The 70518-nt window shown below is 40.4% G+C and overlaps 6 protein-coding genes across 8 annotated transcripts; 1 reads left to right on the forward strand and 5 right to left on the reverse strand.

The window, feature by feature from the left end:
- The first annotated feature begins 2514 nt into the window (after nt 1-2514).
- cnih2 (cornichon family AMPA receptor auxiliary protein 2) lies at nt 2515-10194 on the forward strand. Its single transcript, XM_029519837.1, has 6 exons — nt 2515-2595; nt 4580-4648; nt 7497-7544; nt 9721-9833; nt 9910-10053; nt 10167-10194. The coding sequence occupies exons 1-6, from the start codon at nt 2515-2517 to the stop codon at nt 10192-10194; spliced, it is 483 nt and encodes a 160-aa protein (XP_029375697.1).
- Nucleotides 10195-16717: 6523 nt separating this feature from the next.
- Nucleotides 16718-25424, reverse strand: tm7sf2 (transmembrane 7 superfamily member 2). The gene is made up of 11 exons (XM_029519864.1): nt 25297-25424; nt 24323-24413; nt 23757-23953; nt 22973-23027; nt 22292-22486; nt 21566-21669; nt 19724-19843; nt 19450-19618; nt 19276-19356; nt 18949-19071; nt 16718-17411 (listed from the first exon to the last, which is right to left on the reverse strand). Exons 2-11 carry the CDS (start codon nt 24393-24395, stop codon nt 17251-17253), a joined length of 1278 nt encoding a protein of 425 aa, XP_029375724.1. The 5' UTR covers nt 24396-24413; nt 25297-25424; the 3' UTR covers nt 16718-17250.
- A 233-nt stretch (nt 25425-25657) lies between these two features.
- On the reverse strand, nt 25658-31404 carry vps51 (VPS51 subunit of GARP complex). 2 transcript variants are annotated; one of them, XM_029519397.1, is made up of 13 exons: nt 30981-31404; nt 30584-30713; nt 30347-30493; nt 30040-30259; nt 29421-29585; nt 28882-29336; nt 28694-28848; nt 28289-28515; nt 28140-28215; nt 27882-28016; nt 27667-27788; nt 26804-26891; nt 25658-26723 (listed from the first exon to the last, which is right to left on the reverse strand). In XM_029519397.1, exons 1-13 carry the CDS (start codon nt 31170-31172, stop codon nt 26463-26465), a joined length of 2373 nt encoding a protein of 790 aa, XP_029375257.1. In that variant the 5' UTR covers nt 31173-31404; the 3' UTR covers nt 25658-26462. The 2 variants fall into 2 exon arrangements, with proteins under 2 accessions (XP_029375257.1, XP_029375256.1); XM_029519396.1 differs by having other exon boundaries at nt 28140-28223; nt 28300-28515; nt 28694-29585.
- Nucleotides 31405-32334: 930 nt separating this feature from the next.
- On the reverse strand, nt 32335-43010 carry frmd8 (FERM domain containing 8). 2 transcript variants are annotated; one of them, XM_029520051.1, is made up of 11 exons: nt 42661-43010; nt 41585-41677; nt 41326-41493; nt 41106-41207; nt 38876-38934; nt 38382-38548; nt 36669-36884; nt 36394-36517; nt 36108-36257; nt 34935-35163; nt 32335-34820 (listed from the first exon to the last, which is right to left on the reverse strand). In XM_029520051.1, the coding sequence occupies exons 2-11, from the start codon at nt 41673-41675 to the stop codon at nt 34708-34710; spliced, it is 1419 nt and encodes a 472-aa protein (XP_029375911.1). In that variant the 5' UTR covers nt 41676-41677; nt 42661-43010; the 3' UTR covers nt 32335-34707. The 2 variants fall into 2 exon arrangements, with proteins under 2 accessions (XP_029375911.1, XP_029375910.1); XM_029520050.1 differs by having other exon boundaries at nt 41585-41682.
- A 1688-nt stretch (nt 43011-44698) lies between these two features.
- rom1a (retinal outer segment membrane protein 1a) lies at nt 44699-47316 on the reverse strand. Its single transcript, XM_029519879.1, has 4 exons — nt 47167-47316; nt 45586-46016; nt 45196-45442; nt 44699-44917 (listed from the first exon to the last, which is right to left on the reverse strand). Exons 1-4 carry the CDS (start codon nt 47314-47316, stop codon nt 44699-44701), a joined length of 1047 nt encoding a protein of 348 aa, XP_029375739.1.
- Nucleotides 47317-60349: 13033 nt separating this feature from the next.
- Nucleotides 60350-64303, reverse strand: zfpl1 (zinc finger protein-like 1). Its single transcript, XM_029519510.1, has 8 exons — nt 64152-64303; nt 62826-62938; nt 62616-62727; nt 62302-62495; nt 62045-62123; nt 61699-61884; nt 61399-61522; nt 60350-61265 (listed from the first exon to the last, which is right to left on the reverse strand). Exons 2-8 carry the CDS (start codon nt 62925-62927, stop codon nt 61079-61081), a joined length of 984 nt encoding a protein of 327 aa, XP_029375370.1. The 5' UTR covers nt 62928-62938; nt 64152-64303; the 3' UTR covers nt 60350-61078.
- Nucleotides 64304-70518: the final 6215 nt, after the last annotated feature.

The raw sequence follows: 70518 nt of genomic DNA on the forward strand, positions 1-70518 counted from the left end.
CCAACACTGGTGGAGTCTGCATGTTCTCCCCGTGTGTGGGTTTCCTCCCACCGTCCAAATCATCATGTTTGGGTTAACTGGTGACTCTAAATTTTCCGTAGGTCTGAGTGTGAGTGTGAGTGGTTGTTGGTCTCTGTGTGTTGGCCCTGTGTTGGACTGGTGACCTGTCCAGGGTGACCCCCGCCCAGAGTGAGCTGGGATTTGCTCTGCGGCCTGGAAAATGATAGGCAGTAGAAGATGAGTGAGTGAATGAAAGTCATAATTCAGGGTGGCAATAACTGTGGCATTAGTTAAATATTACCAAATCAATTGCATGGAAAAATATAATCACAATCTCCACTTTCATGGAACTATTGGTGTTAAACAACCAGGATGCCATCGTTCGTCAGGATATACTTTGAACATAATGACTGGTGCTGATGAAAGAATAGTGCAGCTCATGAGATGAGACTGTAAGTTGGGAACTACATTACATCATGGTGTTAGCCCCATCCAGAGCACAGTCCTGACACAGACATGATGACAAAAGAGAACTGCAATTCTCTCATGATCTCTCACGATGTGTGTCAAAGTGCTGTTTGCGTGTTTGTTATTTGTCAGATGAAGCTGATCCTGATTTTGGCATTTGTCAGGTAAATAATGTATAATGTGACCAATGTGGAGAATCAGCTGTGATTACAGTGGGCGCTTTTAATGAGAAAATAAATTGTACACCAGCAGTGTATTTTGTGAGAAGTGAATTTGAGCGAATAGCTGATAGAGCAGAGAGGGACTGAAAGCAGCACCCTGCATGAAACTGACATACATTTCAAGAAATGACGGATGAGTGAAGGTTTCAGCGAGAGAGAGACTGATAGAGGGAGGGGAAAAGAGAAAGATACAGACAAAAGGAAAAACATTTACAGCCTGCACTGCCCCCTCATCAGTCTCCAGGGAACAAGGGATTATGGAAATGTATAAATGTGAGAGGGAGGGAGACTGACAGACAGGGAGGGAGGGAGGGAGAGAGGCAGAGCAATGCTATTGGTCGATCGTTGTAACATCAAGCGTGATAGAAATAATTTTCTCGCAGTCTAAGAAATAGAGGAAGGGAGACCGAGACAGTAGACTCAGGAAACACATTCAGGTCTGTTTGCAACATTTCTGGAGGAGAAAGAAAGAAAGGGGAGTTCAGAAAGAGGAGGAAAAGAGGAGGAGGAGACAATAGAAAGGTGGACTTATTAACTTATGACTCCTGAGGGCTGTGGAGATCTTTTGCCTAAGCGCAGGAGTCATTTCAAAGTCAGAGTAAATGCATCTCACCATGTAGAGGCTCCTGCTTTAGTTTCCCCACAGACTTCTATTGTTTAACCTGCAGGGACCTGTCAGGCAAGAAATGTTTTTGGAGGAATCTGAGGGATGCGTCTGAGGGAATTCTGACATGACGTGCCGACCCAAATTGACAGAGACGAGGAAAGAGTGGACTGTTCAGTGGCAGACACATCTCCAACCAGACACAGGTATCCTCTACTCGATATTAAGATCAGCGTTAACTGAAACTATCGACATCAGTCTTCTCTAATCTTGTACTTGCTCGCTTTGAAAAGTCATTTGATTTGAAACCTGATTCTAATATTCGCTGCCTCTGTGATTTGGATTTTTATTTATTTATTTGTTTATTTGACTGTAAAACACATAATCTGATTTGTCAGGAAAACTGCCAACTGTGCAGAGCAATATCTCATATTTTCAGCTAATGATCAGATGCATGTGGAGGCAAACCATTTCTCTAACATTTTGTAAAGAAATAATTAATATACCACCAGAACATCTCCGCAAATAATAACTCAACTGTAATTGTTTCCATTTGTTAGGTGTGATTTAAAGTATGCGTCATTTGCTGTGCTCTGGATTTGGAGCAACAGATCAAGTGAAAGCCTTACGACAAACTACTGACCTATTACAAGCCATAACCATTTTTGATAATAATCCTTTCTGAGGTGCAGAGCTGTGATTACTATCGACAGGATTCCTGTGCTTCTGTTGTCATTGTGTCCATCGGATACTTTTTTGTTTGCAATATTGCGAAAAGAAAAAAAATGTGCAGGCATTGTCAAAAGAGAAACTACAGGGAGGTGGAGGAGACAGACATTTTGCCTGTCAGTGAGTGAAAGAGGAGCGTCAGTTCAACTACAAACAGCCGTGGCTTTGAGCAGACAGAGGTGTTTCCTGAACCGAAGCGAGGAAGGGGGTCATCCTGCTGTCAGAGGAGAGACAAAGATACAGCATGAGTGGAAGTGAAGCCACAGCTCTAACTGATTATTGATTGTTACTAAAACTGAGTGGTATACCTACCTGGACAATACAGCTCGAGTGGCAGAGGAAAACAGCTAACCTCCTCTGAAATAAGGAGGGAGATTGAACAATAGCCAGAGAAAAGTAGAGAGCAGAGAGTGGAGTGGAGGGAGGGGGAGGAGGGGGGGTTTCCCTTTCTCTCTCTCGACCCATCTTGTCGTCAGGCTGGCTGGCACAGCCATGGCGTTCACCTTTGCGGCCTTCTGCTACATGCTCACCTTGGTGCTGTGCGCTGCTCTCATCTTCTTCGTCATATGGCAGGTGAGTATGTCTGTATACACTGCAGGTGCACCACGGTGCACTCACTGGAAGCTAAAATGGGCACATGTAGAGCCTGAAAACATCCACGCTCCATCCCACACAGGCAGACAAACACATCCACCTCCACACAGTTGTACAACACTAACAGGAACACGGCGTGCAAACAGCGCACACACACACACTCAGGTCCCTCAGATGCAATGGAAAGCATAAATGTGGCAGCTGAACATCAAAGAAATCACACTGTAGTTGTGTTTCTGTGTGACTATCTTCACAGATGCCAAATGACACATTGTTCCCTTTTTTTCAAACACCGGCCTTTGAAGGCATAATTATTTGGATCATAATTAATTTCGAGTTGGCTGAAGTAGCACAGAATTTGAGGAGAACCATGAGTCTGAAAAACAGAACGTCAAATTTTAATTAAATTTAATTTGTGCATTTCTCATTCATTTCCACACAGTGACATGACCTGACCTGGTTTCTTGCCAGTATATCAGTAGCATGACCCCTGTATATTGAATAAAAGGGCTGAATCCTGCCGGCTCAGTCTGTCCACATTAAAGGCTCCTATGACGCCTATGATTGCCAGGACTCTGGCAATAAACAGGTCCTCAAACAAGGTGCTCACGCTTCAGCAAACTGTGTGTAACGAATGAATGCAGGGAGGCGGCAACACACAACGATGATAAATCTCGCCATCAGACTGTTGTGGACCAGTCTGCCTGCGGCATTTTCAGTGAAATTTGCACAAAAATCACTGGAGACCAGTGCAGTGGCTTCGCTGGTTGCACACGTACAGACTCTGTAAACAGTGAAGCTCTGATCTCTCACCTTGAACATGCGATCCATGGAGGCAGATACAATGTGAAATACAAAACGCATCATTATGAATATAAGACTTGAAATGACTAACATACCAATTGACTAAGTGAGTGAGACTATGAGTCAGTCAGTGTGTCTGTGTGTGAAAGCAATGAGGAGAAACGTCTGGCTCGGTGCTCAAGCATGCGATTGAAAGACTTATCGAACTATGATTTCGCCGACCCCTTCCCCCAGGCTGCCTCCAACAGGAGGATACAGCACCCCAATTCTGCGTGGCTCTCCACCAATCAGAACGGCTGTGCACTGCTGTAGTAACCATGGTGCCCACATTGGGGCTTACCATGTCGCCATGGAAACTGCATCTGTTTACAACAGTGTGAAAAGGAGATGAGCAGGAACCATATAGACTCATATGGGGGAAACACTCTCAGGCTGTTACTTTCTCCCACAAATAGACTTTTCCTCCTATCCTTCTCAAGCCCAGCCAGATGTTGGGGGCTACTTATCTTCTTTTATTATGGCTTTTCAGTGAGGCATTAAAGGAAGAGCTAATGATAAGCCAGCAGGTGGCATTTACAACAAGGCTCATGAGTATTTTATAGAGCTGTTAATCAGGAAGCTGGAGACCAATGATCAGTCATACTCTCAGTCTCTCTCTGGGAGCAGTTAGAGTGATATCAGTGTCGCATATCTGAGCAGCAACACTGTTTTCTGTCAGATACAGACTGGATTGACAAGTTTAGAGGAGACGGAAATAAAGACATACATGTCACATAGAGAACGCCACCGAGACAAACCAAGGGGGGAAAAAAAATTAGACAGGAAGAAACTGGTATAGACATGCAGGTGCTCATATACAGTGTAAAGGGGAATGCTGCATGTAAATATATATGTACACAATGAGATTTCAATCACCATGTATGTCCAGGCAACGTGAACAATGTGGCTGCAGCTGTGCAGGATGGACTGAGAGTGCGGCTGAATCAATTGTTCCCAATTCAACTGTCTGACACCAGGCTGAGAATGAAAGCAAGACATTTTCTTACCAGTGTAATGTTGAAAAGATACCAGCTATAGCTTTTATCGCTCATGTATATTCAAAAGCTGTACAGTATTAGTAGCATCCATTTGTGTTCTAAAGGTGACTTAAATTTTTCAGATCATCGCATTTGATGAGCTCCGCACAGACTTCAAAAACCCCATTGATCAGAGTAATCCTACCAGAGCGGTAAGTGCCTCCTGTTTCACTTCTTTCAGGGCTGATCAAACCTTCGTGTTCACACAGAGAAATTGGTTTACACAGACAGGCTGAGAACAAATGGAGGGTTTCACTTGAAAAATGTTACATATGACCTTAATTCAGCTGACAGCATTGTACATTTATTAAATGAGAGTGCATGAACTCTTCCTCGAGAGACTGATTTTCATAAAGAAACACTTTGAAAATGAGCCGCGGATTCATGAAAAATCCTCAGCAATGCCTTTAATCATCAGTGCAAACAGGCATCAATTTATGTTAATATAATCTTTTGTCATTTCAGATATGGGTTGAGACATTTAAAATGTTTTATTCAGTTCTATTTGGTTTATTGTTTTAATATGCGTTTATTCAATGTTAGACGACCTTGGGTGACCTGAAAGGTGGCATATAAATAAAATGTATTAAAATGTATTAGTATTATAGTTGATCTATTTTTCAATATCAAATATTTGCAATACTTTGAAAGCAGCTCCCACTCGAGCTTCCAGGTGATTGCAACAGTGGCAGACAGGAGGCTTTTTCCGTAAACGCTCATTTGCATGCATATTGATGCAATCAGCCGTCCACAATGATACTAGCTGGTTGGTTTAATCAGTTGAAGAGATCGATGCAAATGAAGCTGCTGTGTATACAGTGAGATACTGTGCAATCACGACAATAAAGGCTCACGTCACTGTGACAAAAACAGATGCATTTGGTCACACTGAAACATTATGACCCAAAGTAAACAGTATTTATCCTCTCTTCCTACATTGGTGTTTATAATTAATAGGTTTACCATTTTCTTAGTCTGTTTAAAAGGTAAAATAACAGTACCCAGAGCAGCGGCTGTGAATGTGTTTTGGTTTACTAATGTTCAAGCAATCATGCGCACATCTGTAGCTGAGCTGCAAAGTGAGAGGGATGAGGAGTGGGTGAGGAAACAGACTGTAGGAGTGTGGAGGCGTCCAAGCAACACCTGTAAAAGACAGCAGAATGTTCAGTTCAAAGTGGATATGCTTCTTTACCTCCTCACACGAAGATGGAGAGGTGGTGTCTCTGACAAAGCATCATTATAATTTGGATCAAGGCCTTTGAATTGGCCTCCATCTCATTGTGTGTCAATCAATAGCAGACAATAAAAACTTGTCATCATAACGGATGTCAGCGTGTCAGACGTGTTTAGAAATAACATGATCTGCCAGGATGCAATGCCACCAGTCTCGCCCAGAATCAATAAACTGTGAAACAGAATGAAGACTCAATGTGACAACGGGCTTGGGAAATAAACAGCAGTTATTTCCGATGTCAGCAGAGCGAAACACATTTTTACTACTAAACTACTATTTTCCTACCCTATCACAGAAGGACAAACTGGGAGAGACAAAGTACATGTTTCAAAATCAGGTTCATGTTCAGTCATGAATCACTTACAGTCTCAAAGGGAGACGTATCGTCAGCATATGAAACTCTGTGTTTGGCAGGTCAACAAAAAGTGACTGAAAACCAGAATTAATTCCTCTTGAAATGGCTTAAATGATGAATCACCCCATAAAGAGCAGAGCCAAGTGGAGAGGGCCATAATTACACCTCTTTAGATTAGTTTACTGATGAATTGACATAATTGACAGCATACTCTGCCCTGCATGCGTTGCTATGTTACATGTTCTGCATATTGTGAAATGTCTCTTCTGTATTTGATGATTGTCTTCACTTGTTTCCCTAGCTGGTTCAATGAAATATTCATAGTGAACTGGATGACCTGAGACAAATTAGGACACCTCTGGGAAAGCTGCAGGCTGTAAAATCCAAGCAGAATTACTGCAGGAAAACAACTTATTTGTGCAGTGGCAAAGAATAAAGTGTACAGGGCAGCGGGTTAGCTGGCAGTCCCACACCCGAGCAGTTTAAATTGTAAAGCTTGTTGTGGAGGGATGTGGAGCACAAAGAGAGCAGAAGAGAAGAAACTGTAAATAAACAGCAAGGCTGTGGAGACGGTCTGCCAGTAGATTCAGGTCAAAATCCACTTTCAGGTTACCATGGGAGTTTGAATTTCTGACCAGAGCTTCATAAAAGGTACAGAGGCCTTCATATTGGAAGCTACAATGTTGAAATTAAGATGGATGCCTCAATATGTCAAATAAATCAGTGTGAGGGTTATTTTTTCTGCTGAGACGTCATCAAATACAAGGAGGACAAAAATCAGTGTGGTGAATGCAGCCCCGGGCATACAACATGCTGCCTGTGTTGTGTATTTTTGTCTGACAGAAAAAATGAGGCCCATAAATGTCAGACTATTGGTCCTTTTGTTGACTTGTGCAGTCACCAGCCCGGTGATGGAAATAAATTCATCTGAGCAAACAAATTGCAGCAGAGCAGCTCATTTCCATCTGCTGCCTAATCAATGGACGCCCAAACAAAGAGGCCCCCAGCTGCTGGATGGCAAATGCAGTGGAGGATGGATGACTTTAATTTCTAAAATTGATAACTGAGGCTTCCTTTCCTCACAGGAGGCTCAGCAGCATTAGCTGTACAAGAAAAACATCACTCTCGTTGCTTCAGATGTGACTGATGATGGACATTGTCAGTAAAACAACAGAGTTTAAGATAAAATATTGTGTAATGCTTGTTGAGATATGACATGTACAGAGAAAACCAAATATGCTGTCGTTTATATTTAAGCAAGAGTTTGATCGGGTCTGCATGCTATTAAACTACATCTTCATTTGGTTAAGCCCTTTAGAAAAGAATTTTCTTTTCTGATGGGCCAAAATGTAAAAATGGATGCAAAAAAAGGCAAACTGCTAATCCGACTTTCTATATATCTGCTCCACAGAGGGAAAGGATTCTCAACATTGAAAGAATCTGCAACCTGCTTCGCAGAGTGAGTAATAGCTGTTTTTCACCTGCTGCTGCTGGATGACTAAAACAGAGCGGCCACAGACAACCATGACCCTTTGTCCCCTTAACCATTGTGAGGACCATGACGCACACTGATTCATTTCAAATGATGCACATCTCCACAAGTCACAAGCCACAACTGATACACTGAAGTGGGTTTTGTGACTGTAGTGTTTTTGCTTCAAGGCTTTCAGGAAGAGAACACAAGGTGCCCACAAAGCTGTCATGCTATGGAGGCCATTTTGAACAAGTGTGTGTGTGTGTGTGTGTGAAAAAATGGCCAACAGCCAGGAAGAGTTAGATCAATAATGGAAGAGTTTGATTTATCATTGAAGGCAAAATGCTAACTGTGCTACCAGGGCCCATTCATTATGTTCTTAGTCTTGGCTCTGAGTTCATGCTGTGAGATATTTTTCATTAGTGAAAAAATTTATGTTTTTATGATCAGAAAAAATTTCAAGATTAACAATTATGATGCCACAGGAATGAAGCTTATTAAATTCAGGCTAAAAATGGTTCAACCAATAAAAATTATTGGGTGCTTTATGTTGTGAAGCTGGGCAGCATGGCGGCATAGTGGTTAGCGCTGTTACCCGCTTCGGTTCCCGGCCTGGGATGTGGAGTTTGCACGTTCTCCCCGTGCCTGTCTGGGTTTCTTCCCACCTTCCAGAGATATGCATGACTCTGGAGGGTGACTCTAAATTGTCCCTATGTCTGAGCGTGAGTGGTTGTTTGTCTCTGCAATGGACTGGCTACCTGTCCAGGGTGTACCTGTGAGCTGGGATTGGCTCCAGCAACCCCGAGACCCTGAAATGGATAAGCCATAGAAGATGAAAGAATGACTGAATTAATGTTGTCCATCTACTGCCTGGCACGTGCTTTTATTGCCTGATTATTTGATTTTTTTGATTCATTATTCTAAGCTGTCTACGAACGCACCCACTCAATCATTGAATAATTGAAGAAGCAATTAAATAACAAACCTTTTTCAATATCTTTGCTGAAGTGTAAATGTTATTTTAAGAACTTTTAGATTAGGTTAAATTAGATTTGCCTTTATTTATCCCACAATGGGGAAAATCACAGTGCTGACAGCAGCAGTAAACACATACAGTGCACTCTATAAAAATAAAGGATGGAAAATATGAAAAATAAATAAATATATATATACATATATATATATATATATGTATATATATGTAACAAGTCAGAAGCTGTGCAAAAATATACAGATGAACAGATGAAGTTGGGATGAGATGCAGGGAGGAAGAAAACTCACAAAAGTAGAAAAAAAAAATAAATTTTATGAAAGGGGATCAATCTTTTCTGGCCATCAGACAACATTGCCATTTTATTTGCACTGCATTATTCTTTTGGATATTGTGCTTGTGCCAGCCCAAGCCCAGAGGTTTATCTTGCCCTCCCCAGTGAAAGGTGACGCATTCGTCCAATCGCTGTGAGTCAGCACAGACAGTTGCTTGGAGCAGCTGAAAGGTCATGTCAAACAAAGAAATCTGACAATCTGAGCGTGTTTACTCCCTTAACGTCAATATAGTCAGTGTTTCCCTCAACAGTGAATCACATGACTCCTGACAGGGGTAACCTGTCAAAACAAACACAGGAAAGGGTTATCACCTGGTTCTGCAGTGTCTCACAGCTTTTACTTCATGTGTTTCACCTCATGGCTTTGCTTTTACAGGAAACATCTTTACACTTCTTACAGTCATTTTGCTGTAGTTGATGTTTTCAGACAGATAGTTGTCAGAATTGGATGGGTAATGGTGTAATATTAAGTAGTGTAATATTTAGATAAGACTTTAAACAGCTTGCACAGTGGCATCAGTTACACCGTAACTTGTGTGATGTCTGTGAGAATAATGGGAAAAATCTCCCATGTTGAATCAGAGGTCTAGAAACACACTAGTGATCTGAGCAGCCTGACCCAGCTATGATGAAACATGTCATTTTCTAAAGGCCAGTCTGCATGTGTCTAAACAGAGCGCTATGTGAAATGATAACACGTAGCAGTGAGATTTTTGTTTTGCAGATTGTAGTTACATGCAAACCCCGAGCTGCTGGTGTGTGATTATCTCACCGCTTCTTTTTTTAAATAGCATGCAGATGTAAAAAACAGGGCTTATTGTGTCTGTTCTCCTCAGTTGGTGGTACCGGAGTACTCCATCCATGGCCTCTTCTGCCTGATGTTCATGTGTGCTGGAGAGTGGGTCACACTTGGCCTGAACATCCCTCTGCTCTTCTACCATCTGTGGAGGTGCAGTCCCATAACAGATGTCTGATGCTTTGATTGTTCTGGTGGAGAAGAGAGCCAAACCTCACTGCTTTTTCAGGTTTTTCCACCGGCCAGCTGACGGGTCAGAGGTCATGTACGATCCCGTCAGTGTGATGAACGCCGACATTCTCAACTATTGCCAGAAGGAGTCCTGGTGTAAGATGGGCTTTTATCTGCTCTCTTTCTTCTATTATCTCTACAGGTATGTATACATTTACAATCTTTTCAGTGGCAGTATAACTTGGAGCAGCACAATTACTATTTTTCTCTCTATTTTTTTTTTCACCTCTTGTTATGGTCCATTTCCTGCTGAAGTATGGTCTATGCCTTGGTGAGCTTCTAACATTCAGGAGATCTGGAGATAAAAAAAATAGGAAACTATCTGTCAATAGGACCCAAAAGTGTGAATGGAGACTTCAACTCTTCCTTTCTCCATGTATCCTTCCCATCACTGGCTTGGGTTTTCAGCAGTCTAACCTTGGACACAACAAGAAGACCTACCTGAGTGATAATGTGAATGTAAAAGTGCGGCCTCCACTGCTGCCAGGCAGCTGAACAAAGTTTTGAAAAATGGAAATGAATGAGAAAGAGGATGCAGCAGGTATTTGCGTTGCCTTTGACCCATTGTATGATTTAACAATATGAAGGGCTGGAGTTTTGCCATGCTGCTCTTACTGATTCAGTCGCTCAACTCACTGTGAACCTCCAAACTCTTTGGGGCTGGAAATGAAATAATATGTCTGTATTCTTTGAGTTTTCAAAATGCACGTGAAGCAGGATTATTTTTGTTTCATTCCATGTATTTCAGATAACAGGCTCCCATGACGTGAAATGGCTGCTTTGATTGAGTTACAGATACATGAAAGTGTAACAGGTCAAATCCTGCAGGAGAACTTTCAAGCATAGTAGGAAATACAGAAAGTCAAGCAGGGAGATGACAGATGAGTGTGTTTTCTTCATGCCAGTCTCAGCTAAAAGTCAATATAAAACTACAAGAATAGATCATAAGTTTGGCTTTAATAGTCAATGCTTGCAATGTGCATTCAACATATGTCCATAGCTGTGAGGACGTATTTTATGGTACATTCTAGGTTCATGCTTTCTGAGGAGCTTTATGCTCCAATGTATAACGCCAAACATTTCTATCTGAAAAACATTGTGCTAAATTTGAAAAGTTACATGGTTACATGGGTGATGTGAGGAAAAAAGTAACGAGGCTTGGAAAGGCCTGCAGTATCTTCCTTTAGAGGATATGGCACTGTCGGGCCTTGTCTTTATTTTCTCTCCTTAACACATTTGATTTGGCACAATGTTTTGCTTTGTTTTTGTTTTTTTTTTTTTTTTTTTTAACTTGAAAAAATAGAAGAAAAAAAAAACTTAGTTCTGTTGTATTTTTTTGTGTGCAGAGAACGCCTTATTACTATCTCCGGTGAAGTTTACTCTTAGTCATCTGCGTTTATACTATAGTCATTTTAGCACAGCAACTTTTCTCTATGATATGAGGTAGAATGTAGACATCACATGTACAAAAAGCAATTTCAAACAGCAGAATAGCAATGTGATATGATTCATGAGATATATCGATGCAATGTTATTAAGTGTATGTAATAACAGTGGTGAGGGGGACACGAGAGACAGAGGAGACGATAATGACACTGTCTCGGTTATATAACAAGTGTAAAGCCAGTGAAGTCATCTCACTATGTCCACAACCATACATCACAGTGTCAAGGGACTTGTGTAAGATGTTAATGTTTCTGAGGACCAAGATTTGTAAACAGTGAAGCCTTTCCTCAGCTGGTGCTGTCTTTGCTGTCAAGTGCTCATAAGTTTGATCTCTTTGTTGATAAGTGATGGTTCAGATGTGATTTTCAGTAGAAAAACAGAAACCCTTGGATGTTTGTCATACACCGGCTGCCCATCTAGTAAATGGTGGTGATGATGCGTCTGGTATATAAATTGTGGGACTCATAGGAAAAAAATTTGTTGAAAACTCTCGTACAGCTACTGAAGTAGACAAAAAAAAAAAAAAAAAAGCCCATTAACTAAAATTCTTAAGTGGTCAAAATTTTGTGTTATATTCTAATTCAAGTAGTGGGCAACATGTTTTGTGTCATATTTTAAAATACATTTTCACTGGAAGCACATACGGATAAGCCGATATTAACTAAATACCAACACCATTGTTTAAAAAGAGCATTTCCTGGGTCTATTCCTATGGCAGTAGAGCAGTGTGTGTTGGACTGAATAGAATCTACAGTGTCCAGATTCATCCTATGAAGGAATGCGTCACACTTTTAATAGACTTCGGACAACTGTGGCTCAGAGGAAGACGCTGAATCTGGCTTTTGCTACACAATAAGCAATAGATTCATCATTTGCATTCAATCAGTTGGCAAATGAGAAAAAAAAAATATGAACAGACTCACTCTCTCTTCTCAAATTACAGAAGGATCCCTTTTTTAAATTACATGAGATGCTGACTGGACAGTTTTTAAGCTGTGACAGTAGTCGTTCTGTATCAGTCTGAGAGAGAAACATCTTGATTGCTACAGATTTGGGACTCTGTATTATGGCCTTATATCTTTACCACACACATATACACACACTGGCACGCACAAAAATAAAGGTTTACACACACCTCTTCTATCGCTCACTGCGTGCCAGTTGCTTCACAATGGAGAGTTAAAGGGGACCAAATCAAACTGTCCTAATGATTTGAACTCCAACCATTTCGTTGAGTGAAGCTGAAACTTTAATGGTCTGTCAGTGTTTATGAAGACAAAGCAGACTTGCAGTACATTCTGCGCCAAATGATGTTCCCGTGAAAGAAATCGCAGGACAATGAGACCTCAAAATTCTGCCAACAGTGTATGGCAGAGCGTGTCAAGTCTGGACAATCACTCTTAAAGCACAGGAGCGTGAGGAAAGGAGAAGCAGCTCGGTTGAATGTCATTATGTTGCTCTAAACAAAGCATTTTAGAAAACTGCATTTCAGTATATCTATTTGTATCTGTCTTTTATACATTTATCATTAATGTACGCTACAGCAAATTTGGTGGATTACTTTATATTTATTAGGTTACACAATGATGTACAGCGATTCACATGCCATATTCTAATAAAACAGTGACACCAAATTGATCATCTACGAGTTTCTGTGAGGAGAGTTGTGGATATGATGCTCTGACAACACCAGAGACATGCTAGAGGATAAACATTTAACTTTGAGGACGCTGAGGGAAATTCATGAGCGAGGACACTGAGTGGTGCAGTAGACATGCCAGGCTCTGAAAACTGTGCAAAAACAGCTGCATTTACAATTCCTGTCAGAGACATTCACACAGCCTCTCAAAGGGCACTGAAATGACTGAATTCTATGACATTGCCCTGCTGATGTGAGAAGAGCTCGACTGGAGAGGCGACAGAAAGGAGATGATAGGCTTCTATTAATGTCTCCACCTCCACAAAACTGACACTTTAAATTACAGGGCACTGTGAACCTGTTAGACTGACAGAACTAAGGTGACAGGGTTCGTTGCAACTGTGAGAAATTAGTAGTGGAAATGAAGCTGTACATTTAAATTTATAGCAAATTCTCAGCGATCTTGTTCCCTTATCAAAAGAAAACAAAGGAAGCAGTCTAGAAAATGTTGAGTTTGTCCCAGTGTGAGGTTTGCCAGGTTATCACTTGTCTAAATAATGATTCAGACAGAAAACAGAGCAACGACGAGGCTTCAAGCTGGCATTTTCCCGGTGGTTGAAAAGGACATATCATTCCCCCGCTGTCACCATGGAAACTAAATTGTGTTAGAGATTCCTGTTGACTCACTCTGAGCCTCTCGCTCGAATCAGAAAAATACAGTTCAAGTTGGTGTATTTGCCTGGCAGCACTCCTCCTCTGCATAACACATTTACTTTACCTCCAGTTTCATGTATGTAGTCATGACAAACACAACTCTGACGATTCTATATGTGCCAGGACACAGACACATGCACGCACGCACGCACGCAAACTGTTCACTCATTCACAGCACATGCATCTGTTTCTCGTTCTTTCTCATCCCACAGTTTACAGTGTTTCACACTCATCTTCCTCTTTCAGCACCCTCAACCACAATAATTGTCTCAACTCCTTTCCCCTCTCTCCTACATCCGTGTTCTTAGAGAGATGTTGCCATGGAAACTGGCTACAACTGATGGGATTGAAACGTCACGATTGGCATACACAAATGGCAAGTGCATGCACATGCAAAGCTGCATGGAAAACACACACACATTTTGCTCATTCGCTTTCATGCAAGGCATCAAGTGGCTGCATGTTGAAATTGCTGCACAGACTTACAGACTGTACAGTGGACATGTAAATATTTAGTCAAAGTTCTACAGTAAGTTTTAGTGCCATCACATGCACAGTGCCAGTTTTATCACATCATCAGCAACAACAACTAGAGATGCAGAGGCATGGTAACACAACAAGATTTCATTGAAAGGAAAGAAGGAGAGATAATAAAATAAATAGCTCCTTTTTTGCCGTTTGGTCTACACACTCATATTATATGAAATGTGTGTTACTGCTTTGTAAACATATTCTCTTTTCAACTGAAAACACCACTTTATTCACATTAAGCCCAAGTCACTTTCTCTTTTGTATTTATTAGACTCTTGAATCGCGTTTGATTTTTTTTTTTTCCCATTGTAAAAAGGACAAAAGATGTGCTTTCTTGAGTGCTCTTTGGTTCTAAGAAAGTGTCAAACCTGTTCACACTTGTGTTCCTATTCGGGCTTTGGATGGTGGGTCCAGACAACGTGAGTCACTCTGACTTTCAGCTGCTGTCTCATCTATAAAAATACCCATCCCCTATATTTGTAACTGAATGAAAGGTTTAATGTCGATTCATTCTAAAACATACGGACGTTTCATTCTTTAATTAGGAGCTAATGATCCTTTAAGATAATTAACAGTGAGCAGTCGGATCTAAGAGGGGAATGAAGGTTGTTGATGGTATTTTAAGGCTTTATTTTAATAAAGGGAGCATTATTCAGGTGCTATGGTCTCCAATCAGACAGATCTGCTTGCAGCTAAATTTAAGATTAAATTTTAAGATCATATCATGGTATATTTTTTATGAATGAGGCCCTGAGGCTTTCATCTGAGGTGGTAATGATCATGACAGTGTCTAATTTTCTAATTTTACTTAGAAAAAAAAAAAAAAAAAAAAGCCAAATTAAATTCCTTTCAAGAATATCTAAGTAGTTTAGCCAACAGCTGTATGAATACATGTCGTCTCCTGCATGGCTAGAAAATATGACTTTTGTTTTTGCTCAAACTTCTCATTTTAATGAGGAATAGGTGAGTAGGTGTTTTTCAGCACTGTCTCTTTGACATTAGGCCAACACTGAAAACTATGGAGATCATGAAAAGGACATTTACAAACTGCTGGAGCCTTTGGCTGTTTCATTTACAAGACCCTGAAAATTGGGAAGCAGAGGGAAAATTAATAATCACACAGGAGATATGGGAGGAGAAGGGAAACAACAAGCTTCAAATGCTGATGAGACTTACAGTGGAAGGGCAGTATTTGTTTTTCTGTACACCTTCCCAAAAGACATCTTACTCAGATCAAACTGACTGCTGGAGAGCTTGAGGGAACAGAGATGCAAGTCCCTCTACTATTTTGAAGTTGTTCCTCTCTGGCACAAGATTCAGCTAAAATTCGAATCCAAATCCATTCTGCTGAGAAAAAACTGTTTGAGCTTTGAGAAGATGAATTTGATTGAACTGGGAAAACAGAGGGAGGAAAAATGTTTGTTTACAATTTTGTTGGGGGCTTGAGAGAAATCCTAGATGAAAAAAAAGGGCTTGAAAAAGACATGTACATGTGAATTAGGTTTGCTCATAAGGCTTTTAGATTTATATTACTTTGTTGTGAAATATTGAATAGCTTAAAAAACTAAATTTTTACAGTCAGAAAAACAACAGGGGGAAAGAAATGTTGCCACACAAAAGAAGAAGCTTATGTGCTCAATTATGTGTCCAGCCACGGCATTATAAACAGCGCATTCTTAATTAGTGCTTCGCACATGAAAAACAACAAAAAATAGCTGGAGTGCTGTGTAGGCGAGACCAGGATCCAACTGCACTGGGCTTCTAAAGTAAAAACAAAGGTATATAGCTTCAGAGAGCCCAGTCATTAAGACTTACATACTTCACTGCATGTGCGAGGAGTAATATCTAAGTGCAGGGGGATTTATAATGGAAAAGGGCAAACATTGTGTACATTAGTTTTAGACAAAGCATGTATTACCTTCAAATAGAATGGAAGTACTGTAAAATACCATAAAATACCACATGTAACAAGAAGTGTTAATGCTGACTTACTTACTTATAACAGCTCACCATACAACATAGTAGGCACTGCTTCAAAAACAAACAAAAAAAAAAAAAACAGTCCCCGAGATGATGCGTCACTTCATTAATAATTAAAATCAGACCAACTGATGTACATTTTTTTCCTTCAAAGCAATTTTGAGCAGAACATATTCAAAGCTCAAATCTAACGAATGTTAAAAAGCCCAGAAGCTTGGTGGACAGCTGCTAGCAACACCTTTATAAATGCTGGCAAAAGGATCCATTTAAACTGGGGGATGGAAACAGGTTGGAAAAGGTTATTAAAAAGTAACCCAGCTATTATCTGAAATGTTAAAAGGCTAATAGCTGTTCTGGTCTTAGCAGTATAGATTCAAATATTCACATCATGTAAAAAGTTTCCTACATATATACACACATATATATGATTAACTGCACTGAGTGCAGTCAGGATGTGTGGGAACAAGATATCTCATATCTTTTTATTTCAAATGTATTTCACAGGTAACACCACATTTCACAAAGACACTAAAAACACATGGTAAAATTTGTGACTGTCGTTTGATTTAAAAAGGCACAGATGTTCACTATTTCAGTTCAGTTTTTACAGTAATATTTTCTCAGTAAAAGTAAAAGAAGGAACATTTTATTGTTTTTAGTTATGTTTTTTCCTCAACTTGATTTTATCTTTGTTTAAGGAAAAGCTAAAAACCTTTCTGTATGTGGGGATGTTCATGCACAGAGTAAATGATGTGTGTGGTGAAAGCTGCTTTTAACCTGCAGCATATCAGATTGCTGTGAGGCTTCGAGTTCCAAATGCAAGGATTTAGAAGTAGTGATCCATCAACCTGGACCACAGGCACACAAATGAAGGCAGAATAAAACTGTATGCTCGCTGCAGATTCGCGGAAGCAGCACCACTTATCAGTTGTGTTACACGCAAATGAAAATGGAAAAACATTTCACATTATTGCTGGGTTTGTGTTGATTTGCAGTTTTTGGTCCTGTTCCACTCGTTGGCTTAGTTCTTCAGTATATATAAGGGAATATCCTGTAGGGTACGCGTCGACAGTAGGTGTCCCATGCTACTCCGTACTTGGCCCGGCATTGTCTCTCATCTCTCGCCTCTCGATGAATCAGCAACACGGTGAAATATGTGACATAGAAGTAGGGCAACAGATGTGAGAATCCTAAAGAAGAGAGAAACATGAATGGACTCATCAGCAGGAGGAATCTAGTATAGATGATCAGAAAACGACATGATATATATTGTATGCATATGTCAGCCTTGTTACAGAATGGCGACCTGTCCAGGCTCTACTCTGCTCAGGCTGACTGGCCCAGGCCCCTCTACAACACTGTATGGCTAAGTGGTGCATCTAATGGATTATTAAATGGCTATTCAAATTCTAACTTTCTTTTAACTAGTGAGATCAGTGTTTTATTATGTGTATTACATCCTCCTCTGCACCATTTTAATTACTGTCCAACAAAAGCACCAGTGAATTGTAGTGTGATTAAGCTCATATTCTGAGTTGAGTCACCTCTGTGGTCATTATTTGAGCACCATTGTGAGCTTTTTTTCTTTTTCTTTTTTTAAAAAAGATTTTTCTGGCCTTTTATGGCTTAATTCCATAGGACAGCTAGAACAGTAAAGGAAATGGGGGAAGACACGCAGCAAATGACACCGGCTGGAAAAGAGCCAGCATTGCCGAAAAGGACCTTGTTGCCTCCTGTTTTTGCAAATATTTTCTCATCTTTCAGTCAGAATTTCTGCAGACTGCTGTGTGAACACTGGTACTTTCTTCCAGTGCAGGTTTGCATCTGTCTGGAATAAGCCGGTCCCTCTCTCTCTCTTTTTTGAGTACATAATTTAGCGGTTGATGCCTTTTGCAGCAGCAATTAAGGCAGGAGCAGCTGTACATCTCAATTACAAAGGCAGCTACACAAGTGAGTCACATAAAGCTGAATACCAATGAGCAATATGTGTCAGCTGGAACAAAAGTCTGACAGTCACCATTTTTAGGAAGGATTCATAGGAACATGAGGCAGTTTACAGGGGAACAAAGACAGATCATTACGGCCCTCATTTATTCTGCAGCAGTATTAGACTCAGTCCAATTATGTTATGAAGACAGGAAAATAAATCTTGAAAAAAATCACAATGGCTGGGTCTAGTTTTCAAACAGTTTGCTACAATCATTTCTCTGACTATTGGACACCTCAGAGTAAGACAGGTATGGAATATGCACCAAGGTTTAAAAAGCACCTGGACTAAACTTTTTTTAATGACCACTGAACCAAATGAACTTGAATCGCAACAGAAAATAAATATTGTGAGATTCACCTGGCTCTAAAAAAGATACTGCGTCTTATTGAAGCCTGCTGTGCAGAGGAGTGGCAGAATAGTGAATAAAATGAAAGAATAAATGAATGAGAGGTACATGTCCCCCTTTTCACTCATCAATGTGTTGTTGTCCATGGGCTGCAGGCACATGTAAGAATAAAGTCATTGATGTGTCGCATAAACAACCATGAACATGTGCTGCAGTGAATTACATGTGTGTTTTAGATTATAGATTATGATCTATATGTGGTCATAAACACAGTTGGAAATGATTTGGATGTCATTTCATTAACATTTGCTAATAGAACCCTCTGGGGTGGTGTTATGTCCATTTGGCCTGTGTGCAAAAACAGCCCTGTGTGGCTTTCAAGCTGTCTCACCACATGGCAGGGACCATGCCAGTGCCATGAGGAGGTCACCGAGGTAATTGGGATGACGAACGAGACCCCACCAACCGGACACCAGCAGCCGCTTGCCTGTTGCTGTGGCGATGGTCTCCAGTCCTGCAAGGAAGTAGTAGCAAATGATGATATTCCTGGATAAAATTTGCCCTTCACCTCAGAGATCATCCTCTCCCTCTCTATTCTGAAGACAACATTAATTTGATTTCTTCTTCATATGCACAGAATGAGTTCAGATATGTTATTGAAAATAGGATAACTATATTTGACTGTGTATATTGAGAGAAATGTAGACGCGTAACTGACGTGCAACAGTTGGATGTGAGGGGTCCCGTCTAAACTGGTTCTTTTGTGAGTTGGATTTTCTGAAAATATAATATCCAATACCTACAAGCACAAGGAGAAATGTCAACATCAGCCTGGTTAAACATATAGCACATCATTTTACAGTTTCATGAAGAAGAGCTGACAAGTGCTTACCATTCAGTGTTATTATAGCTGCAGCTCCGAACGAACTCAGGGTCTGAGGGTGAACAACCAAGAAGGCTGCCTGAAGGCCATATGTGAAGGGGACCCAGGCCAGATCTCCAAAAACAAGCATGAAGCCAAACCCATCATGCACAATGTCCATAGTTGTCAGAACAGCCTCCTGATATAAAACAATAAATCATGATCTTAAGCCAAACTAAGAACAGAAAAAAACTCTCTGGAGTTGGAACTTTGAAATAAGAAGCAGGCGCTGCTGACCCCTCACCTCGTTCCACAGAGCGTCTGCCACGTACAGCAACTGGAAACCATTGACCAGTATCATGGCGAGGGACGGGGACCCCTGGAGCTCCACCTCTTTCATCAGCATGCCAAGGTTTATGACCACCTGAAAAAGCAGGAAGTGAATCCAGATTTCCGCTTGTTCGTGTGTTTCAGCTGCACTAACTCTAACCTGAGGCAGAACCACAATCAGCAGTCGACTGTTAGGAGAAAGATTCCTGTGAAGTTCCCTGAAACTGATGCTGACATATTCAAATGTCTTGTGACGGCTCAGCAACAGCCCACCACCCAAAGGTTTATATAAATGATCACACATGACATGCTGGAACCGGTGAATGTTTAACACATTTCTTGAGCTGACTTATACATTTAGTGAATAATCATCGCACCCTTTATTTATTTCCAAAAATTAAAGCCCACGGTGTCTCCATTCCACAAACACCATTAATTACAAATTACAACATTTTTCTATCACTTGTGAAGAAAAAAGATATGCATGCATTTCTTGAAAACATGCTGCTGGATTAGAGCTCCATATACTGGGATCATTGCAAGTAACTCTGCTGAATAATATCAGCTGGGCAGGTCGTTGTGTAGTTGGATGAGAGATCACATGTAATGTTACAAGTATTTTTGCAGACTACCATACTATGCACAGACTGATATGATGCCACAGAAGAAATCATTATACACATCCAGCAACATCTGAACAGATGATGAATTTAAATACACAGGACTATAAATACTTCATTTCAAGGGCAGGTCTGCCACCAAAACTAAGCTCTTGTACATTTTGTTGATTTGATTCCATCCAAGAAGTTCTATTAATGAAATAAAGTTTTGGCTCTTAAAAACCTTAAAATATCTATTATTTATGAGATTAGCACCAATTGTAAGATGCTGAATCTTAAAAGTAAATAGTTGAAACATGCAACAGGAAATAAAAATCTCCCACACACTATCTGTGGCCATTTGGTGGAAGCTTTTTCTGTCCTCTCCTACGCTCATAGCTTTAAAGCATTCAGATGTGCAAAGGTTTTTACTGTTTACACTCTAAATACAGACACACAAAGATATTCATGCAAAATGACACATTGCAGATATAGAGAGGATTATATGGAGAATGGAGGACAGCATTCAGTCCTTCCACTGTCTCTAATGTTATTTGGGACTAGTGGAGATAAAGAGTGTGCTGCTGTGATTCCTCATTTAATTCTTACTTGTAACTCCAACCAGAATGTCTATTTTCTGCCTTATTGGGTCTGATGAGTCACACTAAGAGGCTGATGTGCATCTTTGTCCTCCAGCAAATCTCTCAGTGTGTCAGGCCATCACAGGGAAAAGTTTCTGATTCTGACTGTGGCCGAATAGCGTGGAGGATCAGAGGAGAGCAATATCGCCACCTGTTGGTCTCTTGGGTTCTAATATTAGTGTTGATTAATGTTTACGATTATGTATCTTAATCTTCTACCTAACAAAGAAGGCAAAAATTACAAAGGTATTTTATTTTCAGTAATTCACATCAAATATTGCAACAAATATCTGCATCTATTGTTTTATATATATATATATACACACACACACCAGCTCTGTATTTGTAAGCTTGAATTTGAATTTAAAACTTGAATTTGTTCAATAACATTTTTGTGTAAAATGTGAATATATTCGACATCAAATAAAGTTGCATTTAGTATTTGGACCATGCCCTTTTAGCTATAAAAGGTCATGTATACCTGTATACTAGAAACCTTTTACCTGACGTGTTCATCGGTTTCTAGACTTTCAAACATCCTCACATACAGACAAAATTTTCTGCGGATCCACTCACCCAGCCAATCAGACCCGGTCTGAGCTCACAGAAATATTTCAGGTCAAAGTCTCCGATCCGAGGGTTTAACTCCCGTCCGATGAAGAAGTCATAGAAGGGATTTCCTTAGCAAAACAGAGCGCCATGTTAATTTGGTTCCTACATTGTTCTGAATGCATATAATGTGAATAAAATGTAATTAATATCATGCCATGTCAGTAACCTTGTCTTTTAAACTAGAGCTCAACACTGCATATATAAAATTAGAATTAAAAAGAAATTAGCTAGATACTAGCATCAGCATGCTAACATGCTCACAAGGACAAAGCTGGTATTTAGCAAATATATTGTTCACTACCATCAGAAAACATACTGATGAACAGTAGACAGCACACCGGCTGCAGATGATACTGAAAACACAACAGAAGTTAGTACTTTGGCTGATAGTTTATTAATTCATGTTTTTACATTCTTTCCTCTATATCTGTGTAAATGATAGGAAAAATAGCCCGGCAGCACAGCAATGCAAACTAACCCACTCAGCCTACTTAAAAGTCTTCACTCTCTGCCTGATGCCTGCAGGCGACTGAGGAGCTTTGCTCTTAGATGTCACCCAGGGGAATACCAAAACCTTCCACAAACAGTTAAACAGGCCTGCAGATGTACAATACATGACCGGTAGCGTAAAAAAAAAAAAAAAGTATTTTAGGGTGGATTCTTCCTTTAGTGATGAAGCTCAACTCTCACCTGTGTTGCCCCCAGAAGCGAGAGCATAAGATGGTGCCCAGAAGGAGCGGATATAGAGGTAGGCAGAGAGCAGGAATGACACTGCTATTGCACACATTGCCAGAGGCAAGAGCAGCTCAAACAGATTCCCAAGAGGAGCCCCGAGCCCCAGCAGCAACATCAGTAACACACCACTGATGCACAGTCCATGAAAACCTGGAAGAGAGCAACAAACAAAACTAAATGTTGTGGCCTGTGGCAGAGAGATGGGTAGGCTGACAGAGGTCTTCTTCAAAACAAAAACAAAAACAAAAACAAAAACTGCACAAGTCAGAAAGTGGAACTACATTGTGCAACTTCAATAAACTAGCTCAGGTTCAAAGGGGGCACAAAGTGGGGAGGTTAAATTTAAAGATACACACAAAACTACCTCAAAGTAAAATGTAACATTCAATAGTGAGTTTTTCTATGCCAAAAGCTCAAAGTACACATTAGTGTGTACTTTGAGCTTTGGTTGTATTTTGTGTGTGTGTGTAATAAGTGTTGTATATTACAAATGCTTTACTTTTTAGCGCTACACTGTTATGAACCACTTCACACAATATGTAATTCATAACGTTTGTTGTGAGATTTAAAGCTTCACCTTTAACACAACCAGATGAAATTATTAAATGATCAATACATTAAAGCCCCCCACCATACCATTTATGGGATACTTGAGCCGAGTTCCATCCCTGAGAACTAATCCTTCAGACACCTGCAGGAAAATATACACATTTATTTCCTCATACAAATCATGCCCTGAAGATATGTATTAAAAACTGGAAGCAGCATGAGATCAGTCAACACATATCCAATGAAATCATGTTTTTAATCTCTTCAATAGTTCATATGATGTTTTTTTTTTTTATAGAATATAAGTGAATTAAGCATTAAAACCCTGGCTGTGCATTTTCACCTTGTAATGAGTGTCTGTGACATTTTCTGCACGAATCACATTGATATGTTCTGCAGTCAACCTCATGCAACACTAGTGGTGGGAATGCCGTAAGGCCAGATCCGATGTTTGTTCATGACAAACTGTGTATTTACTTACAGCCTCAGTCTTAGGCTTTGCTTTCACTTTGTACGTAGTAAAATCATGTTAGACAAAATATTTGTCATCACTGAGCCACTTAGTTTAAATATATCGAGAGGAAGATATGGAGAATGGAGAATGGAGAACTGAACAACTAAAAAATTTACTAACAAGCCTAATGTTTCTAAAGCAGCAGCAGCAAAAGTTACATGATTTGCTCATGCAGTTAATATTAGCTTGGGTCAATAATATTGTTACTTTTAAATTACAACTTGCTTCAATTAATATGACAAAATTATCTCAATTTAGATAATGGCTGAGAGACAGTTCCTTAGTTTATGCATCATTACTTCAGCATGTCATCAAAGTTAAGTGTAACCCTGAACCATATTAGTGAAAGTGTTTCACCTTCCCAGCTGGCATCAGATAGAGGAGGGCATGCAGACCGATCCATCCCACAAGAAGCACAGGGGCCAAAGGATCCCACAGCTGATCAGCAGAGGGGAGGGGAGGGGGCCACTGGAAAACAGAGGCTTCAGGGGATCGGCTCACACAGATCAGGAACAGCACCGTCAACGGAAGCAAGATGGGAATGCATACGGCACCTAGGACACAAACACAGACTCATGTGGGGCGACTGGCAACAACATGACTGACATGACAGAGCTGCAGCTAGAAGCACTAGCCTAACCGCATGGAAAAGCTGATTGATGAAGTAGTTCTGTCTACTGAGACAATCTTTTATATCAAATCAATATTGTGATATATTTGCATAATCAAAACGTCTCAAACAATAATTAGATGAACTTTCTGTACGCGTGCTTTAAAAGTACTTTAGTGCGACAAATTTGCCGTGGTCCTTGATACAGAGCACACAGCAGGAAACAAAGCAAAACCATTCCACACACATGCACAAAGAGTATAGGTGGAAGTGTTGAGGTGGTGTCTGGGGAAGAGGCTCTGCTGTGACTCACCCAGGGTTCCTCCAAACTCCCTCTCTGTGTCCCGTGAGGACCTGTGTTTAGCTGCTTGACTGTTTGGACTCATTATTGGGCTCCTGTAAAACTGGAGGCAGATATAGTACTAGCATAGTCAAAAGAATAGACATTTGAGGAACAAATAAATACATATGATTAGTCAGCAGTGGTTTGACAAATTTATCATTATTTAGTTATTGGCAAAATAACAGCCATATGATTACGTGGAATTAAAATGAAATTATGAATCCTATGCAACAACTACACAAATCAGCAGTGAAACTTTGGCTGCATTTAGCATATGAATTTGAACTGTTAAGATCCAGTGTTTTGGGTTAATCAGGCTATGATGGTTTCAATGTAATCTCTGACCACTACACAATGTAAGCCTCTTTGCGAAAGGATACGAATCTCTGTTAAAAGCCGTGCTGCAGAATACATGATTTATCATGATTTATCAACTCCATTAAATTCTGCTTACCTTTAAAACATCAGTAATAACAGCCCATTAGTATAACACATGCCTTTAAAATGCCTTTTACATTCGACACTAGGCAGATATAGCTGTAAAACTTCTATAAAATGACGATACTTTCAAAGGTAGAAAAGAGGACTTTTACTTGATGATGAAAACTAATTGTTTTTAACATCTGAGAGCTTCACCGGTAAATGCAGAGGGGAAAATGTCAGAATATCTCTGCCTTGAAATGCTTCTATTAAATTTTAAATATATCTGATGATCGAATAAACAAATGTTTTCTTTTTGCTATCATCATTTTCCCTGTCGGTTTGTGCACCGGTGTGTTATTGCAGTGCTGTGTGGGATCAGCCAGGCAAAGTTCAGGTAGCATCATGCCAGTTCCTGTGTCCGTGCAGCGGCTCAGGACCAACAACGCACCGTTCGCCTTTACACGTGTTAATCATGGGAACGAAGCAGGGCGCCTACGAGGAGCAAAAACAGGCTGTCTTACCGGCGAGCAGCATGGAGGTGCAGCGGCAGGGACTGTGGACGTGAAGGTGTCTCCTGTCCGTCCGGCAGCCTGCGGATGGACCCGCCCCCAGACTCACGTCCGTCCGCAGAGAGCGCTCTCCCGGCCAATCACATCCCTCTGCGGTCATCAGAAGAGGGTGGAGAGAAGAAGAGCCGGCCAATCAAATGAGCTCCTCGGGTGGCGACAGCCAGCTGTACCTTGAACGAAGGCCGGCCGTTTTTGTGGAACACACCTGAATGACACCGTTGTGTTACGTTGTCGAAGATAAGAGACAGAAACCTGTTACTACCGAGGCTTCAGATACTTTGTGACTCCTCTCGTCTGGTAAAGAAGGCACACATTTTGAACCTCACATTCATTGACTTTTATTCTGGACGTGTACATTTAAACCATTTCAAAACATGTTAATCTGTTAAAGACATGCACAGAAAACGGAGAGTCGGCCTGAAGGCAAGCGACTGGCGAGTCTGCTGTAGTTATTTAAGTGTTAGACATGAAGAATGTAATCAGATGACATTCAAGCAGCAAATTATTCAGCAAAAGATGCCTGAGAGAATTTATTAACATGAGACTTCCAGCAGACACAACTTTTCTCTTTCATCATTCAGATCCTGTTTTCATGTTAGACCTACTTCCTTCAAGGGGAACATGCACTTTGAAGTTTATCTTGTATAATCTGTGCATGGGTTTCTCCCCTCATATTTTATGATTTGCAAATGACAAATACAATATTAAACCACAACAGTAAAGGCTTATTATGTTGCCTGTAGGGCAAGTGCCTGGAATGAAACATTAGTATTTTTTTCTCAAATTCGCAGTCAGTCTGAGACAATCTCAAAACTCGCCTCTAATGTAAGAATACATTGTTGACGCTGGTTTACTATTTTCTCATTTAGGACTATCATGTTTTGTTGTTTGATTGTATTGTGATAGAGTATAACAAATGTTAATGAGGATGTGCACAACACTCTTGAGTAGCATATCTTTGCAAACAGACTTTCAAACGATCATTTTATCAATTTGACATTAACAGTGATTCTGGAACAGAAAGTGTTTAAGGTAGACATGTGAATGCAGTGAATATTGTAATTCTGCCTGTGTTTGTGACTTAATCTTTAGCGTGAAGGATCTGGCGTCGTTGCACCTTAACCTCTTTCACAGATTACTTCTATCACACTCTGCTCCATCGGGGCGGGATCCAGGCAGCGGTGGGCGGAGCTTCCCACTATCTCATCCAAAAGGAAGTGCACAAGATTCTCATCGGAGACAAAGCGCCACAGGTACATCTGCAAGTAGTGGCAGTCCACCTGGATCTGCTGTAGCCCGTAGCGGCCGAAGGTACGCAGGCGGACACACTCAAGGAATGTCTTTAAACTGATTTTAATGATTCCCGTCATCACAGAGACCTGGAGGGAGTGAAGAAGAAGGTGAGAGACGCATCTCATTGGAAACCAAAGGAAGACTAAAAGCAAAGACGTGTGCCAACCTTGTTGAACTCCACTGAGCTGAAGATGTCTATCCTCTCTGAGAACAGCTTGTGTATGTTGCTCAGTAGATTAGTATCCATGGGCGCACTGCAGCCAGACAAATGGCAGATCAGTCAGGTAAATTGACAAATAAACCCATGAACATATTCTTATCATTAGAGAAGGCTCAGCAGCAATTTCCTCCAAAGTGAAGGAGGTGATACAGATCGACTGCTCGTTTGTTTATAGGCCTTTCACACACAATGCTTCAATAAGCCACTCATTGCTTATTATTAAATGATCCTGGTATTACAAAAATGACTAAATAATGGAAACAAAACAAAGCTCCCTAATATCAGTATCATAATCTGTACTTAATGTGCTACATTGGCATGAGAAACGCTCATGCTCTTGAATGTTAATTAAAGCTGTTGTTCCACTGCATTTCTGCATTATATAATACTTGATACCCTTCATGCAGACATTTCCAATTGTATCTAATTGTAAATGAAAACACAAAGTATTATCTTTTTAACTAACTTCATAACTGTGGCCCAGAAGAAAGAAATGGTACTAATTAAAAAAGAAAGGAAAAAAAAATTCACCCATGGAACATTTACACAGCAAAGATTATAGAGTTAAAACAACATATGTATATACTTTTATAAAGAGTAAACCATTGAAAATGTTCTTGCATTGAAAGTCATGCATCTGAAGTTATGCCTCTTACACAAAATTGACAATAATGGAAAGGCAGCCAACAGCAATAATTAATATCTGCAGGACTTCTTCATTCTGTTAATGAGAGTCTGACATGTGGGAAATGAAAGTGATGGCTCTTCGCTGTCCTTTCCCTTCACCATGTTCTTTGCAGCTCATTTACCTGGGGGTGTAGCTTGCAGCATAGCGGGCTTGCTGCCTGGAGCTGCTGTAGACGGAGAACGTCCTTTTGCTGGAGTCACTGCTGTGCGCTTTCCTCACACCTTCTTCATACAGAAGTCCCACCTACGGCAGAGACCACAAAGCAAATGAGTCAGCCTGCTGATGCATGGTGCTGGGAGGAAAACGCATTGATGACGTGATTATCCCATGTTTTACCTGCACATCAATCGAGGTGGTATCCTCAACAACTCGCTTCATTACAGCTCGAACATTTCGTGGCTCAATGGTGTTAACCCAGTCTCTTGTTTCAACGCTCTTCCTTAGCATCTGGGAGATAATCAGCCCCTGAACCTGCAAAACAAACCACCAAATATACACATTTGAAGGAAAGGATTACTTTACTTTTCCTGTATAGATGTCTATGTTTCCCCTCGAGAAAGAGAAACTCAGTGGATATTACTGGTGGAAATCTACCTTGACATAATGGTTCAGTAGTTTCTGTGCTGCTTCCTTGGCTTCTGCACATAACGTTGTAACGGGTGTGACAGGACTGTGGTGCTGAGAAAATACAGAAAATAAAATAGTCGTATGTACTAAATCATATTCTGCATCAATAAACTGACAACCTATTTACCTGATCGAGGAACTGTTCATCTGTGAGCGTGAGTATGTAGGAGATAGTAGAGGTTTCGTAATCCAAACAGAGGCGAGACAGCAGCAACAGAAGGGCAGGAGGTGTTGAACCTCCTTTGTCTCCTGCGCTCTCACAGAAGTGGCGAGAAGACTGGCAGACAAACTTTATAAAGCTCACCACCAGGCTCTCACGTACTCCCTGACTGCAGAACTCACCCTGGGAAGATAAGAAAGACAGAAAGGGTGTCACTCTCACTTCACAGAAACAAAGAGGACACAAATTCTAGATTTTTTTTCCAAAACCAAAACTCAGACATGAACTTGAACTTTAGGTCATATTTGGTAGAGCAGAAAATAAATGTGTGCAATTTGTTACCAATAAGAAAAGTAATCACCTTGAAGTACGGCTTGTTGGAGAATGTGATGTCCTTAGCTGTGAAGAGATGCACTGATGCCAACACTGACTTTATTTGGTTGAGAATAGAGGCTGACAAGGAGGAGAGCAGCTCTGGGAGGCTGTTTGGAGCATCTCTACCTGGTCCTGGTCCCCCTAGATGAGCTCCGCCTCCAGCCACTGAAGCACCTGCTACAGAGAGCCGAGGCGTAGCCAAGGCCTGCCTCACATCTGTCAAACTGTCCATATAAAAGCTCTGCAGAGCAGAGAGGTACTGCTTGACTCGCTCTGTTGCTGCTCGAATCACAATCTCAGTGCCCTTGTTTGGAACAGCAGAGCCTGGCAGCAGTTTGGCTACAGCCTGAAGTCTGCGATGGAAGCGGTCGAGTGCACGGACCAGGAGGGAGTTATCTCCGACGCTTTTCTCCTCTTGTATTCTCCGCTCAACAAGCGAAAAATAGCGAGCTGCCAGGTTATCCACAAAGGCATGTAGCTTGCAATTTGCCATCTGTGGGATATTTTTTGATACCAACTCTCCTGTCTGAGCATGATTGATAAAAAGTTCTTGGTAAGATGTAATTACTAAACACAGGCTGCTGACAAATTCATTACAGCCTCTGTCGATGAATTCAAGGATGTCAGTGTTTGAGGTGGGAGATGGTAGAGTGTTAAATTTAGGGGAGTTATCAGCCAGGGATGGTGACCTGCGTGCAGAAGCATCTTTTGCAGCAGAAGGATATGGTCTTATCTCTGCCTCTAGACCCTGAAGATCTGACTCAAGTCGGGATCGGGCATGGCTCAGGAATTTATCACAGAGCTCCTCTGCTGGCTCATCCAACTGTAGCAGCAGCTCCACACACTCCGATAAATCTTTGGCACTTGACCCACCATCCCTACAAACACAACAAAACATGGACAGATAATTGCTGCGTGAGAAGCTGAAAGCACACAAAGAAACAACCCCCCCTCCCAAAAAAAAATAAAAATAAAAATAAAATAAAATAAAAAATTCATATCTATGACTTAGATTTGGAAAATTATATGAAAAACTAATTTTTTTCATATAATTTAATTTAATTTCAGTCAGTACATTACTTAAATTTTATTATTATCTAGCATTGAAGAAAAATTATTACAACAGTCTGTAGGAACACAAAGAATTTCTTAAAAAACACATATATATATATATATATATCCCCTTATAGTCATTGAAACACATAAAAACAAAAATGGATGTGGTTTCAAAAATTTGCATGCAATCTTATCATATTTCTTTGTTGCTATAAACATGACTTGTCCCATCTTCCATCACAGCGACATCTCTAGACGTGATTCAGAAATTCCCACCTGAACTTCTGCCGAAGCTCCTGTGCCAGTTTGTCCATGATGGCGTGACAGTCATCCTGAATTCCCTTGAAGGAGGGCAGGTGGCTGTACTGCTGCAGCACACAGCGGGCGCGGCGGTGGGAGCTCACGGCCTGAGCATAGGCTTGCAGTTCCAGACACTTATTCAATCTAGCAGGCAGCTCAAATAGAAACTGCAGCTTCCTTAAAAGAGTGTGGACCCCTGCAGTGGAATGTGGCGGGACAAAAAAGTGTGAGAAGAACCACCACGCAGCCCCACCACCAGCTAGGAAAAGACACAGAAACTCACCTGACAGTTTTGTAATCTGTGTGTGCTGGTCTTGGAGAGTTCCACTGATAGAAGCACTGAACTCTGTGATTGCCGCCATGTTAGCAGACAGACAGTCCATTTCATCCTCCATCTTTTTGAAGTCGTTCTTCATTTTTCTTATGGTGTCTGAAAAAAACCCACAAAGGGATGTCTGGGTACGCACAGTTCAACAAAAATGATACCTTTCAGCGACTGTGCATGGAGCATCTCTTTCACCTGTAGCAGATATGAACTTGTTGTAGTTTTCGTACACCAGCGTCTGCATGTCACTGTCCAAAGAGCGGATCTGCTTGACCATGCACGTCTCCTGGTCCATCAGCTCTGCAAGAGAGCACTCTCTTCTGAGCTGCATGTGATAACAAGAAGTACAAAGGTTACAGTTACATTTGAAATGGGAGATGCAGTGGGAAAGCATTGCTTTGACAGTTACTAAGCAGATTTCCAATTTACTGCGTTAAGTAAGCACTGTCAAATCAAAGGGTCTCTTATTTGCCATCACATAGAGATGTCATCAGGCTGACCTTCCATCTAACACTGATAATGACCTACACACTGAGCTCAGCTCTAAACACCCACAGTGCAGAGGGCACGGTGGGACTGATACGGCCCTCACCTTGTTGAGGTAGAGCTCGGGGTCAAAGTGAGGCCCGTTGATGTCGCATGGATCCAGGGACTCGGACTCCTCCGCGGCCTTTCCCTCCTCGTTCAGCCCGTAGTAGAGCTTCAGCATGCCGTGCACCCTGCGCCTCCTGCCGGGAACACAGTCATCCCCCACGGCCACAGTCTCGTCCGCCTCGCCGTCCATACCGAGCTCGGAGCAGCTGAGAAGCGAGCAAGAAGAGCGACGATAAACAAATATGACGGACGTCCAGCTGGCAGCAGGCAGCTCTCCTCCACCGCACGGTAACTTCCTCTGGGTCACAGGTGACCGGTGTCCGTGTAGCTCAGCACTCTGCGATTATTCACAAAGCTCTTCAGATTCATTCATTACAAAACGTTAGATTTCCCCTGAAACACAAACAACTGGGCTGAGATCGTTACTGTTTCCGGGTGTGTGGCCTATCCGGTGGCACGTCATCAAAGAGCGCGTGTGGAGTCAAGAGCAGCACCTGCCACTGACGTCAGCATTGTTGCAGTGCTGGTCCGGAAGTGCATAAATACCCGTGTCAAAATTCACCACAATTGTAAACTAAATCCAAGATGAAATGCCAACATCACTAGTTTAAATTGTTTATTTCATATGAATTATTATCAGTTAAACAACAACAACAAAAAATTATATTAAATAAAACTCCAAAATTAAATGAATATAATAATAAATTAAAATAATATATATTTCCCTATGTGAATTTATGATCATGCATTTTCCAAGTTGGCTTCCAATGGACAAAAATGAAGAGGGGAAACTGGGAAGAAAAAAGCAGGGGAGGGCAACAGGCATCATCTTTAGAGAGATTTAATTGTTAAAAGACTGCCAAATGTTTCTATTACACTCAATACTCAATAATGATGAAATATGGTCCTGGGATTTAGCTTTGGTATTTTAAAGTATCCAAATTATAGTTTAGGCAAACTATTTTTTATGGTAAATGTAAAACCAGTTCAACAGTAGTAATCACAAAACAACTGTCTGTATATGTATAAACATTGTTTTAACTTCCACACACTTTATTTTACCAACATTGAACTGGGACACTGCAATATACTATCAAGCTTTAGTAAATGGATGTAGTTGAAATGATAGAATGGGTCTAACTGTTAGGTTGCTGCTTTGATTGTAAAATAAATCCATGACAGTCACTTTTTTGAGCAGAACATGCTATATGTACATGTACATGCTAGGAAATGTATATGAGGAGTCAAATCATACACAAGGTACCATGTTAGTCAAAATGAGTATGGGTTCAGCACACTTAGAGCAGTGACGTAGTAAACACACTTTTCCACAGATATTCTGACAAACAGGGACACTTTGCATCTGTTTATTAAAAAAAACAACAAAAAAACAATTGGGCATATTTTAATTATGGCTGAACTGATTGACCACAACACTGAGAAACAAAGAGCAGCCCAGCGTAGTGATCCAATGCATCAATGTACTCATGAGCCAGGAAAGGTGAAATGCATCATCTAGTTTAAAATGTTGGAAAAACATTACAAAACACAAATAACTTTTTAAACTAATGCCTAATTTTTTGGTTTCCTAGTACCAAAACAGCCATTCAGATGCCAACTTATAGTAAACAAAAAGGCACTTCTCATATCTGCAGAGGGACTGGTTGAGAGGATAATGCTAAAACGACCTATTTCTTCATTTTTGTGTACAAACACTGACAAGTATATGGAAAAGAAAGTAAAAATATTCTTTCATAAAAGCTAACAATCAATACAAAACAATCTGAGGATGTAAAATATTTATAAACAGTGTATTAGTATTAATAGTGCAGTATCACATGATGTGTAGTCTGTCGGAATGCCTATTCTACAATGTGACATGCATAGTGTACATTAGCAACAATATATTGGACTGCTGCAGTTAGGATACAGACAGTAGCTGACAGTCAAGTCAAAAACATAGAAATGTCAAGACATTCTGCAGTTTGCATGCTCAGGAAGAATACGTGATGCCAGCACATCTCAAAGGAGAGGGCACATGGCAGTGTTATTCAGCTGTTTTACATCCTCAATGGCTGTTAGTGAGGTTGCGACGTTTGTTACAAATGCAGCAAAGACAAATTGCCTATATCAGGATTGAGAGGGACACCTGGAGCAACTCAGGTAGAGACTGAAATCTGTCTCTGGAGCATTAAGGTAGTAAACTGTGTTGCAGCATATTTGATAGGCTTGCTTTGGTGCTCAAACAGACATTTTAACAGGACAGCATTGATCATTTGTCTATGCCATATGCTCAGAGCAGACCTTTACCATTCAGAGAAAATGTTACATGTCAGAATAAAGTGATTTTAGTTCCACAATTGCTAGTTAATATGGTTTATGGCCAAGTAAGCCACTGGAGTATTTGAAAATGCATCATCACAAAGCTGAAAACAAGGCTTCAACAACATTATACAGAGTTGGTGTTCCCTGTCTTCTTTTAAACAATGTCAAGCATGATTTTGTTGTTGAGGAAAAGAATCATTGACCAAAATTTGATTTGGACTTGGACTTTATGTTTGTATAAAATGGCACTGATTACTGGAAAGCTTTTTATGAAAGCTTCTCCCCTCTCAGGAGTTGCACACGTAATATTGCATACGTTTTATTTTGCTAGTTAGGTCTAACCAAGCAGGTGTAAGTCAAGTCCAGACCTTTGTCTAATCAGCACCATCAGTGCAACTGCCTTTACTTAGACCAAATGTTTTGATTATAAAAATTTCTTACAAACTTACTATCTGATTAGATTTTTTGGTCGGCAAAAATCTGTTTAAGCTTTCTGTTGAGCACTTGATACTGTGAAGGTGTGATTTTGGCCTTAAGCTCTAGATGCTTGCATTTTAGATGTTTAAACCAAATTCACACTCTGCGCCTTTACAGATTAAGAACTCATCTTAAAATGTTCTGAAATACACATACTTTCAAAAAATGTCCACAACACAGCCAATGAGCCAGCATAAAGGCTTTTTACAACCAATAACATGGAGCACGAAAGGCCTCTACTAATACTTTTTTAAAGTGGCTTCACCCTCTCACGAGAACAAGGCACTGACAGTTTAAAAAAGCAATATAGTGGGAACAAACCCTTAAATTATCCCCTGGAAGTGTAAATTGTTTGCTCTATCTCTTAGCACTCTGAGCAGTTGATTGATGATCGTGATAAGAAGATAACTGATGTGATAACGAGATATGCTGAGATGTCCCCAAGAAGAGTTAAAGTAAAAAGAGGTTATGCATTGGGGGTTTACTTGTTGGAGGTTCAATGTTTTAAATCATAGCAGTACAAATATCTCAAGAGTGCTGCAGAAAGGTCAAGCAGGTCATGAGAGATCATATCCATGAGATAGCCATCATGATCTGCGGACTTCTCAAAGGCTCGTCTCCAACTAATGGAGGAGGTCTATCGTGATTTTTTTTCCTTATGTAAGGCCATCTCATGAACAGCCACTTCAATTTTAGCTTTGGAAGCATAGGTATTAATAGATATTTTTCTTTTTCGCATTGCTGTATTCCCTTAATATACACAACTTCAGAAGATAAATACTGTCACACGCACTCAGATGTCTCGCTTGGTCCTTTGCATGTTCATATATTATCAGTTAAATGCCTCAAGCCTTGTATCAAGTCTTTTCTTTTAATCTCAGGTTTGGTCTTTGTGAAGGACAGGACAGAGCCCATCAGTGGGTTTAACCCTGTTCCAGACTCTCTGTCACTTGCACAGCAGAGTATGAGGGTGCCGACACCTGTCGGGTGAAGAAGGATGCAGCTCTTTTCGGCTTCAAGCGTTTGATTTCTTTTCCTGAAAGACAAAAATAGAAATATTTTTCAAACTAAATCTAATACAGGATGATTGTCTTAGCATACAGAGCACTATTGCACTTTCAGGAATAGTTAATGTAACCATTAGACACACCATTGTCCACATAGCTGATAGTGCTCAGTGAATGGACCCGACTGCACACAACACTGTTTTGCCTGTGCAGCATCCCCCGTCGTCCTGCGCGTCCATTTTTGCTTCTACCGTCTTGTCCAGGGGGCTGCTGAGACTGGCTCGCCTCTTCGTCATTGTCTGCTGCAGCTCCTCCCTCTGATGCAGACTTCAACTCCACACAGAACTCGATGAAGCCGCTCATTAGCTGAGCCTGGTTCAATAGAAAAAATAAAAAGACTAATTACTAATGTCAAAGTACATGGTCCATTAGCAAACCACAGGCATATAAATGTCACATTTCCAGACCTGGGTTAGGGTCTGGTGAGATTATTTAGCATCTAGTATTATGTAACACCTCTCAAGCAACTTTAACTCAGACAGTCTTTACCAATCTAACAATCATTGAGAAAGGATTATAGGGATTAGAGTAGGGATGGATGACATTGGATTTTTGTTTGATAGTTGATATGCCAATATTTTATAATTAATTGGGCTGATAACCAATACTGATCTATCTCCCCATGTTGACCATCTGGCAGATGCAGGAATGAAACACAAAGCTTCAAATTCTGTAATACGCATTGCTTTTGCAAAATAAAACAAGTATTTTAATTTACCTTGGGTTAAACATTATTTATTTATGACAACTGTTTTTATAGAAAACAAGTAAGATATATACACACTATCCTACTGAAAGACTTTAATTATGCACTTCCTAAGATAACTATAAAATACCCCAAACAGGGCAAAGTTGGCACTTTTCACAAGGGACAAGGTGACAATACATTGCCCAACCCGAGTTGAGGTTACAGAAATTTACTGCTTGAATTTTTTTTTTTTTTTTTAGGTTTCTGCCCAAATATAAACCATTACGTGCCTCTAATAGCAAACCGGCTCAGCAGCTGCATTCAATAATTAAGTTCTACAAATCATCAAGTGCAGTGCCTTCTCTAGTGATGGCTGAATGCTGAAAATGTTTGAAATGTGACACACACAAGAAGACTGTGTCTGTCACCCTTCAGTAGCAAAATTATCTTGAACTGAAGTTCACAGCCGTGACGGTAGAAGTGTCATCCATGTTTGGACAGGTGTGCCATAGCAAAAACAAACAAAATGAAATACAGCGCTCAACAGCTCTGAGGCTATTCTTCTTACTTGTTTTGAGTAGACCTTAAGTAACTTGTTGACAGGAGTGCCATCTTCCTCTCCATCAAACTCCAACCACAGAATGTGTGAGTCCCCCTCCTCTTCGGGGTGGCTGTGGTCCCACGAGAGCTCATTGAAACGCAGGCCTAGCAGTACATGCTGCAGGAAAACATGTTCAGGGAGAGAAAGCCAAATGGGAAATGCTTTCAAAATTCCACAAACACACATAAGAAACATGAAATTATGCTTCTGCTTTACAGAACTGTCAACCAACAACAATATATCTGGTGCTCACCTTCTCTTTGACATCCATCACATAAACTCCCTCCAGGCAGATCCCAATATTGACAGCTTTACGTTTTCCCCTTTGGAGGATTCCTTGCACTGGTTTGTCAATCTCCCCAAAGAAGAATGCAGACCTGTTGTACAGGTAATGATAATTGTACAAGAAACATAATAATCTGATTTCAAGGTCAGGTTATTTGAAGCGCATAATCTTTGCTTAGGGTTTTAAAATAATCATCTGTAGACAAATGTAGAGAATAAATGGCTCATTACACAGATTCTTACCCATAATAAGGCAGAATGTGACATGTGGCGAGGTACTGATGTAGGAGCTCTGTGGGCTCTGGAGGGTTTGCAGCAGATGTGCAGATCTTTCTGTACTCCTCCAGCAGGTTCTGCTCCAGCCCTGCTTGACGGCTGGATTTCCCTCTCAAAGTTGAGAGTAAACCTCCACCACCCATGGCAACATGTGCAGGCAGAAAAGAGGAAAGCTTCTTCTCTCTATGGAGAGCAGAGAAAATAAGTTTGTATTAGATTCAGGGCATCTTGTTCACGCACATCTGGGCTCAATGTCATATACAATATATAATTCATTGGCAGTTTCATTACTTTCCTATAACACTTCAGTTCTGTTTTCATGATTAACAGGATGCAGAAGCAACCTTTCGCATCATTTTGCTAATGCTTTCAACCTTGTGATATCTTTAATTTTTCAGCAACCCAGAAGTCCCTAATGACCAGATGCTCTCAAAAAGGCTTCTGCTCATCTATAATCTGATGATTAGACGCTGAGAGCATTTCACCCGACTCGATTTGCAACATTAGACATAATGTGCTCTACATGTACAGGATAAAGTTTCTCTTCTGATATTTTTGATATTTCTGAATTATCCCTACAGCGTTTCCAACAGTACTTCTGCAAAATACCAACTGCATAGCTCTTATTCTTTTAATCACTATCTCCTCTAAAAGGGCTTTAAAGACAAAAAAAAAAGAAAAACTACCATGGTCATCCCACTCCAATCAAAAATGTCACTGTGTATGTCTGCACTCGGCACAAGCCAATAAGCAACGGAAAATTTCTGCAGTGGCAGGATGAGCCTTATTACCATGAGAAAATTAAAGCCGCTTCAAACTAAAGAATTACTGCTGACCTTTCTCACAATGCCTGTTGATTTTCATTAAATTACAGGGTTTTTTTTGTTAAGGCACTTAAAGCTGCTAAATCAGCCAGCTGCCCTTTAAAATATGGGGGTTTTGGCTCTTTCTAGTACTTTTCTGCAGCAAAACAAGACTTGTACATGAACTTCTTTTAAAAGGGTCAACTATACAACTTTGAACTTTAGTTATTGAAGTGCTGGAGCCAAAAGAGCAGAAAGACAAGTGAGATTGTGTGTTATAGAAAAGTTAGTTCATATTTTCACCCTGCGATGGACTGGTGACCTGTCCAGGGAACGTTGGCTGGGATTGGCATGGCAGTGACATTCAAATTCATATCAGTCTATGTCCATGTAGTTGACACAGAGTAACAACAATAGATTATGCTTCAAATCAAGGATTTTCTGACAACTTCAATTCCTCTTCATGTAAAAAAAAAATGACCCAAACACTCTTAGAACTGTGTATTTAATAGATTTAATATAATTAATTTAATAGAAAGCTACAGACAACAACCTGTTAGCTTACCTAAAAACTCTAATTTTGTTAGGAAAATGTGTTTAATTGGCAAAGCAAGTTAAAGAAGTATTGGTAGGTAGATCTTGTTACTTTTGGCCAGAATAACGGTTTTCAGTTTCCAGTCTTTCACTTGAGCTAAGCGTCATCTTCTGCTCAATTACAGTAATAGTGTTGTACTGCTGATTTTCTCATTTAAGTCATCTAACTTGACACAGTGACTAGTAAATAATGTGATTAGCTTTAGAAATCAAATTACCAAAGTGAGCTCATCTATCTTTTGGTTAGTTTGGATAAATAAATCAATCAAACTGTCCAGCTTACCTTATAGTTGAAGTAAACTGTTGGCTATCCAGACTGGATCCCTCATCAATAGCAAGAGACAAGGCTCCAAGAGCCATCCAGTGTTCTGGGTCGCAGGGGTATCGACCTGTGAGGATGTTGTTCCTGGCCTCATCATAGAGAAGTTTCAGCACTCCTTTATCCTCGATCTGCTCAGATTATCCAATAGTTATCATGACATTCAGTTTTGACTGATAGTGAACCCAAAAGCTTTGAAAAGAAAAAAGCGTAATTTTTATCACATCTCATTTATTTATATCAGCTTTTTGAAGTTCTGAAGTTCTGCCTAATCTAATTTAGAGTTTAATACGTGTTGATTATAATTTGCTGCCTTGCATTAAGTACTTTTGTTTTGAGTGTTAGACAAAAAAAGCTTATTATGTAACTTCAGTAACCCTGCCGTTAGCCTACCAATGTGATGGATAACAGTCTTCGTGATTCACTTAAGTGTTTTTGTAAATTCAAGTCAGTTGTACCTGCAGCTCTTTAAATTTAGGATAAAACACATTCCGTCTGTATTGTAGACACGGCTCATCTGGAGAAAAAGCAGAGAACAATGGTGCATTAGAGTCAGGTAACTGCATTTTCAGATCATTCAATGGGTGAAATTCAGGCTCATCACTCTGAGTGGAGGAGTGATGGTATATAGAGAAACATTGCAGTAGAAGTGGGGATAACATCCACTCAAGCCCCCATCCAACCTGCTGTGGTCTGGCTCACAGTGCTGCACTGTGGGTGGTATCCCTACCTACTCCACAAAAACACATAACAGCATCTAAACGATTATGCAAATCATTTGTAATGCTTTCTGTTTTATTAGTGGTAAGCTGTCATTGTGTCACAAGTTCTTTGATATCACTGGATAAAAAGCACAGAATAGTCTGGGCTGTTCTGCTTTGACTGGAAGTAATGAGAAATAACACCAGACTTAAACCTCACCTAATATCAACTATTGGTGGCAGTTTTCACAAAGCAATAACAATAACAGTTGTAATTGGTAAAACCCTAAAACTTACGACCACTTCCCTCAACTACTGTTTGGTTTCCTAGAACAATACTGTAGTGCAGAATGAACCGCAAAAGGAATTGTATTTGTACAACACAACTCACAAATCACCAATCAAACATCAAATTACAAAGGGTGATTCATGTTTATGGTCATATGTAATGATAGACAATGATAGTTTGTTGTAACTGTAGACATGGATTATTTGCACACTTGAGTGGATTAACCACTTATAAATTGTCAAAATAGGTTCAAAATGTCCATCACAAGTCTCAGTCTTAAGCTATCCAAACTAAAGGCTGTAGTTACATCATTGGAATGCATTTCTATGATAGGCTGTGCTCTCTTTAAAGCATACAAGGTAGCTGCAACACAATGTGCATTGTGATCAGGTTTTACAGTAAGGACAAAACTAGTAAACGCACTTAACATCACTACACAATGAACCTTTCTCACCCACAAGTACCCACCCCCAAGTATTCTACTAGCTAACCTTTTTTTTTTGTTGTTGTTCTGAGAAGTTTCTCTTGATGCAGTCTTTTTTTCTACATGTTCCAGCCTCAACGTGGTGATGCAGTGATTAGAACCCTACTGTGGCATTTTGTGTGGTTTGTATGTGCCCCTGTTGGTTCCTACTGCAGTAGTAAGCTGGAGTGCACCTTAGGTCTCTAGACATCAGCCATGTGACAGACTGCCAGCCTGTCCAGGTTGTACCCCACCCAATATCAGTTGGAATTAGCTTCAGCCCCCCACAACCCTGCACAGACATAATAATACTGGCAGGATGTTCCAGTGTTTTCTTTTCATGCTCAGCCACAGGTGTTTATTGCTCATTGTGCCAACTATGTCCTTGTCCCTTTATTTATAGCAAACAAACCTGACAACACCTTGATCCTTTATTTACCCTGAGTAAGCTACTAAACACAAACTTTATACTTTATAAATGTGCTCCAAATCGAGGAGGAGTAGTCACAGAAAAAAAGTAAAAAGCCTGAGTTCAGCATTCACAGAAACACTTTGTGTTTGGACACAACCAACCAGGTGACAGAGAGGAATGAACTTTAGGCAGAAACAACAGAGAATGTAGTTACAGTGTCTGTAAAATAACTAATGTGTCAAACAAACACAGTTATTAAGAAAAACATGTCATTCATCAGAAATGAAATTTCCTAAGAATGACAGTTTGCGTAAGTTTGTGCACATATTTAAAATTGTTTTGTATGAAGGATGAAGGTGATAAAAAGTGAAAATTATGTTGTACATTCCAAAAGCCAGCAATTTAGCTACTGTGCGTAGGATGATGATCCTGAGAAGATAAGTAGAACCTAAAAATGCCTTTTTTCCTTCTTGGATTTAATTTTTTATTAACAGTTCACTGAGATGACAGGGTCTTGCATTAAAGAGGCTTATGATGAAGGACTTTTGAACCTGTTCAGCAGCAGCTGCTATGCAGTACTTGGTTTATTCAGACTGTATTGTCTGATTTACAGCATCTTGATTCAAGTAATGATCTTTCATTTTATTTATGGCCGTCACAGTCACTTTCTTCCACTCCTGAGTCAATGTCATGCCTTCATTACCAAAAAATAAATAAATAAATAATTTTTCATTGTTTTGACCCTAACCCTTTCAAACATTTTGAGTAAAAAAATATTATTCATAATACATGTAAACACAGAGGAGTTGATTGAAACTTTCACCTTGTGAAATGTCCTCCTCAGAGGCCTCTGTGAAGCGATAAAGCAGGTCTTGCCACTGGCGACACAGTTTGTAAGGTTGATGCCTCACCTTTAACTGTAATTCTGAGGAATTGGAAGAAAATAAAATGTAAAACATGGACAAAAATAACATCTGTGTTTGCATATAGCCACTGTTGTAGCATTTATGACTGTGAAGTGTGTTTGTGGTGAGGACTCTTACCAAGCAAGGGAGAACTCAACCAGAAGGCAAAAGCATCCTGTACAGACTCAGGAACATGGAGAGCCTCACGAACACTGCGTCCCAGCTCCTGCACAGTGACACTGCCAAGCCCTTCTACAGTCAAATGGACTGCACTCTCACCAAACAGGTATATGAGCACATCTTGAGCTGTGTGAACAATCAGACACACAAAATTGAACGACATTATAATACAAATGAGAAAACAATAAAGATTAGAGGATTATTTTTGGCACCGTACACCGGGATAGTGTTGCCGAAGAGGCAACACTTCCTCTTTGCGAGTGATCATCTGATGAATCAGGAGGAAAATTGCAGTCATCTCCTTCCATTTCTAACCTTAAAAACACAAACCAGACACAAATTCTGCCATTATACACACAGCACAGAGAAGTATTGTGTGACAAAAGTAAGAAAAAAAATTGCACGAAAGCTGATGTAGACTTGAGAATCTAAGCCTATACAAGAGGGATTTTTTTCATCTATACGTGTGCATGGATTGCACATCAGCAGAACCACTGGCCATGATGCTTTAGTAAAATTAAGTAATCTGTGCACTGCTGGCCTGCAAGGCGATGTATATACACATGGTGCATACTAACATAGTTACATCTCAGTCTCCCTCTGAAAAACGACTTAGTCATTACTTCTGAGGTGACTAGACACACAAGTGCAACAAGAAAGTGCCTTTGTCATAAACACTGACATGACGTTTCATCTATTTCCTCTAGCCGTGTTTCAACAAACAAGTAATCAGGCAAATTTAGCCCTGATTTCACTTTGCGCCAGTGCCACCATGTGGCATTAGACTGGAAAAGACCCTGTGAAAGCAAAACATCCCAATGGACCACTGTCGACCTCACCCTGTTCAGCTGAAATGACCGTTTGGTCACAACAGTTCACTTTAAATCAGCCCCCTGTGTGAATTTTACAGTAGGCTTACACACTGACACGATAACAGGGAGACGGTACATACGGAGACATCACAGCAACAACCCCGCCAGCACGACCGAGGTTAGCTAGCTAAACAGATCTGTCTGGCTTTCCCCATACTTGTCCAAACAATGGCTGAGGACTCCCAGCTACAACTGAACGTCACCTCGTTAGCATTAGCTCAGTTAGCTTGAACGCAGGAGAAACGACCTGCTGAGATTACTCCGACACTTGTGGATCTGTTAACATATTTCAGTCGTCGGTTGATAACGGTCAACCAACCTTTCGGGTTAGTTAGCTAACTTTTGGTGGTTTGTCCAGCGGTGCTACACAGCTACTGTTAATGCCAAGTGATGGGGCATATCGTCCCTGTTGTCCTCCTACCTGCCAGGTGCCGCACAATTCCCTCCTCTCGCTGCTTATCCCGGATACGAGCCCGCTGCTTGAGTGAATCCTGCGGCTAGACACATCAGCTAATCGGCGGTTTGCTGGTTAGCCGGCTGTCTAAAACTAGCTTTCCGGGCAGCTGCTGACTGACGGACGAACCGCTCAGTTGTTGTGAACCTTTACGTGGGTGTGACAGTCTCTTTGTGGCATTAGCGACATATCACAACCTGAGCTACTCCTGAATAAAGTCACTATTAAAACAGCCAAACGCAAACATGTCAAGGTTTATCACCGGAGACGAAATTCTCGGACCTAACTTTACATTTCTTTGCCTGCCCGAGATGAGTGAAGACCCACCCCTGCTCTGCCTCTGATTGGCTAAGACTAATATTTTTTTCCTCCTAACTCAGCCAATCGTTAGGCTCCGTGGTCAGACGCCAGTGGCGTACTGTCCAATCAGATGCAGTGAAAGGGCGGGCGGTCCATTTTGGGTGGGACTAGAAGAAAGCGCTGCAAAAAGATCCGATCTCCGTAACCGGTCGTCAGGCGGGAGAGCGAGTGGTTGGGCTGGTCACGTGATCATACGTCATCGCATCTGTATTTACGCCAGAAGCATATTAACATGTTTATCTGCCGTCCTTTGTCTTATGTTCAACCGCAAACAAAAAATATATTGTATATTATGTCAAAGTTTGAATTTGAAATTGTGCATAATAAAACTGTTTAGCTGAGGCTGAGTGCTCTATATTTCCATAAAAAAACACAACTATTTAATGCAGTCAGTTTCACAGCGTTCAGTATTTGTTGTAACTTAGAGACTGAAAATATGATCTATTCTCCACTGCGCTTTTATATTTTCTGTTAAATTCTTCACATTCGCATTCTTCATCAAAACAATGATGACATGCCACAATAATAACAAACAGTATCTGATGTGATGTGTGACTGTATTATTCTAGTGAAGGACAGATTTATCATGTAGTACCATGTCCATGTTTGAAATATGTCTGCTTTTCTTCTTTTCTTGGCTCTGATGTAAGGGCCCAAGCGGCGCTAAGATAGCAAACTCTACACAGTACACCTGCATTGTAAAAGTTAAAATTCTGTTTGATCACTCTTAATATTATTATTGTCCTCATTATTTGCAGTAGTTAGATATAAGTAACATCTTTTCATATTTCACTCTACAACTTACTTATACCTGACACAGGTGTCTAACTGCAAGGGCAGCAGGCTGAGTATTAACTAATGGGATTAACAGCTTTAACAAAGGTGAGAGAACAGAGGACACACTTGATGGCTTTCACTGCATTACTGACATCGATTCATTAATCTTCTCAATCCTATTCCTTTCCCTGACAGAGGAATAGGATTGAGAACCCTTTATAGGGGAGACATATGAAGCATTGCAATTTCTGCATGTTTTGTATTTACATTAAAAAAGTGAGTGAATAAGTGAGTATACTGCTTAAGACAATTTGTGACTTTTCTGTTACATTATGTCATGATCCTGTTGCGCAGCAATTTCTCTTTAGATCTGTGTCTCTGGAGGATGACAGACATGCCTTCCCCAATGATTAGAATTCTACACAATTGTTGATTAGTGACTGGTTTATTGTTTTTTACTGAGACAATTATGATAGAAATGAAATTAGCAAAGGATCACATTCAAAAGCAGTGGGTTGGTTTTTTGTATTTGTGGAACATTATAGTAAAGGGTTTATCATTAATGTAAATGGCAGATTAAATACAACTGTGAAATAATAAAAAATAACGATAGTGCTCAGTATAGTATTCAGAGTCGTGTGGTTTATAGTGAAGGTGTAGCACATGGGATTTTAAATGGGCAAGTATATTTAATATAGTCAACATTAATTTTATACATGATGGTCATCTGACAATAATAATAATAAAAAATACTATTACTCAATCTGTAAAAGTCATAGAAATTTGGTTCGTGGTCTCTTCTTCAATTAAATGACAATTCACTGGTTACCCTCTCCGTGTAAAAACTATTTACATGTGTCTGTGTTGTTTAGGTGGTAGCTGGGGTGGTCCCTGCCGCAGCAGGAGTGCCCTCTTCCACCTGGTTTGTAAGCAGGAGGAACTTCAGCACTGGGTCAAGGTACTCCATGATGGTGTCTTTCACACTTTTCTCTAGCAGGTACCCCTCTGTCTCGATTTCTGTGTTTTCATTCCCTGCTACTGCCTCCATGGAGGTCTGGAGGAACCGCAAGCTCACCAGCACCGAACCCTGGAGAAACGGAGAATAGATGAAGGAGAGATGAAGCATCATGGCAGACACAAAAGAACTAGCAAACACAAGCACTGATTGAAGTTGATTGAAAGTATGAAACAAAAAACAAATACGCTGATACACTCATGGATGATATATCCATGCACTTGCCCATTCCTGACACATGACATTTTATAACATCTTTTCAGTGCTACCATTCCCTAAAAAGACAACCTTAAAGCAACACCTTAGTATTGATATCCTGCCTGAAGTCATTTTAAGACACTAGAATTCACCTGTAAGAGGAAGACTGACAGCACTCCAGCCCCGATGGTGTTCATCAGACCCATGTAGTACTGGACAAGGGCCTCTCTGCAGCCTGTGAGGTAGATGTTGAGCTCCTCAGTCTGGTATTCATAGTTATAGTGGGCTGAATTGTTGGTGAGCTGGTACTGGATACATGGTCGTGGAGAGCTGGGGTTGCAGCAACTGAATGGGACGCCATCTAACAAGTAACGACCATCTACGTTGCTCTTGATGCGGCTAAGGAAACAACAGACAGATGTGTGACCGGCTGCAAACAAACTTTCAACATTTTTAATCAGTACCTTTATTAAATGTCCTTCTATTTAAATATATTTTCAACTACGTGAAATGGATTAGTGGAATTGTTCCCTGCAACTCACTTTTTCACTTCCTTAGAGCTGAAATCAAGGTAGCGGTTGCTGATCCATTGGACCTCAAACCAGTCCCGGAAATCATTGTTTCCACAGCACTGAAACTCCATCTGCAGGCGGTCGATGTTTTGTTTGTGGAAGCAACGGCCTGGAGTGTCTGTGTCCTTGTAGAAGCGGATGCCATTCCTCAAGCCTACCTTCAGAGAGGACTCAAGACTTCCCTTCATGGCATAGCTCATAATAACAGCCAGCAGCATGAGGACAGTGAAGAAACAAGAGACAGCAAAGTAGGGCTTCAAGAAGGTCTTCCAGCGGGGAAATCGCCCAGCATCCAGGGCATCTTGACAGATCTTTGAAGCAAAGTAGTTGATACCCAAGGAGGCCAGGCCAACTATCATGAGGGTATTGGGGACAACATGTATGTCTGTGTTGTCCATTACCTGTGAATTTGTGACACAACAGTGTTAAATGTAAGCTACATTAATTACAACACATCAGCATTTCAAAAATAATGGATATCATGTCAACAAATCTATGAACCCATACTTTTTAGAAAACATTTTCAATCTTGCATTGGTGTTAGCCAATTACTCTTAGAAACATTGTAGTTTCACATGCTAATACTTTCTAAAACCTCATAGAATAGTGTAATTTGTTTATTTATCATTTCACGACACAACTTTAATTTTATTTTCTTTATTTCTTTATTTATATCCTTTTTTATTTTCCCATTCGTAGGGTGTACAAATCCATATATAATCATTCAAGAGCATTAACACAATACTATCACAATCCCAGCTATTAAAGTATTCTACCATCAAATCAGACCAAGGGGCCGTTTTTGTGACACTCTCTGTCAGTGAAAAATTATATTCTGATATGTTAAAATGACACCAAGAGTGCAAACAGCTGTGATTGGTTTGCTGTCACAGAGAAGACGATGCATATGAGTCTTAATGAATAAAATATATCCAAATAAGAAAAAAATAATGTTGTTGATAATGTGTTAATAATGCAAAGTTGTGACGAGAGCCTTCAATGGTGTGGATTAGCCTGATTAAGACTGACAGATCCTGGTTTATTAAATGATGAGGGAGGATCTAAAGTGGGTCAGGGGTGTATCTATCTCTCATTGGTCTCCAGTAATAGAACTATTTCTTTGATGTATCAAAGATTTATTTAATCCTTTCAACAAACCTTATTCAATTTTCAAGTTATTTCTCCAAATGACATTTTAAAAGAACAGGTACTGCTGAACAGGAACATTTGTGAGACATATTCAGTGATTAGTCGGTAATCACTTACTATACTGTATGTTGTCTCTGAATATAGATATTTACTGCTGAGTTTAGAATATGAAAACAATAGGAGCACATATACCAATATGTCCCTTTTACAGTGAGAAATATCAATAATTCATTTTGTTTCCATTTATTTGTATTTGAGAAATTGAAGAGTGATTACAATTATTACAATTACTGGAATGATTTTTTTACTGTCAGTAAAAAAAGGGGGGAAAATAAATCACTGAAAAACTATGGATGGTGTAAATATGAACTGGGCCCGGTGTTTAAAGTTTTTTAAAAGTACCTCTGCCCGCCTGCGAAGCTCCGTCTTGAGTATGCAACCCAGGGTAAAGGTTATGGCCCCCGCCACTGTGGCAAACCAGGAGAGGAGCCACAGTCCCTGGGCTAGCTTCACCCTTTTCTCAAAGGGGAACTTCATCTTCATCACCACCATGATTGCAGAGGGGGAATCTTAGCCTTACCAGGGGAATAGGGGAAGGAGAGCGGCGAGGTAACGGCGGATGATGCTCTTTTTTGTCTGTGAGAAAGGAGCAGATGTGAGAGGCAACTCCAAAGGCTTAGAGTTGACAGTTCTGAAATACAGCACTGAAATGGTAAAACACACTAGTAAAAAGATTGCAATTGCAATCAAAAACACAATGATAACTGTTAGCAGAAAATCCTTGAAAAATAATATTTAAAACTTTATATCACAACTGTTATATGTCCACATAAGCTATCAGTGCATCAAAATTCACCTTTTTTGTCTCTCCAGAAAGTGTAGAAAAAAGTCCAGTTACCTCCACCGACCACTGTGTACTTTCCAGTGTGCCACACAGTGGATTTGGCACACTGGATTTGGCAAACCTGGATGCTGGGAGAGTCTTACCTCTAATACCCACCTATCCTATTAAACTAGCCTGTGAATTCAGGCCATTGTCAGCTCAGCACCCATCACTCATACAGAGGGACATGGATGACAAACCAAATTGAACATGACAGGGAGATGGATATTATCGTAACTGTGTAACACATATCTTTATGCACATCAATGAAAAGAAATGGGAGACAAAACTTTAGATAAAAGTTGTATCAAAAAAATATATTTTTAAAGTTTTAGTTGTTTACTATATCCGCTTCTTACAGTTATGTCTGAATTTAAAAGGAAGAGTTGAAAGCTGAAAAAAAATGTAATTCTTTATACAAACCTTAAGATGGTAAATTCAGCAGTTCAAAAAATACAAAATGATGGATCCTGAGTTACAGCTCGGCCAGCGGACAGTGCTTTTATTCACCAGTGAGGGGTCTGAGATGATGATGATAATGATGAGTCACTTGGAGCCTATACATCTTTGGATGCGTATTGATCACCTCCAACTGCGAGGTCATTCCAACTACGACAACAACAACAAGTTTGTGTACTTTACATTAAAAGAAACAAGTCAAACTGAAGTTTTGGAAATAATAGACTGACTTGCCAACAGTTAGTCAATATAACACTTTCACTTCAATTCTGCCTTTTCAAAAGCATCCAAGAACACATTTGAAACTCTGTTCACTCACCAATTAAAGGGAGCTTTAAAAAATAAAATAAAATAAATGGAGCTTTCCCTTTAATTAGAAACTAGCAACAGTCATACAAATATTTTAGCCAGAGGCAGTTGATTAAGCATGTCACTATAACATAATTTCCAGGTTTCTGGAAAAAGTTACTCAAATATATGTAGAATCAAAATATTATGTAAATCCACTAGTTTGGTGTCCGACCACATTACTCTACAAAGACTGCTGTTTCCTTATGTAAGGACTTAAAGTATCATTTGAGAAGGGAGAAGTGGTTGGGGTAGACAAGGTACTTAGAATAAGCAATGGACGCATTAAACCATGATATTCTTCTTCATAAATTCTCCCAATTCAATTTCACCAGTAAAACCTCACAGTGGTTTAAAGCATCCCTGTCCAACTGGAAACAATGTTTGGCCATTAGCATTAAAGCTTCCTTTTTAAAGGTCAAAATTGGAGTACCATAGAGCTCTGCGCTTGGTCTGCTTCTTTTTAGCTTTTACATTAATGACTTACCACAATCATGTGTTGGAGCAGGTTTCCAGAGGTATGCAGATGACACAGTTATACGTAGCTGCTATACCTGGGTTCCACACAACTGGCACATCACTTTCAGTCTATAGCAGCACAGTTTGAAAAAGCTCAGCTAAAGCTTAATATTTAAAAAAAAAAAAAAAAAAAAAAAACATCTCTTTTGCTTTTCCTAATATAACATTATAAGTAATAAATTCATAAAATTTGCCAAACTCATTTACAAATGCCAACACCATCAGACTCCCTAAGAGGCTCAGTGACTTGTGGGTCCACTCAGACCTTTAGGTTCAGACATGTGGCCCATCGAATGGGAATTGATGCCACTGTTTTGTTTTGGCATGTATAATCTGGTGCTTCTTATTGTATTATGTTTTATTGCATTATGTTTCACATTTTCTGTGACCCAGCTAGAGATGTGCACTGCAGATTAATTTAGGCTAAACACACTGTGGTGTGTTTAGTTGTCTGTACACAAATAAACATTTGAAATAATTCATTGTTAAGTCTACACCAAGCAGTAGCTAAATTACAAAGTTTTAAAAATTTTAATACAGTTCTTACACAAAAATGACTGAAATGTTACAGCCATGTAATTAGATGTGAGGCTGAACAGTTCTGCCAACAATTACAATGACAATACTGATGTTGAACAAATACATTGCTTACTTTGTGCACCATGTTAGTTTAACATGTTAGCAGTCAGGATAGACAATAGAATTCACAGATGTGTTATTGAGCTGGCTAAAATGCACTCTGAGTTTAAATAAATATGTTGATTCTCACTTAATTGTTATATTGAATAATGACAAAAATAATTGATCCACTGCTCTGATATCTGGATAAAATCCAGTCCAGAGTGAAGAAGGCTCCTGACATTTCCATTCAGCTACAATTTCACACAGCACCTCAGTCAAAAATAGAGTAATTGCACACTGTTGAAATTATGTTTCATTGTTTGTTCATTTAGGTTTATTAGATGTTACATGGACAGAGTTATGGGGGTGACATCTACAAAGACATGCAGAATTTTGGGGCCTTTCACAGCAAATTATCACTGTAATCAGAGGAAATAAATGTTTTGCACAAAGATAGGACAATACTGTTATATATAAATATATGGAACTTGGAATATACTTTATGTAATATACTTATGCCTACAAACACTATTTAGACCAGGAAAATTGATAAACACTGGAAAAGTATTATAGTATTATATAAAGTATTATATGTCCTTATATGACTACATCATGTTTCATGCAATATTATATTTTTAGCAGAGATGAAGGAACAGGGAGGGGAATACCTATATCTGCATCTATACAACACTCTTACATGTTTACATTGCACATTAAATGGCCGAATTTAAATTGTGGAAGATGTTTCCGCTTCAGGTGGAGAGAAATATCATGTTTAAATTTGTCACCAACACCACTTTGCAGATCTTGAGAGTGTGTGTTGAATATTTATAACATGATTATTTAATTTAGTGCGGAATTTTAGCTAAAAACTGAGTAGGAGGGGATCAATGTCCTGTAGGCAACTTTCCCTGGTAAGCAAAGGTCAAAGTAAATTAAGATTTTAGTCACAGCAAACAGTGCAGTCACGTAACTGTTAAAGCTGTGTTCGCTCCCCTTTCAACACCTCATCTGCAATCCCTCCTGTCCAGCCGTGTGCCTCGGTCCTGCCCTGCCCTTTTCCTTCATTGGATTGTTCACGTATAAAATGGCTGAGCATCTGTTCAGCTGATTGCAGGCTGGCCAGGCTGCTATCTGCTTCTGAAGTTCTGCTTTCCATCTGCCTGCCAATACCTGTCTCCCTATCATTGCTTGTTCTCCAGTGATGAATGATCTCATTATCTAAATCCCCAATAGCTTCATCCCCAGGGTGGTGGAGGTCCATAATGGCCTCTGTGCCCCTTAGCTCCTTTTGCATGTGATGGCGTGCCAGTGGAATTTCTTCAAGGCTAGCTGACCGGACCAGAATTGAAGAGCTAAGGTTTGGACTTGAGGTGATGCTGTATTTTCCCTCATCTGTCATGCCACCTGAGAGAATCTTGAAACCAGAAAGGCAAGTACTAGTCTGTGAAGCTGGGAAAAGGTCATTATGGTGGGTGAACTGGAGATGAGGTATCTGACGTAGTGGTGCAGAGTGTCGTCTGACGCTTTCCTCACCCCAGGACTCTCTGTCTTTGTCCATGTCTGCTTCCTGGTGTCTCCAAACCTGACCTCTGTTGGAGCCTGTGAGTATAAATCGTGGCGTCTCCTCTCCCATCTCTGACCAGTCAGATTCTTCTTCCTCTGGAACGGACCCCAGCGGTTGCTCCTGCCCTCCAGCTATAGCCTTTCCATAGTTACAGCTGTCCATGAACTGAGCCGGAGGGGGAGTGATGGGAAGAACCATCTGATTAATGGCACCATCTGACTGAAAATTGAGGTTGGTTTTGTGCCGGACTGATGTTACCTACAGCAAGAAGCGGTCACAAATTGATCAATTTATGTACTATATTGAAAGAATAAAGAAGCTTTTTCTATGACTAAAATATATTTCTGACAATTCTTGTGACCAACATAAGGAATGCAAGAATATTTTTGTTTCTGTTTCTTTTTTTTCCTCCCCCAAACAGGCTTATTCAGATCCAGTCTGGTATAAATTCAAAGCCTCTTACATTGAATGTTTCCGCAGCGTTGGGAAATTTTGCATCAGAAAGCTGCTCAGTCAGCACTGAAATGCGCTGATTCAACCGCTCACGTTCTCCTTCCATATGGTGAACCTGGCAGAGAAAGTACAGAAAGCAGTTTTCACAGATAAACTTTTTATGTCAACAATTTTAATGCAACTTTAATATTTAGATGCAACTTTTCATGGCCGTGATTTAAACGTTAATGAATTAATTTGTAGCTTCTATACAAGAAACATAGAAATATAAGGGATCTCACCACAGAGTGAAGCTTTTGCTGTCGAAGATTTTTAGTCTGTTGCGAGGAGGAGCAGTTATCATGTAATCTATGACATGGCACAAGCAAACAGAGAGAAATTATTCAGGAATAGCATAGCATACTGCAGTGTACGCTTAATATCTCACATAGGCTTAAATAACACATATGTGCAGATTATCAGGTGTCTGAAATTACATCTTTTACCTCTTGAACCTCTCTGTGAGATTGCTAAGCTCCATTTGTGTCCTCTGAAGCTCGTCCTCTAAAATCTTCTGGCTGCTCATGAATTCTTCTCCTAAACACTCCACCCTCACTGCTGTCTTCAGCAAACTTTGATGCAGACCCTCCTTCTTCTCCTGTAGTATCCTATCAGGATGAATACCCAAACAGACAGCCTAAGATATTGCACAGAAGTTTTTTTTTTTTTTGGTTGGTTTTTTTTTTTTGCATTTATTCAATGACAAATTCTTTGACAGTTTAGGCAAAAATTCTCATTACTTTGACTGTTAAGTCACGCAGGTCACTGTGAACTGGCTGTGACTTGGACAGTGACTTTCACACGTTTATATAAATAAGTTGCATCACACTTACATGATTTTACCCATCTCATGTACCTTTTCCTGTGTGAAAGAATGAAACAGAAATGAGTTTTAAAAGAAAAACACCCATCAAAAATAGTATTAACAAGACACAACAAATTCAGTAAAATATTATCTGAGAAGTGAGCAGTAATTTGGTAGGTCACTACGATTACAGTTACTGTGCACGTGATAACAAATCTATTGTTCTGCAATAACTAATCTATTGTCCACAGTGACAAGTATGCAAGTGCCCAAATCAATAGGCAAACAAATGAGTGGAACATTGTTGCATAACCTGTTAATCAAACACAGGCAATTATTGACCTGCCAACAATTTCTTAGTGAACATACTGTACTAGGGGAATAGGGTACCTCAGGGAGGAATATGGTGTTGAAAAGAAAAGCTATACTTTATGTAATGATGAGGCAGTGAAGCTTGTGTGTTCTTCGTCCAGACGCGAGGGGGTGGTTGTATTTCTTGATGAATCTGCTTTGCTGGAAAGGGACTCTGGCCACCTGTGTGAAGGTAGACTACTTGTGTTATAGTAATCTCCATGGTGATGCTGATGGCTTGGACTATGGTGATCTCCAGAATGGTGGTGATGGCCTGGACTGTGGTGGTCTCCATGGTGATGGTGATAAGATTCACTATGGTGGTCGCCATGGTGGTGATGATGGTCTGGACTGTGGTGATCTCCATCAGAATGGTGATGGCCAGAACTGTGGTGGTCTCTGTGGTGGCGATGATGGTCTGGACTATGGTGGTCTCCATCGGGATGATGATGGTCTGGATTTTGGTGGTCTCCATGGTGATGGTGATGAGATGCACTGTGGTGGTCTCCATGGTGAGGCTTATGAGATTCACTGTGGTGGTCTCCATCATGATGTTGTTGAGAATCACTGTGGTGGTTTCCGTGGTGTTCATGAACTTCGTGAGGGTGGTCTCCATGGTGTTGGTCATGCAATTCACTACGGTGGTCTTCGTGATGGTGGTGATCTGAACTTTGACGGTCTCCAAGGTTATGTTGATGGCCTGAGCTATGGTGGTCTCTATGGTGGTGATGATGATCTGGACTGTGGTTATCTCCGTGGGGATGGTGATGGCCAGGACTATGATTGTTTGGATTGTGGTGATCACTATGGTGATGGTAATGGCCTGGATTTTGGTGGTCTCTATGGTGATGATGATGATGGCCTGAACTGTGATTGTCTCCTTGGGGATGGTGATGGCCTGAACTGTGATGTTCTTCATGGCAGTGCTGATTGTCTGGACTGTGGTGGTCTCCATGGTGGTGATGATGAGATTGACTGTGGTGGTCTCCATGGTGATGGTGACGGCCTGGACTGTGGTGGTCTCCATGGTGGTGATAATGGTCTGGACTGTGGTGGTCTCTGTGGTGATGATGAGATTCACTATGGTGGTCTCCATGGTGGTGATGATGTTCTGGACTGTGGTGGTCTCCATGGTGGTGATGATGGTCTGGACTGTGGTGGTCTCCACGGTGGTGATGATGGTCTGGACTCTGGTGGTCTCCATGGTGGTGATGACGTTCTGGACTCTGGTGGTCTCCATGGTGGTGATGATGGTCTGGATTGTGATGGTCTCTGTGGTGATGATGTTCTGGACTCTGGTGGTCTCTGTGGTGATGATGTTCTGGACTCTGGTGGTCTCCATGGTGGTGATGATGATCTGGACTGTGGTGGTCTCTGTGGTGATGATGTTCTGGACTGTGGTGGTCTCCGTGGTGATGATGTTCTGGACTGTGGTGGTCTCCATGGTGGTGATGATGGTCTGGACTGTGGTGGTCTCCATGGCGGTGATGATGGTCTGCACTGTGGTGGTCTCCATGGTGGTGATGATAGTCTGGACTGTGGTGGTCTCTGTGGTGGTGATGATGTTCTGGACTCTGGTGGTCTCTGTGGTGATGATGTTCTGGACTCTGGTGGTCTCCATGGTGGTGATGATGGTCTGGACTGTGATGGTCTCTGTGGTGATGATGGTCTGGACTGTGATGGTCTCTGTGGTGATGATGGTCTGGACTGTGGTGGTCTCTGTGGTGGTGATGATGTTCTGGACTGTGGTGGTCTCTGTGGTGATGATGTTCTGGACTGTGATGGTCTCTGTGATGATGATGTTCTGGACTGTGGTGGTCTCCATGGTGGTGATGACGTTCTGGACTGTGGTGGTCTCCATGGTGATGATGACGTTCTGGACTGTGGTGGTCTCCATGGTGGTGATGACTTTCTGGACTGTGGTGGTCTCCATGGTGGTGATGACGTTCTGGACTGTGGTGGTCTCCATGGTGGTGATGACTTTCTGGACTGTGGTGGTCTCCATGGCGGTGAAGATGTTCTGGACTGTGGTGGTCTCTATGGTGATGATGAGAGTCACTGTGGTGGTCTCCATGGTGATGGTGATGGCCTGGACTGTGGCGGCTGCCATGCTGATGATGGCCAGAGCTATGCTGCTGAGAATGTCGGTGATGGTGGTGATGGTGATTTGATGGGCTGTTGTGGTCTCTATGGTGCTGCTGAGGTGTGGTGCTGTGATGCTCTTCGTGGTCGCTGTGACGCCTGTGGCGATGTGGTGTTGTCGGACGTTCAGTATTTGGCAGATTGCTATGATGGTGCTGACCTGAGCTGTGACTGTCTCCATGGCGATGTGTGGGTGTGCAGTGACCTTCATGAAGATGAATTGGATCTCCATGGTGATGAGGATGAGTTGTAATGTGGTCATCGCCATGGCAATGGTGGTGAAGATGATCATGGTGATCTCCATGGTGATGATGACGAGTATGACCATGATGGTCTCCATGGTGATGGGGATGGAATGTGCTATGGTGGCCTTGGTGGTGCTGAGAAGGGTTGTGGTGGTCTCCTTGGTGGTAAGAAGACCTATGGTGACCTTCGTGATGATGATGGTGGTGAGTGTGGTGACGACTTGTGTTGTGGTGGTCTCTGTGGTGATGGTGATTACTTGGGCTGTTGAAGTCTTCATGGTGATGGTGATGGTGATGGGGATGGGGACGTGAAGCGTGAGCTTCATGGTGACGGTTGTGGTATTGCTTATAAGAAGATGAGCGAGAGTGACGCTGAGGAGTCTGAGACCGTGAGTGACGTCCTTTAGAACAACTAAGATCAGTTAAGCTTTTGGCCTTGTGATGCATGTAATCGGGTGAATCTGCAGAGCGGTAACGGTGGTGGTGGTGGAACGATTTAGATTGAGAGAGTCGAGAAGAGCGCTTGTTGGTATGCTGCATGCTGGAACTAGCTGAGTCTGCACTGGCGGGCCGACTCCTCTGCTGTTTGTGTCTCTCAATGCTGCTGTCTACATTACTGCCTCTGGCAGAGGCCTGGTGTGGACTGTTGGGTCTTTGAGCATTTGTAACCCCAAGAGTGGTGAGTCTCATTGGACTGAGTACTTGCCGTGTGATCTCATTAAGGAATGCTGAGAATTTCATTTTTTCCCTCATTAAATTCTTCTTGGCTTCACTTTTGCTCCGTTCTGGTGAACACTCACCGTCAATTCCATGCCCTTCCCTTTCTTTGGGTCTACTGAGAGCCTCCATCGATTTGGACTTACGGAAACTTCCGTTATTTCCTGAGCGCCTTGTAATCTTTTGTGCTTTCGTATAGGTGCTCTGGGGAGCACTGCTGTGAGAAGATTTGCCTTTCTCCTGTTTCAGTTTCCCAGAGAGTCTATTTTGATAACTACTTTTATCTATTAAAGGGGTTGCATCATCTTCTTCTTCAAAGTACCTGTGTTTACCAGAAATGTCAGTACAGGACTGTGAATGCTGAGGCTTCCTAAGTGGATATCTATCTGAACACTCACTGCTTGTCTCCGAGGACAAGCTAGAGGAAGATGTTGAAGAGGACGAGAAGGAAGAGGAGGAGGAGGAGGAGGAGGAGGAGGAGGAGGCGGAGGAGGAGGAGGAGGAGGAGGAGGAGGAAGAGGCAGAGGAGGAGGTTGTTGATGAAGAGGAGCCAGTTGAGGAGCTGGAGGAGATTTTAGAAACAGAAACATGGCGATGGTTTTGCTTGTGATGGTAGTGTTGAGAGTGCGGGTGATGAGTGGTAAAATTATCAGATGGATGCTGATGGTCAGGGTGATGATCACTGAAAATGCTCTCCTCTGCTGTTGAATGGGTGCTGTCAAAAGGAAAACAGTGAAAATAATTGTGAATGTTGACTTTCTTAGTCTATTTAAAGACGAAACAAGACTTTGAATTAATCTTATTCATAATATTATGGCTATTTATTATTGCGATCAAAGAACTGCACGACTTACTCCTGGCTGTCACTGCCATCCGGCTGGTGGTGATGATGCCGGTGGCCTTGATTTTGATGAAGGGGTTTCATTTGTGACTTTGAATGTGTTGTCTTTCCACGTTTGTGGTCTTTTTCTTGACTGTCACACATTTCAGAATTATGACTTTTACTCTCTTGTTTGTCTTGGTGGAAAGATTTCTCCATCAGCTTAGAGTTGGCCTCTGAAACAATATTAATCCCTGGGAAAATAATTTCCACTCTGTTACATAATTCACTCTGCCATGGCAATTGCGCTTTTATATTCCTTCTTAAAACTCCCCTAGACATAGAAACATTTTATTTTAATCCATACTGTTATTATTGTAGATTAGAAAAAAACAAACATGGTGATAGGGAAAACGTTACGTATTTTATGACTGATAACTACATCTCAATTAAACTATTCCATAGTAGTTCATTACAGCAGTAACGTGGCTACTGATCAGTTTCATTTGCATCATTTATGGCAAGTCCCACTATTATTATTTAACTGAGAGACTCAAGAATTCACTTTAACATCACTAATTAAATGCTACATGTTGTAACATGATGAATATTCAAAAGTAATACCACATGCAGACTTCTTTGTCCAAAATGTCGCTTCATGAATAAACGCATCATTGGGGACACTTTGAATTATAAAACATGCTTCAACAATTGTCTGTATTGCATAATGCAGTTACATTATTTAACAAATGTGTCCTTCACGTATGTGCAATAAATCTGTACTTACGTTCTCAAAAGCCTCAGGACAGATACAGGCGGAGATGTTCATTGATGCTCTGAATCAGAAACAATGATTCCCTGTCTGAGATGCTCCTTGTAATTGAACTGGGAAGCACATATGCAACACTCACAATCACACATCATTATATACTCCTGTGCCATCCAATGACAGAGGGGCTAGCTCTGACATACAGCTGCTTTGAACTATATTAAACTCTACTGCATATCTCTCCTTCTGTGATGGGTTATACATGTATTTTAAAGATGCCTACATGAATGTGTAATATGATAGTGTGTATAATTTAAAACCGCAAACTGATGATTATTTCATATTGTATAAGATATTCCACCTGAGACTTGCTTTTTTTTGTTGAGTATGATTCATTTATTCAGTATAAAAGTATAAGTTAAAACTTGAATGATACAAGGGCAATGCTACAAGGATTACGGACATAATTTAATGGCACTGTCGGGTTAATCATTTAAAATCTGGCAAGTGTGCTGTTAGTGTCCTTCATATATGATCTGACCCCACTGTAACAACTGCAGAGGTAGAGTTTGTGGGTATTAGATATCACTATTATTTTGTAATAAATAGGGCTTTAAAATACTCATCCAACACTCTCTTAGTTGTCAGAATATCTCAACTCAAAGGTAAATTTTCTACCTGTGATTGTCGAGCTACAGAGGAGCTGTGCTGCTTACAGTATGCATGCTAACTACAGAGTGGCAAGTTATTGATCAGGATGTCCTTATTATGTCAGGGCAATGGGCAGCCTCATAACTCAGAGTCACTGAGAAATAATTGAACTTCAATAGAGTGACAAAGGCAATTACAAACCACGAGACATCATGACTCAACCGCTCATGAGTGCAACCACTGTGTATGCCAAGAAATAAATCGGATGATACAAAGTTCTGGGCAGGATCTGGCTTCCTCATTGTACACTGGCATCATGCATCATCTTCATTGCCTCCAGCAGCTTTCCCTGCATCAATGTTGTATGGCTCAGATCCACTGACAATCAATCGCAAAGCTACCAGACACGATGGAAAGTTAGAGCTGGCATGTTTAACACTTACATGCAAACATGTGATTAATTGGTGAATAATTAGACTTCACATATCTACATTGAAAGAGTGTTACTAAAAAGGATACTCAAGGACAGCATGTGATGTAACACTGTGTTACATCACTAAAGATGAAGAATTTTATAAACATAGGCCCAATAAAGAATGTGGTAGTGTCGATGACAGAATGCTGCCACTGTCATTGGGGTATGAAATTATATATATTTTTTTATGTATTTTCCACGTACAACTAATTTGACAGTGTTTAGTAAAATGACAGAGCTGAACATATTCCATAAGATCTTTTTGGGTCACACACCATTTGGTCTGTCCATTTTTCATGGCTCTCCAGAAACGTGCAGTATACAAGAAAAAGCATCATTCCTGTCATGTAATTGAATTGAAATGGTAAAGTGGTTGAGATACTCTTATGGTATAAGATTAAATAATTATATTAATTCATTCACTTGTCTGGTGCCCAGTGTCCCTTTCAACAAGGATGATACTATGTTATGAAAAGAAACTGATGGGCAGTCAGGCCAGGCTAAAAATCCAACCAAAACATCTGAAAGAAAAAAAAACATAACAGGAGAGTTAACCCTTGACTGCTGGATATGCAAAATGACAATGGTGAGCATATAATTTGGCTCTAAATTTAAGCAGAAATAGCAAAACACATTTTTTATGGTATGCTATATGGTAATTTTAAGGTTAAATGTAAAACTCACAACACATTAAATATGCTTATATAAAAGCACATAGTTCACAGCAGAGCAGAATCAGTCACTGACAACTGCAGCCCGTCAAAGCCACTGATGCAGCAGAGAAAGATTTGCAAGGAGATCTGAGTCCTTATCTGTCTTTCCACTGCACTCGCTGACTTTCACAGGACATAGCTGAGGAGCTGAGCTGGATTCACCTCCAGGGAGTGACATGCAGCATATTCGTACTGTCATGGCAGCATACAACAGTGACAGTGATTCAGTTTTATGTAACGGGCAGACCTGACTGCTCTTTCTGAGTATCCATTTTCTTTCTTTGAGAAGTCGACATGAGCTACTTGGGCTGTTTTAGAGTGTGAACGAGTGTTTCTATCCTGTCACTCCTATAGCTATTTATGTGATTTCTTTTCGTAAAGAAGTGTAACAAATTATACTAGTTATATTTATAACTTGCTGACCAATCGCAAAGACATGCTGCATGCAAAGAGCAGCTGATGTATAAGAGCTAGGAAATGGAACAGCAGAAGTTTTTGAGCCACTGCACTTAATATGAAATGATAACATTAACTTGCAGCATGGTGACATAGTGGTTAGCACTGTTGGCCCACAATAAGAAGGTTGTGGGTTCGGTTCCCAGGCCTTTTTGTGTGGAGTCTTCATGTTCTCCCCGTGCCTGTGTGGGTTTCATCCCACCGTCCAAAGACATCATGTCTGGGTTAATTGGTGACTCTAAACTATCCGCAATTTGAATGTGAGTGGTTGTTGGTCTGTGTGTTGGCCCTGTGATGGACTGGTGACCTGTCCACGGTGAACCCGTCCTGACCCAGAGTGAGCTGGGATTGGCTCCAACACCGGTTGAAGATGAATGAATATATTATCTTAGATTTTTAGAATTTGATATGATTATGTATATTATATGATGAAGCCGTCATACAAATGCCATTTCAGAAATCCTTTGCTCTTGTTTGTTTCCAATGCACTGCATTAGGAGACAAACACAACTTCTGGATTTCAAAATAATATTAAAAATACTGATATTCTGTAGTATTCCCATTTAATAGACAGTCAAAAACATCAGGGAAATGCACTTACAGTATATATGGCAAAATCTAAAAGCAATGCACTCAGTTTCAGAAATAATGCACACCCATAAATAGTTAAGTATTAATCATGTGTTAGGATATTTAATTCCAGTTCTGAGGGCCAGCTCTTCTCTAAAAGGAAAAATGAACAAGGCCACTCAGTTCAAATCAGCATATGGAGACACTTTAACCATTTAAATGTTGCTAAACATTTTCTTGCTGATTATATACATTCTGAATTTACCAGCAAAAGATGTTCTTTCAACATCAAAAGTGTTTATTTCATTTCTACAGGCCTTAAAAAATTAACTTAAAAGACTCTGTTAGTGGAATTGCTGCTTTTTGTTAAGTCAAAGCAACATCTACTGGGTCCTCTATCTATATGCTTTGGGCCTCAGTCACCATTGGAGTTTTCAGGTTGCTCTGCTGGGATCACAGAAAACCCCCTGAATGCTGGGAAATAGTTTCATGGTCTGTAAAAGGTCATGGCACATTTCTTATGCCTGATGTAAATCAATGGAGTCAGGGATTGCCACCATTCTAGAGAAGTGCGGTATCTCTTTACCATACAAGTTGGGTAAAGCTCTCTCTACTGGGCTATCCTTGTATTGGAAAGTCCCATTTCAAGCTTGTTCAACACAAGCCTATGTTGTGTAACACCAAAAGAAAGGAAGGAATCAATGCTTGTTATCAGTTTTTCCCCACACGAATGTTAGGGTTAAGAAGAGGATCTAAATTCGGGTCGGAGCCAGCTGAGGCACGTCCAAGTTTAGCCATGATGATTATCAATGTAAAGAATCCAAGAACTCCAACCAGAAGAAGCATGAAGACTCGCTGTTTCCAGGACAGAGATGTCCGCTTCCCACCTGTGCGGTTCCTGAAAAGATTAGAAATTATTATTATTATTTTTTTTGTTTGTTTGTTTGTATGTTTTCCTGTGACATTAAAACTTAATTCACAGCAACTGATTAGTGTCAAAGCAATACAGGGCTCCAACCCAAGATACTAACTTGAGGATTCGAGCAAACCAACTTAGCGCTGGTCGTCGCCGGTACTTGTCGTCATCAAAATCAATCTGTGTGACAGAGCTGTGACCGACATCCCGTGTGTCATAGAGTTTTCTAGGAGATGATGCTGGAGATTAACAGCAAATATTCATGTTAATGGTTAAGAGAAGACAAAACGCTACAGTATGTTCTGTAAGTGATACAACTGACTTGAAACTGAAACGGGAATTTCTTTTAATTTTTTGCGGTTAGCCTACAGCAACCCAAAGGCAAAGACAGTGGACTCAGACCACTTTTCATTACCTGAGTGTATTGTAATTGTGTCACACGTGGTGCCAGTAGTGAAGTTGATAACAGCGTGCTCCTGCTTATTTGGATCCCCATTTGTGCGAGAGGCTCCAAGGTCCTCCTGTGCTGGAGGTGGGAATGAATTTGGTGGGGTGCTGGTGTTGTAAGACTGACTGGGATAAACGTTACTTTGCTCTTGTGCTGCGAAAAAAAAAAAAGAAAGAAAAAAAAAAAAAGAGAGCTTAATTACCCGATTGTGTTGTATGTTGACTGTATAAATGGAACCTCTTCAATAATCTACAAAAGATCCTAAATAAATAAATAAATAAATAAACAAACAAACAAACAAACAAGGCCTCACCATCAAATGTTGACCAGTCAGTGTAATCAGTGACATCATTCGATGCGGTCTCCTCAAGAACCACAATGGGTTCTTCAATCTGTCAGATCACATATTAATCAAGTTAGAACATTAAATCAGTACCATTTACTATTTTAATACATGCACGGAGTACACAATTATGAAGATGAATTTTTTCACGGCTTATTTCTCTGTTTTCAGGAAAAGTTTCTCATGTGAGATCACAAAATGAGGTATTTGACTACAATAGGACTTACCAGTGGCAGTCCTAAACCAGCTCTCGCCCAGTTAACAGATGACAGCTGTTCTTTCAGCACATCGGCGATCGGGCTAGCCAGGTTGGAAGGGGGAAAGACTGGACCCTGACAGGTGGGGCACTGGTATCCAGCTGGAGCCGTATGCAGGGGCAACCGAGATGCCAAGTTATTAAGGCAAGACCAGTGGAAGACATCTGTGGACAGCAGGGACAATTTAATGTCACAGCAGGAGGGACAATATTAATATATAAAACACATTATGTGCATACATATATATATATATATATATATATATACACATTTGATTATATTACCATAGCAGACCAGTCGGACAGTGTCTTGAGAAATCAGTGGATGATTACACAGAGCACAGTTGGGATTGTAATCGCTGTCCTGAAGCCATTGTAGGTACGACTGCACAATACACTGAAGGACAACAAATGCAAACAGAATTCTAATGTGATCACAATGTGTTACAAGTTTTCTACAAATGCACTTTATGCGACACTTGTTCACCCACTGACCTTGTTGTGGTTGGAGACGAGGCAATGCTCACACACATTAACACGATGCTCAAAGCAGAATAAATTGGTCACCTTCCTCTTTGGGCACTTGCACAGACCCATAGCCACCTGTGCTGTTGGATGACAAACATGCAACTGCCAGTTTATTTTTGGCTGAACACAGCCATTCTATAAATTACAAATTGGCCTCCTGTTGGATTAGAAAATTACTGGCAAAAGCATAACATTCATGGTTCTGCATTGAGTTAACTCATCTTGACAGAAATGTCTTGAGCAACATAATTGAGGCCGATGAGTATTTATCGCTTCATCTGTTCTTTGTCACTCTGGAAAGGTTTTGCTTGTGAAGATCACAGTAAGCATCCTTACTTCCTCATACAAATTAAGCAATTAAGGATTTGAAATACAATCCTTAATTGCATATAAAATATCACCAAGGAGTTTTTCTTTATGATTTAGTGTTTATTTTGCCTAAGCATATTGGCTTCTTATACTTCCCAGCCAGCGATCAGGACAAGGCTGGATGTCGACTTCTATTCCACATGCTGTATTTTGAGCAAACATCTGCAATAGTGTCAGATTATTATCCAAAACACACAAAACTCCTCTTTTATTGAACATCTCAGAACAGCGTGGGATGCTGATATTGTCCTGCAGACTACAATGTCCTAATGTCTAAACAGTCTAAACAAAAACAACTGACTTAGAAACTTTAAGATGAGAGTAATTAGTGTTAAGTAATTAGTGTAGTGTTTCTTTCTTTAGAACTCCAGGTCAGAGCTCTGTCAGGTTGAACCACTGTCATACTTGTATAGCCAGACAAGCAGCAATGTACTCGCCCATAGGTGACATTTTAATCAGGTTTACGTAGAAGCCTGACTGGGTTAAGAGAACATGACTGCCATATATGCTTTTCTTATTATATTTCATTTTTCACTCCCCGTTGATGAGCACCAGGAAAAGAGAAAAGATAGACCGAAGCAATTCCTGCTCTATGAAAGCTCCTAACTTTCATAATAAAAGCATGGTTACATTATGAATACTGATAAGCTAACATTGTACTAATTCCAATAACGATGGCAATCAGTCCAACATGCTGCTCATCGTTTCTGCTGACGGGATTTTCACTCCTTTACCTGCACCTGACAGCTTTTAGCGACTTTTAATAAGAGTGACAGCACTCAAACTTGACGTTTCAGCAGCGACGCGTGGCTAATATGTGCGTGAGCTAACATTAGCTGCTAGCTGGGCTGACGGCAGCGGGCTAGTCCAGTTAGCCGCTGAGCCAGGAAGTACGCCGACAGACGCCCCGCGGGGAGGCCCTACCTGTTACACGGACTTTAGTCAAGTCCCGGTCCTGTCAGGCGATGTGAGGCTGTCATTTAAGCTTCTCCGTCAGCTTCCTACAGAAGGCGTCTCCGCGGCCTGACATCAGTAAAGTTGGCCGCAGCCAGCTGCTTCCTTCCTCTCACTGTTTATGTGCCACGTCTCTTCCGCGTCGCGTCCGAGCGGAGCGGGCCCTCCGCTTTAGGCCGCCCCCTGCTGAGCCGGGGCGGGACTGCAGGGGCCAGCTCATGGGCCTAAATATGTCCGATGGAGGAGAGTAGATCCTGATTTTTACCTCCCATTTTCTTCTTAATAAAATTTAAACTCCTTTATCTACCCATAAACAGCAGCAGTTTTATGTACCGCGTACAGTAAGTTAATGTCCCCCCTTTTAAATGATGTATATGCGTTTATGCACAAAGGGAGATATAATAATTCCTAACTTTGTATTGTTTTACAAAACATCTCGTTGTGTCTTCACATTTAAAAATTTAAGCCATTAAGCATAAAATTACTAATAAATAAGAAATTAAAAGCCTGATGTGATTTTAATTTCTCTGTACAACACAGGATACCCCCTGGTCCTATAATTCTGGCCTAAAGCAAGGCTTTTAAAACAGTTAACAGCTTTTGAAAACATTTCATTGGATGTACTTCGGTAATAAGATCATATAAGGTATGCATTGATTCCACGACACCAAAAGAAATTACAACAACAGTGTTGACAAGCAACCTGAAAGTACCTACTATATGCAGCGTGAAAAATGAAAGAAATTCTTTTTACAGTCATGCTGGATTATAGTGGAGAAGCATCAAAGCCATGAAACTATCAAGTGTAACACTTTCATATTATCTTCCCTTCAAAGACAGCAGCAGCAAAAAAAAAAAAAAAAAAATTCTTGTACTGGGTTCCTGCCTTTGCATACTTGACAAAGTTGGTGTCAGGCTGCAATTTACGTATTTACTCAGCAGATGGTGCACAAATTCAGAGCCAAAAGCTATTAAAGCTAGTCTAAACAACACTGGGTTCAATTATCCACCAAATTCTGCCTGTGTTAACCTTCCAATCGTACAATGGACCCCATACTGTAGTATTGGACTATTGCTCTTCTCTCAGTGTATCTGCTATACTAGCAGTTCTGAAGCAGAAGTGCAGCTTTGGTTGCACACATAATCAGCAGATCAATGGAATGATTCGACTGCAGCAAGATTTGTTGTCCTCAATTAGTGTGATGATGTCTTATTTTGTGATATTTGAAGTTGGTTTTGAAGAGAACATGTGCCAAATATCAAAAATGTAAACAGAATAAAGGAGAGCATGAGGAGCTGTAACGTGGCCATCTTCGATGAACATCAACACGGTTAAAGTCACTCAGACCTGCTGCTGTGCATGAGCTTTCCAGCTTACACATGGGGGCCATGACAGCTCTCAAACCTGCCCTGTAGACCTTTATTTCGTTATATAGATGATTATAAAATTACATTAGTATGTGTGTGATTCTGCTGACATACATGACAGTGACATTTGGTCTTCACATTACTATGCATGTTTGCTTCTGTATGTTAATGGCCATGATTGTATTCGAGAATGAGGGTGCGATTGTTTGTTTCCTTTACAGTTCACTGCACCTGTGGATTGCTAGTGGAGGAGAGTGATGAAAGCACAATGGGTGAATCAAAATTTAAAAGAAAAATCACCTGACTGGAACAAGAGGTTTTATGCACTGCACTAAAAATTTGTTATATGCAATTGAGTACAAAATCCATCAAATTTCACATAAAAGCATAACATTTTCTCATTTACAAATTAATTAACTTGCTCTAATAGTTTCAAAGTCATTCAAATTAATTTAAAAATAAAATAGATTTTATCAGTGAAGCAATCTAGTCTCATCCACCCTTGTTACAAAAAATTTATTTGAAATGGCAGTTTTTGAAGGAAAAACTTAAACTGTGTGATGATCTCTGCCCCACTGGCAAATTGTTTAATTTCTTTGAAGAATACTGTGAATATGAGACTAGATGGCTTCCAAATGCAAATCGGCATGATGCTACAGTGTTGTCAGTTATGACCAGAGACACAAAAATGACTGACAGGGGGTAAAGACATGCGGAAAGGGCATTTGAAAAGCCCTGGTGCGATCAGATGGAAGGGAAATCTAAAGACAAATGACAGGCACTGGAGGACAAATCAGCCCTGAGGCTAAGGCAGCTGGGTCTGAAACACAGACTGCAGAGGTTGTTGGTGTGGGTTGGGGCACATTGATTGATTGAGTCTGGCAACTATTGATCAGCTATCAGCTCTATCTGTGAGGGAAAGTGTTAAGATGCAGGCATGGCCTGTTTAATGTATTAGTTCCCTGATGTAAGTGTAAAGGGATTCGTCCCTAAATCACGGCGATGCTGAAAATCCATATAGTATGCTGAGGCCATTGCTTGCATGAGCTTTGATGTGCGTTATCTCTTAACTTATTGTGCGTACATCACACAACTGTACACTGTTTACAATCCCAGGCTGGCATCTATCCTCTATATTTAGTTAGTTTTATTGTCTTTCGTAGAGATCCTTCACGCAACCACTCTTAAGTCTCATCAACCCTCGTCACAGTTTTGAGGACTTGGAAACCAATTTCCTACATTTCATGTTGTGTCACGTTTAGATAGCTGACCATAACTTTCAAGGCTGTATATTTTTAAGTCTTGCACATGATTAATACCACCTCTGCACATCACAACCCACTGTCTAACCAGTCTCAAATAAATCACAATAAGATAAAATGTTTTTATCCTGACTCAAGTATTTTTTAAATAGTTTGCTTTTACAGTAAGAACAGTAGGGTTTATTGATACCTGACACTGTACAGAGTCAGGTATCAATAAAGTACTTATTATGTCTGAATGTGCAAATATAGGTACTAAGGAAGAAAACCAGACTGGCACACTAGGGCATTTTAGAGGAAAGGAGAAATAGCTATACTGTTGGCTGATTTCAAAGAGAAAAAAATAGAAAGTGTGTCTATTTGGAATCAGTGTGTGTTTCATCCTTGTTCCATAATCACCTCGAGTACCTGAAACAATCCAATGTTCCTTGGGTGGTCCCAGTCTGCTGGCTGAAAACTACTGTGCTTACCCCATTTCACAGTGAGCTGTGAAATGTATTTCTGCAGTTGTTTGTTTGTTTGTTCTGTTGCTCTTCTTATATTTTTGTGAGTGATGACTGAAAATGAAGTCAAATCAAATCCATGGATATAACCACATCATCTGATTTGGAATGTAGTTACACAGTGGATACTGTTACTTTATCAGGAGGGTTGCTCAGAGGCAAATCCATCAGGCTTTACTCTGAATGAAATTGCATTGACTGATTGATTCATGTATGGCGAATGAAGGGCAAAGAGGCAGAGACAAAGAAACCACAGACAGCGAGAGCAGGTCAAGGGAGGGGAGTTGCAGATGTATGTCTGAAGCATGCCCCCCTGATGGGGGAAGGAGAGTATTGAATCAGACAGAGACAAATGGAGTGTGAGCGACAGAGAGAAAGAAATTCAGACATATGCCTGCTGACCTCAACGCTTTTTTTTTTTTTTTTCCCCAACAAATCAATACAGGGAAATGCATGTATGTGTGTTTGTTTGGACGGAGGTTGTGTCTATGTCGGCCCGAGTAATGATCAGAAACACACTGACATTACCTCAGCCCTGTCTGACTCCTCCCTGGCCGCCCAACCTTTGCACATGCCTCTATTTAATTTTGGACCTTGTAATCTTGTAACAGATTGAGAGGTTGGGAGCACTTAGACCATACTCTTCTGTGAGCCGGGTGAGTGAAGAGAGATACAAAATATAAAACCTATCTGCTGCGCAAATGGCGGGTCACATAATGTGCATACAAAGTGTATTTATTTTCCTTGTGTTTCATTTGGTAGACAAGGTTGCATTCTACCACAATATAATTAATAACAATAAAAATGAAAGATCGGTTTTTAGGTACTGCAGAGAGACACTGGCTGATGGGGAAAATAAACCAATAGCTTCTCAGGAATAATTTCTTTGACAGATTCTTGCTGTATAATATGTATTACTCCGAGCACCACGTCTTCACAACTGAGAATTATAATCAGCTAAAGTGTGTTATATTCCATGCAGGGTTCACCCCCTATCAGCCTTATTATTGGTTCCTCCTGCCATTTAGCACAGAAAAAAAATTCCAAACACATCTTCAGCCAATTCGGAATAATCTTCAGCATGACATTATTCAAATCCAAAGTGCACATTAGCTAGATCGACTCAACACTCAATTATCCAGACTTTTGCAAATGGCAATGGCTGAGAGTGAAGTTGCCAGCTCTGCAAGTAAAGAAAAAAAGCCAAGTGTGCTTGGGTAACCGACTTGTGAGACCAAAACACCACAACATCAGCTACTGTCTGAACAAGCAATTCCTGGTCTGTCGAGCTGAGCATCACCTGTGGGGGCAGAGAGCACAAAGGAAAGGTTTGGATGGTTTGGCTCATATAAGGAATGAAGGTGTGAGGTTGTTAGCGGGTGAGCGGCTACTCACTAAATTAAATTGGTACTCCCAACATGAGATGCTCAGTGAGTATGACATTAAGAAGAAAGAAATGCAGCAATCTCCCTCATAATCTCTAAATTAGTACTCCACAACAAATTCACATACCATGACACAATTATGTTGTGTGTGTACAGTTTACAGATGCATGCAGTGTCTTGTGACTCACCGAATAACATATATATATTGTGTGAGAAATTTCAACCACACATCCTCATTTTGTTTTTGTTGAGACAGACAGAGGCCAAACTTTTCATTGAGAATGAATTAGTCTGAGTTCTTACTATGCTGTATTTTGAAATGCGCACAGACTAACTGCTGGAGACCTTCAGAAAATCAGACGTCAATATCAAAATTCTTGTCCCACAGCTGGCTCAAGTCTGTTTTTCTTCTGACTAACCGCTCTCTAAATCCTTCAGCACAATTGTGACTTATGAGTGAAGAATACATAGCCCTTTTTTATACAGCCTATTGAAGGTGAGGGGGTTGTTCCTTTGTTCTGCCCTATCATTCTGTATAAAAGTAAGTACACAGAAAGAGAGGGGGCATTGTTGTTCTGCTTTAAAGCCAGCAGCAACTTCATTCACAGAGTCCTTTGAACATGTGTACAAGAGAGATACATTTGATAACACTGTTGTGTCGAATGCCTACATGCCATCACTGATCACACACTACAATGTGTTTACATTTAGTATAAACAAGCAGAGTTGGCATAATGAAGGGCTGCCTTTACAGCAATACAGTGCGATCTTTGTGTAAAGGCAAGAAAGGATGATCTGTTCACTGTTTGGTTTGATGACGCCAAGAAGTTGTCTGTAAGTTAGCGAGCAATTTTTAGATTTTCACCCAGCGGCACTGGTAGGCCAAAGTGAACGGGGTTAAATTGTAGAAGAAAGAGGTCTGTTGAAATCCCCTTCATTTGTTTAGGTGCAATACATCCACCATACCTCTTTACCTCTGTTCCAAAGCAAACAACAGTGGCCAAAACTGTGAGGATACAGTCATTTTTAGAGCAGATCATAACAATAATTTTACTACTGCATTGGCTACATTCAGTTCAAACTGAAGATCAACTATTTAAGTGTTGTGTCAGCATCATGTCTCTTTAAGGGGTTTGATCAGAACGGCTTTTTCAACAAAATCAAATCGTTCCTCAAATCTCAGTTGAGTCAAAGTAAATGCTCCACTGAATCTTTGACAGAAAAAAAATAATTTCATTCTTGAAACGAAAATGAGTGTTGACTGAGAATTTATCATAACAATTTCACTGACTGAAAGACTATTCATCTCCAGTGATATTTTTGGATTGAAGTTAAGCTTGCTTAAAAAATTATACTGCTTTTAGTTATCGCCCAACGTAGGATTTTAAAAAATGTCTCTAGCAGGTCACAAGATGGAGCATAATTTCAAATCAAAAAATTATTCCAAAAATTTGCAATCTCTTTTAGAGATCCATTAGAGTAAGTCTCAGTGATGAAATACGCTGTTTCCTCCAGAGCCTGACGTGAAAAGCTTTAAACAGCACCGCACAGTTTGCTCTTCATTTTATGGGGCCGTTATTCTTTTTGCTGGCTGATAAATGCCAACTGCCAAAATTTTTTAGCATCCACTCCTTTCATTGTTAAGTTTATGTTTGCCCAGTGAGATTGTTTTTGCATAAATGAGACAACCTGATATGAATTACTATATGACAATGTGGCACATTATGAATGTAACAAGATAGGTGTATGAGAAGAGAGGTGTTCATATTTGAGCGTATAATGAGGAAGTGGCGGGGTTATGGGATGGTGTTAACAGTTG

This window comes from Echeneis naucrates, chromosome 14 (genome assembly GCF_900963305.1).
Source record: "Echeneis naucrates chromosome 14, fEcheNa1.1, whole genome shotgun sequence".
NCBI classification, from domain to species: Eukaryota; Metazoa; Chordata; class Actinopteri; order Carangiformes; family Echeneidae; genus Echeneis; species Echeneis naucrates.

Bases quoted from the DNA above. Each gene is read 5' to 3' on its own strand.
- frmd8 (XM_029520051.1), bottom strand. From the start codon at position 41,675: ATGGAAGGAGATGACTGCAATTTTCCTCCTGATTCATCAGATGATCAC. The intron at 38,549-38,875 runs GTACAACTGACT...TAATCTGAGCAG, and splicing joins CTAAATTTAAAGAGCTGCAG to ATCGAGGATAAAGGAGTGCT. The intron at 36,258-36,393 runs GTGAGCACCAGA...GTTTTCCTGCAG, and splicing joins TGATGGATGTCAAAGAGAAG to CATGTACTGCTAGGCCTGCG.
- tm7sf2 (XM_029519864.1), bottom strand. From the start codon at position 24,395: ATGAGTCCAAACAGTCAAGCAGCTAAACACAGGTCCTCACGGGACACA. The intron at 19,357-19,449 runs GTAAGCACTTGT...TTGTGCTTGTAG, and splicing joins AGCTATAATAACACTGAATG to GTATTGGATATTATATTTTC. The intron at 17,412-18,948 runs GTGAGACAGCTT...TCTCTTCTTTAG, and splicing joins GGCATGGTCCCTGCCATGTG to GATTCTCACATCTGTTGCCC.
- vps51 (XM_029519396.1), bottom strand. From the start codon at position 31,172: ATGGACGGCGAGGCGGACGAGACTGTGGCCGTGGGGGATGACTGTGTT. The intron at 30,714-30,980 runs GTGAGGGCCGTA...TATCACATGCAG, and splicing joins CCGAGCTCTACCTCAACAAG to CTCAGAAGAGAGTGCTCTCT. The intron at 28,516-28,693 runs GTGATTACTTTT...TTATCTTCCCAG, and splicing joins CCAACAAGCCGTACTTCAAG to GGTGAGTTCTGCAGTCAGGG.
- cnih2 (XM_029519837.1), top strand. From the start codon at position 2,515: ATGGCGTTCACCTTTGCGGCCTTCTGCTACATGCTCACCTTGGTGCTG. The intron at 2,596-4,579 runs GTGAGTATGTCT...TAAATTTTTCAG, and splicing joins TCTTCTTCGTCATATGGCAG to ATCATCGCATTTGATGAGCT. The intron at 9,834-9,909 runs GTGCAGTCCCAT...CTGCTTTTTCAG, and splicing joins CTCTTCTACCATCTGTGGAG to GTTTTTCCACCGGCCAGCTG.
- zfpl1 (XM_029519510.1), bottom strand. From the start codon at position 62,927: ATGGGTCTGTGCAAGTGCCCAAAGAGGAAGGTGACCAATTTATTCTGC. The intron at 62,728-62,825 runs GTCAGTGGGTGA...GTTGTCCTTCAG, and splicing joins TCGTCTCCAACCACAACAAG to TGTATTGTGCAGTCGTACCT. The intron at 62,496-62,615 runs GTAATATAATCA...TGCTGTCCACAG, and splicing joins TGTCCGACTGGTCTGCTATG to ATGTCTTCCACTGGTCTTGC.
- rom1a (XM_029519879.1), bottom strand. From the start codon at position 47,316: ATGGTGGTGATGAAGATGAAGTTCCCCTTTGAGAAAAGGGTGAAGCTA. The intron at 46,017-47,166 runs GTACTTTTAAAA...ACAAATTCACAG, and splicing joins AGCTTCGCAGGCGGGCAGAG to GTAATGGACAACACAGACAT. The intron at 44,918-45,195 runs GTGAATTCTAGT...CCGTTTCTCCAG, and splicing joins TGTCAGTCTTCCTCTTACAG to GGTTCGGTGCTGGTGAGCTT.